The sequence below is a fragment of the Camellia sinensis genome, chromosome 12, assembly GCF_055761805.1.
Source record: "Camellia sinensis isolate YWXY chromosome 12, ASM5576180v1, whole genome shotgun sequence".
NCBI lineage: Eukaryota > Viridiplantae > Streptophyta > Magnoliopsida > Ericales > Theaceae > Camellia > Camellia sinensis.
This window is the reverse complement of record NC_138972.1, coordinates 81,988,075-82,060,163: the sequence shown is the minus strand read 5'-3', so window position 1 is coordinate 82,060,163 and position 72,089 is coordinate 81,988,075. Positions and strand designations below refer to the sequence as shown.

Genomic DNA, 72,089 nt, shown 5'->3' with positions numbered 1-72,089 from the left:
GAGTTGAGGACTCAGCTTCAGGAGTTGTTAGATAAGGGTTTTGTTCGCCCTAGTGTTTCGCCGTAGGGAGCACCAGCCCTCTTTGTTAAAAAGAAAGATGGTGCCTTGAGATTGTATATCGACTACCGGAAGTTGAATCGGGCTACGGTTAAGAATAAGTACCCTATGCCCCGTATAGACGATTTGTTTGACCAGTTGAAGGGTTCCCGTTGTTTCTCTAAGATAGACTTGAGATCGGGTTACCACCAGTTGACGGTCAGTGAGGAGGATATTCCGAAAACGGCATTCCGTACGCGGTATGGCCATTATGAGTTTCTGGTGATGCCATTTGGGCTCACTAATGCACCGGCAGTCTTTATGGACTTGATGAACTGGATCTTCCGGGAATTCTTAGACCGATTTGTGGTTGTTTTTGTGGACGACATTCTTATCTATTCGCCATCTGAGAATGAGCACGATAAACACTTGAGAGTGGTGCTTGAATTGCTTAGAGCCCATAGGCTATATGCCAAGTTTGGGAAGTGTGAGTTTTGGCTAAAAGAAGTCAAGTTCTTAGGCCATGTGGTATCCGAGGAAGGGGTGTCTGTTGATACATCCAAGGTAGAGGCAGTGCAAGATTGGGCACAGCCTAAGAGTGTTTTTGAGATCCGCAGTTTTCTCGGATTAGCTGGGTATTACCGCCGGTTTGTGAAGGATTTCTCCAAGTTAGCTTCGTCGTTGACTAGATTGACGCGGAAAGGGGTCAAGTTTGTGTGGAGTGAGACTTGTGAAAAGTCATTCCAAGAGTTGAAGGTTAGATTGACCACCGCTCCGGTTTTAATTATTCCGGAGAGAGGGTTGGGTTATGCGGTTTATTGTGATACCTCACGAGAGGGTTTGGGTTGTGTGTTGATGCAAGAGGGGAAAGTGGTAGCTTATGGCTCACGTCAGTTGAAAATACACGAGAAGAATTACCCTACACACGACTTAGAGTTAGCAGCAGTGATCTTTACCTTGAAAATTTGAAGGCATTACGTTTATGGTGAGAGGTTCGAGGTGTTCTCGGACCACAAGAGTTTGAAGTATCTGTTTACACAGAGAGACTTGAATTTGAGGCAGAGAAGGTGGATAGAATTCATTGAGGACTATGACTTTGAGTTGCACTATCACCCAGGAAAGGCCAATGTTGTGGCCGATGCCCTTAGCAGAAAATCCATTAGTGATGTAGCTTGTATAGCCATTCGGGAGTGGGAAATGTTGGGAGCACTTGGCGAGTTTGATTTGCTTCTGGGCGAATCTGTTGAGGCTGCGGCCTTGTTTTCTGTTGTTGCGCAGCCTACACTCGTAGGTCGAGTGTTAGGGACACAGAGAGGTGACCTTGAGGTAGAATCCCTCCCAGAGAAGATCTCCAGTGAGAAGGTTGAGAAGGGTTTGACGGTGTATCCTGACCAGAGTGTGAGATACCGAGACTGTTTGTTTGCGCCAGAGTCTTGCCGAGAGGAAGTACTCCGAGAGTTTCATCATTCACGCCTTGCGGTGCATCCCAGAGGCACTAAGATGTATCGAGATTTGGGTCGCCAGTTTTGGTGGCGGGGTATGAAGAGAGATGTGGCAATTTTCGTGTCTAAGTGCCTTACTTGTCAGCAAGTGAAGGCCGAGCATCAGAGGCCAGCGGGTTTGTTGCAACCCTTGCCTATTGCCAAGCGGAAATGGGAGCATGTCACTATGGACTTCGTTGTAGGTCTTCCGAGGACTCAGCGGGGTAGTGATGCTATTTGGGTGGTTGTAGACCGGTTGACTAAGTCGGCGCATTTTATCCCTATGCGTGTGAGAGATTCGTAGATCATCTCGCCGACTTGTATATTCGGGACATAGTGAGATTGCACGGGGTCCTAGTGACGATCGTTTCAGATTGAGATCCTCGTTTTACTGCTAGGTTGTGGCAAAGTTTGCAGAGTGCCTTGGGCACTAAGTTGACATTTAGTACGGCTTATCACCCTCAAACTGACGGGCAGTCCGAGCATACTATTCAGATCCTTGAGGATATGCTTCGAGGTTGTGTCCTTGACTTTAGTGGGACGTGGGAGAGGCACTTGCTCTTGGTGGAGTTTGCCTACAACAACAGTTTTCAGTCGAGTATCGGTATGGCACCGTTTGAGGCCTTGTATGGCCGACCGTGTAGGTCTCCAGTTTGTTGGGCCGAGGTGGGTGATGCACCTTTGTTGGGTCCGGAGTTGGTTAGGGAAACGACGGAGAAAGTTGAGCTTATCCGTAAGAGGCTTGTTACAGCCCAGAGTCGTCAGAAATCTTATGCCGACCGTAGGAGGAGGCCTTTGGTGTTTGAGGTGGGTGATCATGTCTTTCTGAAGATATCACCTAAGCGGGGATTGATGAGGTTTGGGAAGAGTGTGAAGTTATCCCCTCGGTTTATTGGTCCTTTTGAGATTCTTGAGAGGATTGGTGAGGTTGCTTATCGTTTAGCTTTGCCGCCACAGATGTCCGGAGTTCATGACGTGTTTCATGTGAGTATGCTTCGAAAGTACGAGCCGGATCCATCGCATGTATTGGATTGGACCGACTTAAAGGTAGACGAGGATGCCTCGTATGAGGAGAGACTAGTTCGGGTCTTGGATAGGCGTGATCAAGTCCTACGTGGCAAGACCATCCCTTTGGTAAAGGTTTTGTGGAAACATCACGGAGTGGAGGAAGCCACTTGGGAACGCGAGTTGGAAGTCCGCGAAAAATATCCGGACTTGTTTATTAATGTATAACCATGTAATGAGATTTTGTAATATTAATGAACTTTAAGAGCATTAAAAATGTCTTAAGTTGTAAAACATTGTGAATGTTTTGGTTTATGAAAGTATTGTAGAACTTGCCTTGATATGGGAGTTGATTGTAATATTGCATATATTGGCTATATTATAGAACTGGAGATGTATCATGAATATTGATTATGATATGAAATTGTGAACCATGTAGGTTGGAAATGGTTGGAAATTGAAGAAAAATGCATGTTAATGATGCACTTGTAATATATGTTGTTTTTACATATTGTGAGATTGCCTCTTGAATAGAGATGGAAAGACCAGTAATGGGTCGAGTTGTTAAATTTCGCATTGTAATAATGTTGGGAATTGAGAAAATCTTGTTTTTGAAAAACCTCTATTTAATTTCGGGGACGAAATTCTTTAAGAGGGGAAGGTTATAGCGATCCCGGTCTTCCCTTTCTGTATTTGTTGTGTTCCGGACTTTGGTTCCGTGAAGTTGGTGGTTGTATACCTTGTGGTCATCCTTTAATTCCTTATGTTGAGTTTTTAGGATGTGTTGGCCATGTTTCGAACAGGTAGGATGGGTTTTGACCTCTAGTGTTATTGCCTAGGTTTTTGGAGTTGCGTTCGAGCGGGTCATTATGCGCTTGAGCGGAGTTTTGTTTTTGGTTGTCCGCTCAAGTTGGTGTTCTGGCGCTCGAGCGGGGTTTGCACCCTTCCAGCATTTCGTGTCTCTGCAAAACTTCTGCAGATGTGTTTTCTACGCTCGAGCGGGTTTCTTGCGCTCGAGCGAGTAGCGCTCGAGCGGGTTTGTTGGCGCTCGAGCGGGTAGTACAGTTTTGGTGTAAGGCCTGGGAAAGGGAAATCTACGCTCGAGCGGATTGGTTTTCGCGCTCGAGTGGATGTACTTTATTCTTGTATCTTGGCGCTCGAGCGGCTCTTCTTGCGCTCGAGCGGACCTAGTTTTTTGTTCTTGACGCTCGAGCGTTGCGTTTTCCGCTCGAGCAGGAATGTCATATAACAGAGGGCAGCTGGACATTTTTGAATCACTTTCTACACTTCCTCTCTCTCTCTTGCATTCTAAAAAGATATTTTGAGAGCCTCTCTCTCTAGAAACTCCCTTCTCTCTAGGTATTGATCTAGTAGAAGTGATTTCCTCACCTTCGGTCTTTACAAAAGTTGGATTGATCGTCGAAGGCTACGTTTTGATCCGAAAATATTGAGTTTTGGAGCACATTGAGTTTCCTCATCTTCTTCCCTTGAACTCCGAATTTGAGGTAGGGATTCCTACTCACTCTTATGGTCTTTGACATAGATCTTTGGTTGATTTGATAAAGTGTTGAAGTTGAGAAAATTTGGGACCTAGGGTTTCAAATGTTATAAGAGGGTTTGTTATTTGATCCTAAAATGGGTATTGTTGGGTTTCAAAATAAGGGTATTGTCGTTGTTTGCTGATATATAGGCCATTGGGCCAATATTGGGAAATGAGGTAGAAAACTCTAATTTGTGGTGTAAATTAATTGGTATAATTAATTTGGAAAATTGTGGACTTATGGAATTGTGTTGGAAATAATGAAATTGGCTCATTATATGGTAGAATAGTGGAGTTGGATTTGTTAATCGCTCACTTTTGAAAACATTGATATTTTATCTGTTGGAGCTTTTATTATCTGTTTAGAAATAATTGCTTGGGCTACCGGTGGAGGGTAGTTTTGATTGTTATAGACAATGCATGATGATTAAGCAAACTAAAACTAATCAATTGGATATGTCATAGAGTATGGCGGATGATAGAATACATTAACGTTATGTATTGATTGATTGTGTATATGACCTATGTGTATATACGTTGTGTGTGTAGGAGAAGATAGGGGATGTACTCCACGGTTTAAGGGAAGATAGGGGATGGACCTCTAAACCGGATGTTGTTTGGGAGGAGATAGGGGATGGACTCCACTGATACAGCTCATATGCTTGTCTGATAATGTGGTGATACAGCTCATATGCTTATCTATGGAAGTGTTGATACAGCTCATATGCTTATCTTTGGAAGTGTTGATATAGCTAATATGCTTATCTGTTGAAATGTGGATACAGCTTGTATGCTTATCTGTTGAGATGTTGATACAACTAGTATGTCTATCCAATGTAAAATGGGAAACGTTTAATATGAGTCACTGTCTCATATAAGTGGTTGGCCAGGTTCTGAGCCGTCGATGTAAATTGTGAAATTGATATGACATGGAAAATAAAATGAAACACGAACACAGGGGTCATGAAATGGAAATGGATTATGAATTGATTGGTGGAAATTGAACATTTATCAATTGCTAATGTCTTAGTTATTGCTCATACTGTGTTTAGCATATCTCTACTGGGCGTTGGCTCACCCTATATGGGACATTGTTTTCAGGTGCAGGTAGCATGCCACCTCCAAGGACATAGCTTGGATGATGATGAGAGTTGAAGACTCTTTTTAATTATTTTGTTTGTATTACATGTATATCAAGCCAAGGGCTTATTTTGTATAGAGTTAGTACTCCACTTTTGTGTAACCAAGTGTTGACTTGGAAAGCTGTAAGCCCATAGGGCATTTGCTTTTGTTGTTAACATGTAATACCGTTGTAAAATTTACTCTGATGAATAGAAATGGTTGGTCTCTTTTATATCAATGCATGTCAAAAGTGATGGGTTTTATGTATTATTTTGAGGGCGTTACACCACGTGTCACTCAAAACTTGTTGAGCAAGTAGTGTACCTTGTATATAAGGAGGGGTCATGCTATAGATAGAAGAATGAGAAACAAACAGAGAAGGGGAGAGAAAATACTGGGAGTAAAGAAGGTCCTTGATAGTGGAAAGAAAGAGTGATGTATTAAAGTTAAGGTGAGTTATATTATATCTTTACTCACCATCATATATTTTACGTGTGTTTTGACTTACCATAATTTATTTTACGTAAATGGTGTTTTAATTATATTATTTATTTTATGAACCTTATTTTATATACTGAAAAACCCATGGATATAACTGTTTATTAAAATGTGTTTTGAGTAATTATTTTATGAGTACCACCACGGAAGTCCCATGCCTTGGGGGATTTACATAACAATTGGCCCTCTAATTAGTCACTTTGTGACCCTCTGTCAGTCATGGATCCATTGACACTCTGATTTCTGGTGTGGAGTAAAGTGTTGTACGGAGCTAAGTGCTACACTATGGTGGGAGCCACGTCTAGAGTTCACACGAGCCACCTCTTGAGTCCATACATCTGTTCTGTTCCGTTCTGTACCATGGTTATGGTTATTTTGTTTATATGATTTTTGTATATATGTCAAATGATCTCCGTATTATATACTCTGTATTTTAATATCAAGCTCTGCTTAGCCAATAATTATCCACGGTGAATTTTATGTCCTTATACTCTTAGTATAATATTTTTCACTCTGCCATGGGCTTATAGCTGTTTACCAATTTTTAGGAAACAATGCAATTCAAAAATAACTTTTGGAAAGTCTTAGACGCGGGGCTGCAGAATAGACACACACAGCACTTTTAAGATATTTTTATATGCAAATATTGGTCTTTTTGGCCAATAAATTTTGTAATAAAAATGAAAGTTTCAATGATTATTTTGGTACTCTGACTTAAATATTTTTTTCGCTCGCGTTTATTAATTTGTTCAAGAATTGGCCGGAGATAACTTCAGTTACTGGCCATCACGATACTTAATCCTTGGGTTTGGGAAGAGGGTTGTGACAGTTTAATTTTGGGAAATGTGTATAAAGTGTCTTCAAAATATGTAAAATTATTAAAAAATATATTGATTTCAGTAAAAGTGTATTGCACTTAGTGAAAAGTGTCTTGTATTTTTCAATTTTTTGTGTTTTACTTACACCCTAGGGACACTTATTAACAAGACCCTTATTATATATATTTAGATATTAAGGGTAAAATTTGGGTTTGTTGGGTTGTGAGAACCCCATATAAACCTTATTCAAATTTAATTAGGTTGAAAATTTTAGCTCAAACAAATTTAAAATTACAGGGCTTGTTTGGTTTGTTTTTGGAAAAAAATTTTGGGAAAAATTCTCTACAAATAAATTTTCAAGAGTAATCAAACCAAACAAATTTTTAAAAAAAAAATCTCAAAATTTTGTTTGGTTTGCTTCTTTCCAAAATCACTCTCTCTCTTATACACATCAAATTAATCACTTTTTTTAAAACTCTTTTCCCAAAACAATTTTTCAAAATCATTTCTAAAAAAAGTCAAACCAAACAAGTTTTCGTACTTTTTATCTCAAAAATTACTCTACAAACACAAACTAAACAAGCCCACAATGTCTAAATTTTTTTTAAAAAAATATTCAACTTAGACCAGGATCGCGCAACATTGGGCCCACCAAAATTGAATCCTAGTTTTAACAAAGATTTTTTTTTTTTTTGAGTAATCACCAATGTTTTTAGGTGTCATGCGAAGAAGCATTCTTATTAAAAATAAAATAAAAAATTGAATAATAAAGTGAAAGTAATCAAGAATGATAATTGGTAACCTAGTACGTGTAGATTATATTTATTATTAACATAAATCTGATCCATTTAAGTAATTATTGATATTCGATTAATGTGATTTTTTACAAGAATAAAATACTCGACGAGCTTTACACATTGAAAAGTTCAGATTATCAAAATGATATATATATATATATATATATAAATAGAGAGAGAATTGGCGACAAGTCCCTCTCCACCTACACAAGCATACTCATTTGTGGAGAAAGAAGGCACGAGTGGCTTAGGGGGAATTACACATAAGTGGGGATAAAAAAAAATATTGATTATTATTATTAATAATATTTATAATGTTTATTTTTTGTAAATATTTTTTTTGATTAACACAGATGTGTAATTCCCCCTAAATAATAAGGGAAATTTACTTGTCAATGGTAACCTCAAAAACTAATTACAAATCTATAAAAAAGTTTATGACTTTACTTTATGATATTTATAAAAATTTATTATTAATTTAAAAATATTTTTCCAAATGTTCACTGATGTGAAATTACCCCAAATAATAATAGCTTATGCTAACCCACGCTTACTATTTTATATGTCAAATCAACCATGAACTAAATAAAAAATTATTATGGACTAGGTCCTTTGACCTATTCAATAAAAACAAAACAGATAAATATATCTTGTGACACGAGATTCTCCTTTATCAAAATTTTCTATATCATTATGTCTTAATGGACTCGCAATTATTAAATCATGTCTTAAAATTTATCCAAAATGGAAATTTTCACACGCTCCAACCATTGAAAGTGCATTGGAACAAAGGGATGAAAGAATTTGGAGATCAAGGATGCTTAGCCAAAACCTGGGGTACTTGAGACCAGAAAAGTTGCATAATTTCTGTAGGTACATCATTTGACCTGCATGATATTCCAGTCTCAAATATTTTTTTTATCTTTCTTAATAGATTCTTAATTATTAGATCATTCCTTTAAATTTATATACGTTGAGATATTCACATGATCTGATAGTTGGGAGTAAATTAGAACAAAGACATGAAAAAATTTGGGAGATCAAAGATGTTTGGCCAAATTCCAACGATATGTTTGGTTTATGAATTTGGAAAGGAAAAGAAAAAAAAAAAGGTATAGATAAAGTATGAATAAAATATAATTATATTGCACATACTTTTTTTTTTTTCTTTTCCAAATCTATGAATCAAACACTGCCTAAAGGTCTGGAGACTAGAAAAGTTGCATAATTTCTATAGAATAATTATTTAAAATTTAAGATATTATGATCCTTCATCAAATTTAAATTTGTTGAAAAAGTGTTAAAAAATCATCTCCAATCCTTTCACAAATGTTCATCAAATCAAAGGAGAGTCATTTTTTTTCATCAAATTGAGAACTCATCAAATCCTTCATCAAAGTTGAATTTGATAAAAAAATTTAAAAATTAAAGCGTCGGACATGATTTTTTTTTCATCAAATTTGATGAAAAGTGAAATTTGAGATGAGAAGGTAATATTTGAAAAGATTTTGATGAAAATTTAATGAAAGGATTTGAGTAGTTCATATCAAATCAATATTTTTTCTCAAATTTAAAATTAAATTAAATAAAAAATTTGATGAATGATTGGAGATAGACATAGCGAGTTGATTGGGTGAGAACACCTAACTTCTAAGATCATGACTGGACGGGTATTCATAGAAGTTGGTTCAATTTCTTTTAACATCTTTTTCCACAACAACAACAACAAAAATAACAAAAATTGGGGACCAAACCTGAAATGATAGCGAAAGAAAAGCAAGAGGAATGAAGGAAAAATGAATCTTATCAATCCCAGAAGCTCACTATGCTGCTTCAGAAAACAGATGCTGAATGCCGACAATGCCTACGAAAAAGCATAGATGAGAGGGAAAGTTCAATCTCTCTATATATGACTTCTCTTAGCCATCCACGAGGTAGAATCAATGAAAGATTTAAAAAAAAAAAATTTGCACAAAATTATGTTTTTAAAAATAAATTATTCATTTTTTTTGTCATAAACATGATAAATTGAATATATTACAATTATCATATCAACCTAATTTTCTGTGTAAATAAAATATATGAATTGTCTAACAAAATAAACGATTTAGATTATCAAAACGAAATTCGTAGTGGCCCTACAAGCTAACAGTGCCCCTTTAATTCAAATTATAGACAGGAAGAAATCATCCTCTTTGAAATAAAAAGTGTGTTAGATGATCCGTTCATATATATAGTTTGGATAAGTACTCTACCAACTTGCAACATAACCATAAGATTGAATGTAGTTAATTAGTCTTTCTCTACCAAATAAAAAAAAGTAAAAAGTTGTTTGAATAGTTGAATAGTATTTTTCCAAAAGAGAAGAAAAAAGTTTGTGAATAGAGGGAATTGAGAAAATGGCCAGCAGCAGTAGTTGTTTTGCAAACATGAAATTGCACTGCAACAGTTTGTGAAACGTAGGATTTTTTTAAAATCAATCTTCAGTATATCAAAGTTTGAGTAGTCGGTTAGGAAACATTTAAGAAGGAAATATGGAATGTATTTTTTTTTGAGATATTTATACACAACTCCTAATTTATGAACTTGTATTCCATTAAATCTTAATTAAGATTTTTTAGACCTTTAAGTTCTATTAAATTTTTAATAGTCGAAATTGCCCTTCAAACAATGATTATTCATCATATGATTATCTATAAAGCAACATGATAATTTGACATTTATTTTGATTTTCAAAACTTTAAAACATCAACTTTCAAATTGAAAAAACTAAAAAAAAAAAAGGTATGTGCAAAAAAAAAAAAAAAAAACTATTCAGCTTGTTTGGTTCCAATTTTCAGAAAACAGTTTTCAAAAAATTCTACTTTTTTTATTTTTCGTATTTTAATATTTTCAAAGAATTTTTTTAATATTTTAAGTAATTGTTTTTAATTTTTAGACACACCTAACATAAATACACTTTAAAAGTATAATATTTATGAAAAAAATCTTTAAAAAATAAACTAAATACCAAAAAATACAAAAAAAAAATGAAAATTCAGTATATTTTTCGTATTTTTGTGTATTTATTAATTTTTTAAAATATTTTTTTCACAAATATTTTATTATTTACATACATTTAAGTAAGGTACATCTAACAAAATAAAAAAATTACTTAAAATTTTAAAAATATTCACTAAAAATTTTAAAAAAAACACGAAAACTAAAAAACTTAGTTTTTAGAAAACTGAAACCAAATGATGGAACATTGATGTGCAAAATTAAATAATAAAAAAACTTTTTTTTTGGTGGATGGAAAAAAAAATTTAAAAATAAAAAATTGCTAATGTTATCAGTTTTAAAACTGGAAAAAACCGATAATATTCTCAGTGTTATTGAGAAGTTTAATTAAACCAATTATTGGTAGAATGCCAAAAAAGTTTAATCTTATACTTTATTGTTTTTCATCGGTTAGTGAAACAATTATCTGGAACACTATTTTGCAAAATTGATAATATTCTTAATTTTAAAAATTGAGAAAAACTGATAAAATTCTCTATTTTACTAAATAGGACTTATTGGTTCAAAAATTCTTAGATATAACCTGAGCTATCATAACATTTATAAATAGGAGTTTTAGATAATTAACTTTCAATGTCTTCAGTACATCAAAATTGAGTAGTTTGTTAGGAAACATTTAAGGAGGAAATGTGGGATGTATTTGTTTAATTTTAATCAACTAAATTCCACATGGTAGAAGCTTCACTACACCAAATTTGGACCTCACTTAATATCATAATATAGATTAGTTTGTAATTTCCAAAATTATCCCTGAACAAGTGACAGCTCTTTAGCAAAGCGAAGGGTAAAAATGACAAGTCCAATTTCCACTAATACTCCTAGATATTTAGAGACCCAATGAACAAAAACTGAAGAATAGGGCTAAAATCGACTTTACACATATGGGAAAACACTGTTCATAGGGAGGCCTAAAATATTGTTGACTTCTAAATCAGGCTTTATATATATAGTGTGATATATCAGTTAGTTATATGCTTGTGAAAATGTTATTGATTATGCCAATGACAATTGTAGCCATTGTTTGTTTTTTTTTTAAAAAAAATTATTTTACAATGGAATTCATAATAAATAAAGATAATTGTGCAACCGAATAGGAAATTAGGAGATGAATGATTGTTTGATTAGATATATCATAAACAATAATAATATCATAAATAACAATATTAATGTATACATATGAATGAGTCATTTCACTATAATGAAGACCTATGAGGGGCCAAGCCCATATTCCTGATATGTGAACCCATTTTAAACACATGATAGACATAATGGTGCGAATCGAACTCCGTCTACGTAAAAGGTGCCCACATCTATCTAGTTGGGAGATATATGCATGATTAGGAGGTCAATGACGTAATAAGCCAATTCCATTCCTAGCATGATCAAATGATCATGATTAGCAATATAGGAAATGCCAATTTGAATTTGAGCATATCACAACTGTTGTACTTAAAACGGTTGGGATACGTGGCCTAGTGTACAGTGGTCTTTTCCAATTGTTACCATCCCCAATAAGTGGGGACATGTCTCGTAGCTTTTCTCTACCTCATTATGGTGATAAACACGACAATTTCTTATTGGTTACAATGTTAACACAATTATTCCCTCAATTAAGATGTAATTGTGCAAGTGAACTCTCTACATATACACACATCTAGTTACATTGTAAATGTACACTATCTATTATACTTGCTCTTTTATTACCTTTTTTCTCAAACATATTTCTAACTCGACCCTTAGAGGACTATTGAGAATGAAACAATATTTTTCAATGTTTCTGAGAGGGTAATTTATATGAAAATTGGGCCAAGCTGGGTAATGGGCCGTTATGGGCCACAGCACAAAGGGTTGAGTAAAAGAGGCTTAAAGTTATTCCGGTCCAAAAGAGACTTGAACTTACTCCAGTCCTAAAGGGCTTACGGTAAGCTCGGTCGTCACACACGAAGTTATCCCGGTCGAGACCACGTTATTGGTTATCCTGGTCGAGACATACCATGGTTAACACTGGGAAAACCGAGGTAAGAGCATTAAATGGAAGAGCCGAACTAAAGTTATCTCGGTCTAGTCTGCGGCTTAGCATAGCCATGCTTACCTCGGTCATATTGGAGTCCGACCATGGTAAAACCATCTCACTTGGTTTAAGCAGTGAGGAGGGTGTTGAAGGATAAGCTTTATCTTTCAGGAGTATGACTCCTAGGAGGACTCTACATAGAGGAGTAAGAGTCCTACTAGGATTGTGCCACGTGGAACCTATAAAAGCTAACAACATTACCTATGGAGAGGTAACACAACTTTGATTCCCAAATACATAGAACTTTTTGTCTATTTGTCTATTTTGCTGACTTAGGCATCGGAGAGGTATCCGGCACACACCCGCCGACTAGCTCACGTTTGTGTTTTCAGGGAGTAAAGCGACGTCGTACGAAGGAGCACGAACTTGATCAACAGGATTATACGAGAATGTTTATTTCTTTCCCGTATAGTTTTAATGGTTTGTTTGTAGATATTATGAAAAGGAAACCAATGCCCATCTCAACACTGTACGGGTCTAGCTTATTTCATAGACTGCCAATTTAATTGTTTCTTTTGAAATTTTCCAATTATTCACTTTTCTCCCCTCTAACAGTATGTGTACCAAAATGCACACAACGCGATAAACACACATAGACCACAAAACTACTAGCAAATAACAAAACCACGCAAAACACAAATCCACCTCTTATAGTAGAAACCAATTTGATAAAAACACGCATGCTTTCCTCCCATACATATATCCATAATAAAAAATCAAAATCTTTCAGTTTTATTATGAAAAGTGAAGTATAAATGTTAAGAAACCACACAAAAGCACAAGAGGGAAGAAAAAATGAGATTTAATTTATGCCTTGCTATCCATTAGATTGGGATTTGGCTACAAATAACACTTGTGATGTCTCAAAAATCGTAGATTCTCTATTAATTGATCAAATAATCATTTTAGTTTTTTTATGGTGTCACTGCATTTATGAAGTAAGTTTGGAATTGTTGAGTATTAAATTATGATTTATATGGATTGAGTTTAGAATTAAAAGGCTTAGAAGAAGAATGATTGAGAGATAAGAAATAGTGTGACCTAAAATGTTTGAGAAATACATGAGATATGGATATGATGGGGGTGACAAAGGTGTTAGGTTTTATTATTGGCAATCCCGTTTGACAAGGATTTCTTTAAGAAGTTGATTTTCTTCCAAAATTAGGATTTCTTTTGGATTTCTATAAGTAATTGGATTTCTTCCAAAATTATGATTACTTTTGGATTTTCTATAAATAGTTGGTTTTCTCCCAAAATTATTTAATTCCTCCAGATCTTCTTTTTGATTCTTAAGGTTTATATCTGGGGATATTTTGTTAGTTTTCTTTGATATTTTATTGAGTATTTAACTCATGGTTTAAAGAGAGTACATCAAAGATTTTGTTTGTTATACAAAAGAGAGAGAGAGAGTTGTTCTTCGGTAGATTCTGAAGAATTCGAGTCTGAAGTTTCAGTGAATTCTGGAGTGGCTCATCGTAAAGATAATTCCGAGGTGAAGACGGGGTTAGCAGAGGCACATAGAGGTTGGTTCAATTAGGCGTAGATTCGCTAGGTAATTGAGAGTATACCTGTGTAATTCCTTTAAATCTTCTTAGTGGATTGTTTTGTGGCTGTTGCCCGTGGTTTTTTAATCACAGTTGGAGGTGTCCAATTGTGGTTTTTCCACGTTAAAATCGTTGTGTTGATTTGTCTTGATTATTTGATTGGGATTATTATATACTGCTTAAAATTGTTACATAATCACAAATCAATATCTAGGGGATTTCTAGATTTTTCAATTGGTATCAGAGCAGGTCGTTCTATTTTTTTTTAAAAAAATTCTTTTAGAACGAGATCTTGTTTGATTTGTGATAATGGATTCAATTTGTGAGGGAAATTCTATGGTTCGACCACCCCTACTTGACGAATCCTCAGAGAGTGATCATGAAGAGCTTGAGCAAGCTTATGAAAAGTTGTATAAGGAGTCTCTTAACTTATTCAAATTGAATGACAAACTCACAAAGAAACTCAAAGCATGTGAAAGTGAGAATGTCAAACTTAAGGAGGAGATTTCTGAGGCCAGGATTGATGCCATCAAGATAGCTGATGATCGACAAGCTCTTTGTGCAAAACTCTTGACTTGTGACATAGAGAGGAATGAGCTTCAGCAAATCTATGCAACATATGAAGAAAAAATTGAAACTCTCGAGATGTCTCAAGTTGCTTTGGAAGAACTAATGATCAAGAAAGATGAAGAACTCAAGTGTGCAATGGCTACCATTGGTCTTTGGAACTGAGGATCAAAGACTTTGGACAATATCATTGGGTCTCAACAAATTTGTTCTGACAAGAGTGGCATTGGCTCTGGTGGTAAGAAAAAGCAAAAATAGAATGCATCCACATCTCATGATACAATAACTCAAAGAAAAGCAGAACAAAAAATTCAACATAAGGATGGACTTTTCAAACTTGCTAGAGTTGGTAAGGTAAAAGAAAAGAAGGTACATCCTGTACACCCTGTTTTTATTTGTCATCATTGTGGTATGAATGGTCATATTCGTCCTTATTGTTATAAGTTGCATGGGAGAGTGTCTAATAGAGATGGAAGAAATTCTAACATCTCATGGGATAGGAGATACTTCATTGGTCATAAGGAGATTAAGGGCCATAATAAACCTTGCTATTTTGATTTACTTGAGACCAAACATGAACAGAGGCTATGTTTTCCTAGACCTAGAAATAAGAAGTTAGAAACCATGTCAAGACGGGTTCTTATTGAAAGCAAAGGGAACCACAACGTCAAAACACCACCCAAGAACCGCAATGCTTACAACTTTCTTCATACTAAAGCGGTTTGAGTGAGAAAACTTGACTTGTGTTAATTTGTTTATTTGTTTTAGTTTTTGGGTTTCTGTGTGTTTTTTTTAATGAAAAAAAAATGTGTGCATGTTTTTTTTTTTTTTTTATGTCTTGCTTTGTTTAGAAAAAGAAAAAGAAAAAAAAATAAAAATCCAAAAAAATAAAAGATTTTCTTAATATGGTTTTGCAAACTTGAAATTTTTGAGTGGTCCTTGGTACATATTGGAATTGAAGAGAATATCCATTACATGTTAATATGTGTGTACTTTCTTTGGTCATTACTCATTTTGGAGTGTGTATTTTGATTAGTATGTTTCATTCTGTACACACTCTTGGATTAGCAAATATCGGAGTCTTCCGCCTTAGTGATTTTTTTTTTATGAACTTCTGGCATTGTATCTTTTGCTTTTCTAGAGGAATTGACCTATACTAGCATATCTTGGGTGATGTTGAGTCTTTTAACCGTCCTCCATCTTTTTGCATCTCCATGGCTTTCCCCTCTATTCTTTGTAGTCTAGCCATGAGGAAAAGGCTACCTCAGAGTCACAACCAGGCCATCCTTATTATATCCATGCTTCTCTGGTTCGGTTTCCATACTCTTGAGCGTATCAGCCACCAATGAGTGTGCAAAAGAAAAAAAAGAAAAAAAAAAGAAAAAGAAAAAGAAACAGAAAAAGAAAGAGAAGAAGAAAAAAATATGCAAAAGAAATAAAGAAAAAAAGAAAAGATTCATTGATTGAGGGGGAGTCTCCGCCTTTACTCATCAAATACCCCTTGATTCCTAGTGGTTTGACTTTCCTTTGTTGTGCTTAGATTCTCTTGTCGGAGGTCCATCTTTCAGATCACTGCTAGGATTGAATCTAGTGTTTGTCGAACTCCAAGAGTCACACATACACTTTTCTCATGGGATCTATGCTTTTCACATAATGCATCACTTTCTTTCATAAGGAATCTTCTACAGACTGTGCACATTGTGTTTACTAGTAATTGTGCTTCTTGGATAGTCTTGTGTGTTTTAAGGTACATATCTGAAATTTCTTGCTTGCTCCACTATATTATTTTTGTCGTTTTCTTCTTGTTCACTGTTTTCAGTGTTTGTGGTTGCTTTTAGTGAGGGGGAGTTTGGTTCATCTTGACTTGGGTTTGTTTATGATCTTGCTTTTGTTATTTAAAAGTTGTTTTTCATGAGTTTTAGTTTTCATCTATTCATGTTTTCCATCTCATGTTTCAAGATAACCGTGTCATATGTTTATTGCTTTTTCATATACTTTTGTGGGACTAATAGTTGTTTTGGAGATTGTGGCACTAATAACTGTTTTGCAGATCATGACCTTGAGAAAAAAGTTGGGTTTTGTTTGCTGTAATGGATTGGGGTGTTTAGGATTTTATTTGTTAGGTGTGGTTTGTCACGGCATTACCAAAGGGGGAGATTGTTAGGTTTTATTATTGGCAATCCCGTTTGACAAGGATTTCTTTAAGAAGTTGATTTTCTTCCAAAATTAGGATTTCTTTTGGATTTCTATAAGTAATTGGATTTCTTCCAAAATTATGATTACTTTTGGATTTTCTATAAATAGTTGGTTTTCTCCCAAAATTATTTAATTCCTCCAGATCTTCTTTTTGGTTCTTAAGGTTTATATCTGGGGATATTTTGTTAGTTTTCTTTGATATTTTATTGAGTATTTAACTCATGGTTTAAAGAGAGTACATTAAAGATTTTGTTTGTTACACACAAGAGAGAGAGAGAGTTGTTCTTCGGTAGATTCTGAAGAATTCGAGTCTGAAGTTTCAGTGAATTCTGGAGTGGCTCATCGTAAAGACAATTCCGAGGTGAAGACGGGGCTGGAAGAGGCACATAGAGGTTGGTTCAATTAGGCGTAGATTCGCTAGGTAATTGAGAGTCCACCTGTGTAATTCCTTTAAATTTTCTTAGTGGATTATTTTGTGGCTGTTGCCCATGATTTTTTAATCACAGTTGGAAGTGTCCAATTGTGGTTTTTTCACGTTAAAATCGTTGTGTTGATTTGTCTTGATTATTTAATTGGGATTGTTATATACTGCTTAAAATTGTTACATAATCACAAATCAATATCTAGGGGATTTCTAGATTTTTCAAAAGGTAATGAATGAGAGGTTGATGCAAAAGAGCTGGTAGAGAAGACGGTTGTGGAGCAGTAGGGTTTTTAAAAAATATAAATTTAAATAAGTGATAATGATATAGGAATAGTGATTGTACAAATGAAGAAAAAAGACAATTCGATAGTAGATGTTTTAAAATGAATAGTAAAAGGGAATAAAAGAAAAAAGCTAACAAAAGAGTGACATGTGTATTATAAGATGTTACCTTTGCTACACAAGTTTACGGAGATAGACAAAATAGTTTGAATTGTGATCGGTTTATAAGTGTAGGGCTTAATTCAAATAAATTTAAAAATATAGTGTTTTAATTTATTACAAACGTCAAAGGAGTAATTTTTGTATTTTTTCCCAAGTGGTATTTACAAGTCAGTCCTATATATCAGATTTATTTACTAATAAATTCTGCTAATACATAAACAATTATCATCTATAAATTTACGAATTTATCAAATAAAACTCACAACTACATATAAACAAAAACAAAAGTGAATATGTTACACTAATAAATTTCTAATTCATAGTTCTATAGAATTTTCACTAAGGACTTGTAAGTAAATAAGTGATCGGTAAGACTAACTAGTAATTATTGATTTTTTCCAATTATTTTGGTATTATAGACATGGGCCTTCTTTGTAGTGGGCATGTAAATTGGAGGCCCAAGGTCTAGTTAATTTATGGCCCTTCGGCTCATCGTCAGCCTCATTCGCATATGCCTTGCGGACGAGCTTCGGATCGTCCATTTCTAATGTGTACAGCGAGATCTCTGATCAATTCTCACATCCCGAGTTGACCCAGTGAGTGGTGGAGTCGCGCGAGTCAGCGTCGCCGTTATCACGGTGGTTGTTGGCGGCGGTTGCGGTGGTGCTAGGGCAGCAAGATGGTGGATCCGGCGAACACTCCACTCGGACGAATGTTATTGGACGAGATCACACCCGTTGTCATGGTGCTTCGAACGAACCTCGTCGAAGAGACTTGTCAAAAGAATGGCCTCAGCTTGATTCAAATGCTCAGCCCTTTCTGTGCCTTCGACAACATTGATGGTAACTATACATGTATATGTAAATATGTATATAGAATGTGCGTTTGTGTGTAGAGAATTGGGGGTTTTGATGTGATTTTGGTGTGAAATTTGTGACAGTACCTGTACGGACAGCGAGTGATCAACCCTACAGGCTTCAGAAGTTCAAGTTACGGTTGTTCTACGCGTCTGACATTCGGCAGCCCGATGTAGAGGTGATTTATTGTTAAATTTTCTGTTTGGTTGCTGGTAAAATGAAGGAAAATGAAACCAATGCAAAGTTTCATTATTAGTTTATTTTAATTTTTTGGTTGTCATTTAGGAGTTGAAGAAAGAATTGTTGCACTCAGGTTAGCAGTTAATTGCGTTAGTTGTTTTGATTAATCTTATGGAAATCTGATCAACATATTTGAAATTTTATAATTTTTTATTTTTATTTTTATTTTGCTGAATGTATTAACTTGTTGATAGTCAGTTCATTCACACAATTTATTAATTGATGATAGGCAAAAAGAAAGCATGTGTTTTTTATAAAGGTGGATGGATGAAGAAGTTCAAACACCATTTATTATGTGTCTTTCATTGGGTTTTGTAGCTTGTTCTTTCTGAAAAAAGGTTTCCATTTAATTAGGTTGCAAAGGAGCGGGTGAAAGAGGTTATTACTCATGCAGGGGAGGAAAATTTTTTGAACTTGTGTTCAGACCCACCTCAAATTGAGACTGTACTCACTAGTAAGTTGTAACTTGTATAGTTTTGCAATCTTATATGAAATGGTCGCAGTTGTTTATGGGTTTCGAAGTATATATGAATTTGTGAAAATATATTTGTTGTTAGCTTTCTTTAATTACAATTTACTGCAGCTACCTCGTTTTATCTTCTTGTTTTACAATAGTGGTTTTAGATCTGTTATAGTGTCTCCATTTTTGTTCTAATCTTTTTCAGTTAATTTTCACGTGCAATGTTTTGAATGACTGATATATATGGACACATATAAATATTTCTTTGGTGGTGCAGCCTCCCAATCTGAACTCATACCGTCATGGTTTCCGTTCTTCAACAAAGAGCTAGTACGAACAGTCTCTTTTTCAGATCATGAAGCTTTTGACCATCCTGTGGCATGTAAGCTCTTGTATTTCTTCTTCTAATACTTTTCTGTTTGCCCCTCTCTTTCTATGTCTCTCCTCAAGTTTGGTTGTTTTGATCTCTTCTGCTTATGATGTCAGATTATGGTCTTTTACGTTTTTGGAATGATTACTTGATTGTATCCTTTGTTCAACTTGACTTGCAGGTCTTTTGGTTGTTTCTTCAAAGGATGAAGAGCCTATCAATAGATTTGTTGACCTTTTTAACAGTGATCAGTTGCCTTCACTTCTTAGTGATGGAGCAATGGATCCAAAGATTCTGAAGTATTATCTGTTGCTGCATGATAACCAAGATGGCACATCAGAGAAGTACATGAACTCATTCCTTTCTTATTATGTTAAAATTCAGAATATGAAAAAGCGAACAAACATTATGAAGGAAATGAACAACAATCATATATGTTAAATTTGCTGCTTTTGATATCTAAGTACGATGCAAATTGAAAGAAAGGGGAAATTACACTGACCTCCCCTGAGCTATGTGACATGGATTTGGGTACGAGTATCGAGTGCAAGTGCATGTCCAAGCATCCTACTTTCATAAACCTAAATCTTAGGATATTGGAATATGTATCCAAAAGTTGGATATGAGTATTAGGATGCATCGTGGACACTTATATTATACATTGCCTATTGTATAATATTCTTATAAAATATGTAATTTATATTTCTCATCCATGTGAGAGGTTATAAATGTTTATTTACTAGTAAATGTGAGCTTTTTCATCTTGAAACAACATAAAAAATTAGAGGATTTAAGTGTCTAAATTGGGTACGGGTGTTGGACACATATCCCGCACTTTTAGCCTTGTCATATTCGGTGGACACGGGTACTTCGGAGAAAATTTACGAGTCCATGTAACACATCCCTTAAGTAATGAAAAATTACAGTTTGTCCCACAGTTTGGCATATTTATACCATGCTCCCTTCAACTATAAAATCTATAATGCTTTGGCCCATAACATTTGTCATCTATTAGTCAAACATATGGAAAATGATGACGTCATCATTTGTTAGACTATAAAATCCATTCTCGTCATCGTTCCTCTGATATTATAAAGTTCAGGCAGTGAAGTGTAAGCACATGTTTGAATTTCAGAGCAACCACTTTGTGGTATTAAGCTAGTGCTTAACTTGCTTGCAGTTTGAATTTCCCATCATTTACGATTGATGAGACCATTACTGGGCAATGGCTCTTTTTTTTTTATTTTTTTTATTTTTTTATATATATACTATTGTATAATCTTAAAAGATATAATGCTATCCTGTGTCCCAAATTGCTGTCGTAATGGTGAATCTTTGGAACTTTAAACCAAATGCAGTTTTTGTTATTTTGGTTTGAGCGGCTTAAGATTGGTGGTAGGATTATCATCTGTGAGAAAACTTAAATGGGAAGCTGAGTTTCTCTTGGGTCTTCTTAAATTTATGTGGGCCTAGTAAATAATGATTCTTGATTCCATGGCCTGTTCTTTATGCAAACCACATAGAAGGTTACAAGACTGAATTTTTTTTGAGTCAATCGCTAGGAGATAAATCACAAAGATGATGAGAATTACATCAAATTGAACATTCAACAATAAGAAAGTCCAACACATAATTACAAGCATACAATAAAACTCGACACATAACTACAAGCATACAACAAACACAATAAATACCCAAACAAAAGTAAGAGGGAATGGCCAACACATAGGTGGGAGTGTCGGATACCTAACCTCCTAGTAAGGTGCAAGGACTCTTGATCAATGGGGGTTACAATACTGGATTGTCTACTGGATTATGTTTGTAGATTTACTTCTAACGTGATACTTTTTTTCAGTAGTACATCCACACTGTCAATCATGCTAGCCTTCTTATTCATTCTACTAATCTTTTGGTGCTTTTCACTACTTTCACATATACTGGTTCTGCAGTATCTTATGATTTTTATTTTAATCTATAAAGTAATGTACTAAATATGCAAGTGATTTTGAGTATCAATATGTTCAGTTGTGAACTCCACCAATGAACAAAAAAAATTATTCCTGACAAGTTAAAAATTAAAAAGATAAATAAATGAAAACAAACAAATTAACATCGAGAACTAATTTATAAATTTTGTAGACACTCAAAAATTTTGAAAGTTGATTTGCTGAGGTATGCAAGAGTGCGGCAAAATGCACTGATATATATAAATATATATTTCTGGGGGTTGGTATTGGCGGCTTTGAGATGCCACTGAGTTCCTAATACACTTCACATGTCAAGTGGTTCTAAGTTCATGTCTTAAGTAACTTCACTCTTTATCTTCTTGCAAACAGACCAGAAACCGCAAAACAAAAACTTGCCACGACATGTGATTCTTAATAATTTTTGCTTATTCTTTTATAATTTTTCCTTTATTAAGCATGTGCTGCTTAAATCTAATAAGATTGATTTTTTTAATAATTTCTTTTGCAGAACAACCAAATTTTTAACGGAGATGAGGAGTACATTTGGCTCAAATGATTGTGGGCTGCTGTGCGTTAACTCCTCTCAAGATGGTTTAGTAGAACATCAGGAAAATCCATGGGCTCTTCATGTAAGCTAAAGTTTGGCATTGTAAATTCTTTTTTTGTGCTTCCATCTTTCATATTCAAAGTGAGGATTTGTTTAAGTGGATAAAATATGTTAAAAGGCTGTATTCTGATGTCTATGGCAGAGAACTGAGTCTTCACCGAATCATCGTCTTGGTTGCTTTCTTAACATTGATGATATGGATGAGGTTCTTTGTTCAATCTTATTTAGCTTGATGTGCTGAAATTTTTTTGAGGACTTCACTCTTAATAGTTTTGCTTACACTTGAAATTATGACCAAGATGTCAACTTTTTATGAATTGAAACAGCTACAAAATGTCATGCAAGATCTGTCATCTAAACACATAATTCCTCACATGGAGCAAAAAATCCGTGTCCTTAATCAACAGGTATTTTACTTCCATTTTTTTTAAAAATTTCGAATATTATGATTGACTTGTACTTCCCAAGTCAATTATTGTCACCTGTCTTTGTCTTATCCTATTTCCTTCCCAATTTAATCTTGCATCTGTTTAGGTCTCTGCAACAAGGAGAGGTTTCAGAAATCAAATAAAAAACTTATGGTGGAGAAAAGGGAAAGAAGATACACCGGACACCCAGAATGGTCCTATGTATGTTTTTATGGTTTATTTTATTTTTTTGCTGCATGCCTCTTTCTTCTTCTAATTTAGTTGTTATAATCACTATTGAAGGTATACTTTTAGCTCCATTGAATCTCAAATAAGAGTTTTAGGTGATTATGCCTTCATGCTACGAGATTATGAACTCGCACTGTCAAATTATCGACTACTTTCCACGGATTACAAGATTGACAAAGTGTGGAAACGCTATGCTGGTGTACAGGTAACTTCAAAACTGTGTTTATACTGTATCATTCTTGGTTTAGTATGGAGTAGGTTTTCCCAGTGGGAGTGGTTGATCTTTTTTGTATAGTTGGTGGGAGGCTAGAGTAGGGAAGAGGAGGAAGAGAGTGGGGTTTCTGATTTCATTATGCATTATGTGGATCATTTGGAGGGAAAAGAACAGTAGGTCTTTCGATGTTGTAAAGGTTTTTTTTTGTATGTTTTCTGTATAGCTGGAGGTTAGTAACCCTTCTCTTGATCAATTCTTAATTTTTTTAGTTTTATGACACGTGGAGTATGGGGGCTTACTTTTTTTGTTTTTTTGGTGTGTGGTTAATATTGCTTCTCTTTTGTACAAGGGCGACGTTCCATTATTTTATTTTTTAAAATTTTTATTAGTTTTTATAATGAAAATGTATTATTAAAAAAAAAAAGAGAGACAATTCAAACTGGTTTTAGTATTTTATTTTATTTTATTGGAATTTTTAAGGTTAAACATGTTGGAAATTGAAACTGGAAGAGGAAAAGTCTAGGCTTCATGCTTAGCTTTTACATTCACTACACGTAAGGTTATAATTGCATTGCACAATCCCACAGTGTTTCCAAAACATAAGAATAATCTATAAAATTGAACTTGTTGAATTAGGCCTCGTTTGGGAACAGGCTAATTTAGTAACTTTTTGGCTATTTGGCTAAAAAGATAGGTAAAAAAAACTTGTATGTTTGTGATGACTTTTTGGCTAATTACGAAAAGATGTGCAAAAAGTAGAGAGAAAAGAGAATCTTTGACTTTTTGGTATGGGTTATTGACTTTTTGGCTAATTTAGTAACTTTTGGCTAATTGGCTAAAATAGCCTCTTGCCAAACGAGGCCTTAGATCCATTACATGACTTATTTAGACTTTAGAGACCCCCTAACTTTTATAGGGCTTGAATTTCTAGTTAATATACTAAGGTGGTGTTTGATAAGCCAATTCAACACTTAAAATTGAATGTATTAAGTGAAAATAAATTAAATCCGTTTGATAATGACAATTAATATCACTTAAAATTTTATGCACATCTTAATAATATACTCAAATTTTAAGTCATAAACTTCTTACTTAATTCGAAATGCTGAATGTTGAAATGTTTAATGTGTTATGATTATGACACCATTGAGGTGTACTGCCATCACCCCACCAATGCCACTGTCGGACTATCACCCCCAGCATGACTATACAACTACCATTGCTATTGCCACCAGAACTATCACAACACTGCCACCACCTTGCCCCACCACCCGCTACCTCCATCATCACATCACCACTATTACCACCACCATCGCCATCACTCCACTACCACCACCTTCAATAACTCTACCGTACCTCACACAACTACCTCCACCCCACTATCTTATCACCGCAATTATCATGCCATCATTACCACAATCATTGCCACCACTAGGGGTGCTCGCGGATTGATTTTTGACGGTTCAATTTGTAGTTTGGATTTACCTGCAAGTGCGGATTGCGATTTGTGCGGATAGGGTTCGTGGATGTGCGGGCGGTTTGCGGATTGGGCTTTTCCTTTAAAATTTTATTTTTCGGCTTGTTCTTTTCCCATTTTTTAAATATTCTTTTTGGGACTTTTCTCCCCATTTTTTAAATATTGTTTTGGGCCATAAAATTACATATTTCTTATCATGAAATCATTATTTTCCAAATGATTTATCCCAAATAAATTACGACCTATCTATCCAATTTACTTCCAAAAGGAAATAGACCATAAGCACAGGCTAGGATCAGTCAATTGACTCACATTCACTTTATAGAAAAAGTATAAACTAAACAATGTATACAGATGCAGGTGGGTGAGTGCGAATGCGAGTGCAAGTAAAACCCACGACCTGTCCGCAACCCGCAAAACAAGAAAATCCTAATCCGCATCCGACTCTAACGATTATACAAAACCGCCCAAATAGGTGCGGGTGGTTTGGGTTCGGCAGTTTTTGTGGGTTGGATAACCCTATGCCCAGCCCTAGTCACAACTATCTTAGCACCACATTATTATTCATGGATCCCACTGGCATCGCCTTAAATTATGTCAATCTCCAATTTTTGCTGCTTTCTTTAGTATACTTTTTTTCTTGCTATTTTTATGGAGTGCATCACAAATCCAATATGTTGTCTTCCATGATTGCTCAATCCTAGTACATACTCAAAAGAACACATAAGAGCCTTTGTTAACTATTAATGGGTACAAACAGTTGTTGGCCCATAATAGTCCCATTTATCATCTTATTCTTTACTTGATTAAATCACCAAAACCTCAACCCTTCATCACTCCTTTTCCAAAGTCTAGAACAAATATTTAAAAATAAAAAATAATTTCCTCCGCAGTTCTGATATAAAATTGAATCTGATTGTCTTTTCTTTTTATTATGCTTTCTTTGCTTTCGATGTCAACTGTATATTTTGCATTATTGATATATAGTTGTGCCAACTTCTTATTATCACGCAACATTTTTGTCTACTTTTGGTGCAGGAAATGATGGGACTAACATACTTCATGTTGGATCAGTCAAGCAAGGATGCTGAATATTGCATGGAGAATGCATTTAACACATATTTAGTATGTATAGTTTTTTTTTTTTTTTTTTTTTGGGGGTCAAGTTGTGCAATTAAGGTTTGATGTCTTTGGGTTTTTTAATTTTTTTATATGTTAATGTTAATGTTTATGACATTAATCTAACTTGTGCACTTTTACCTAATTTTTTACCCTAAAAGATAATAGTTGTAAATTGCTGGTTGTTATGATTTGACATGTATTTATTTATTGGGTAAATTACACTGACACCCCTTGAGGTTTGGTCCGATTACATCCCACCCCCTGACGTTATGGAAATTACATTCCCACCCTTGTGGTTGATAGTCTCATTTCACAAATCCCCTTGTTTATATAAAAGGCAACAACTCCTGGTTGAAAAACAAAGGAAATTATATTTAAAAAAAAAAAAGTAAAGCAAAGAAAAGAAAAAGAATAAACAGAAGACGTAAAGCAAAGCAAGAAAAGAAAGAATGTATGAATTCAATGTCTTTTTGATACCGACATTAATTCCGTCTAAATAATTACAATGAACGGGGGGTTAGTGTAATTTCCCAAACGTAAAGGGGTGATATGTATTAAACTCAAACTTCAGGGGGTGTAAGTGTAATTTAGCCTTATTTATTTCACTTTTTTAAACGTATCCTCTCTATCTTGGGTGGGGGTTTTGTGAGGGTTTGTTTGGGGCCCTAACTGTCCATCAATATGTTTGTAGTTGCAGGAAGAGCTGTACATTATGTGTGTAATTTAGTTATTTTTTGAAAAGCTTGTTGAACATTTAGTCTTGAAAGTAAAAGAAAAAAGGAAGAAAAAGATAATCTAAGGCTAAGTTTGGCGTCTTCAGAAAAAGCCAAAAAGTCAAAAAGTCACTGGCCCTGTTTGGTAAGGCTTATTTCCAGCTTATTTCAGGTTTTAGCTTAATTTAAGCTATTTTGATGTGTTTGGTTCAACTTAACAATATAACTTATAGCTTTTTGTAAGTCAAAAATCAACTTATTCTTTGAGTGGGGGAGGAGAAGCTTAATTTATAAGTCAAAAATCAGTTTATGTTCACAGTTATAAGCTATAATCACTTTCTCACAGCTCTACCAAACGGGTTAACTATCCTATTTAAGTCACATCATCTTATTTAAGTCACATCACCTCTCTACCACATCACTTCAAACCCAACCCATATTTCATAAAAAGTCAAAAAGTGCACTTATTTAGAACATCCCAAACAATTGATTTATATGTGAACACTGCAAATGTTGGTCAAAATTATAGATATAATTATGGAAATATTATAATTTGCATGTATGTTTATATATATATACTATCATGTTCAGTAGTTCTCTTTTATTTTACGTATTCCTTCAGAACAAATGGTGAATAATCCTAGAATTTTTGGCCTTTGTTTTTGATTGTGGGGTAGGGTTTCATCCAACTATTTATTTGGGGTTTCTTCTTGATTCTTCTTTCAAATCCATTTTTGTTTGGGATGGGGTGGTTGAGCAACTTCAAAGGAGGATAACGGGATGGAAGAAGCACTATCTATCACAAGGAAGGCAGCTTATTCTTGTCAAAAGTATTTTGTCAAGTTTGCCTACATACTATATGTCATCTATCTATAGCCTAGACTTCGTCGCCAAGAGGCTATAGAAACTTTAGTGTGATTTCCTTTATTGAGGAAGTAGCTTTGGAGATTTGCATTGAAGAGGGAGAGACTTTGGAGCCAAGTTGTCTCAACTAAATATGGCACAACTTAGGGTGATTGGGATTCATCGGAGGTGGACAAGTCTTACGGCTGTGGGAAAAGAGTTGTGGAAAGGAATCATAAAGGATTGGTTGGATTTTGTGGGTTATGTCAAATTGAAGGTTGGCATTGGCGATAGTGTGTGCGCCCCCCTTGGAAATGGATTTGGTCAGTGTGTGCCCCCTTCGAAAGTGGCTTTTTTGTGCTGTTGGAATGCAATTCCTAAGAAAGTTCTCATTACCATCATATTTTTTTTTTTTGTTTTGTTTTGGGGATCAATAACAAAGAATTTTATTGATTAATCAAAAAGAGATGAGGATGAGGCATCCTCTACAAATAAGAAAAATAAAGGAAGAAAAATACATAACCCAAATAAAGACTACATCAACAAATTCCTACATATCACACACCAACAACCAATTTCTAGCTAACAAATACAGTGGAATTTCCTTAAAAAAGGGGGTTCACCGAAGCCCCAAAAGTAAGTTAAGTGACAAGTTTTTATCCAAGAAAAATTCCACATGCTGAGATTTTTCTTCAAAAATGCGCGCTTCCTTTCCAACTATAAAACCCAAAAAGTTGCAAAGACGGCACAATACCAAAGCACTTTGGCCCTTTTTGATCCTCCCAAAACATGAAAGCACTATCAACATCTTATCAAAAGATGGCACATGCAAATGTGACAATGAGAATGACCCGCATTGCTACATTGTAGGGTGGCAAAGGAGTTATATGAGACATAAGCCTTTTGATGTCTGGGATTGATGCTTTCCAAGAGGTGTCACAGACTTCTTTCGTGCTTGGTAAGGTGGCTGCGTAGGGGACATCCATATTATCACAAGAAGACACATCACGGTTAGTTGGTGTTGTATGTGCAAGTGTGACGAGGGAAATGACCCTCATTGCTACATAGTAGTGTGGCAAAGGGGTTATATGGGACATGAGCCTTTTGATCTTTGGGATGTCTTGATCCTTCCCAAGAGGTGTTGCAGACTTATTGCATGCTTGGTTGGGTGGCAGAGTAGGGAAGAGGAGTAAGGTGTGGCTTTTGACCCGTTTGTGCCTTGCGGATCATATGGGGAAAATGTTATAGGAGATCTTTTGTGAAATAGATGAACCTACATACTAACTCAAGTTATTTTGTTGTATTTTGTATCGGTGGATCTTTAAGGGGTTTATATTTATCCTAGGACAAATTTTGGAATTTTTTGTTGATTTAATTTTCTAAGGAGCTTATTTTTCAGTCTTTCAAGATCATGATATAGGTTTTACTTTTATGTGTGGGATGCGTCCCCTTGATTCTCTTTTAATACAATTCCATTACATATAAAAAAGGGGCAAATTTCACTTTACATCCCTCCCCCTCTATGGTAGTTAATGTGCAAATTACCCCTTGATGTTAAAAAATAAACACTCCACTCCTTATGGTTTATGAGCTAAATTCCCTGTCACAATTTCTGTCTAAATTAACTAAAGGTGTGACTTATGCGCCTTTGCTGAGAGTGAGTATTTTTTAAGACAAAACACTCTTATGATTCTACAAAATCACAAAAATGCCGTTGTCTTTTTCACTCCCACTTCCCCACCTGTAATTTGTCTCTTCATTGCCTCCCCCACTTCTCCATGGCACACTCTCATCTTGCTTGTCACACCCCATGCACCGTTCATCACACTATACACAAACCCACACTAGTGTTTTAAAAGGCGCGCTTAGGCGCGAGCCTAAGCGCGAGGCGCAATGAGGCGCAGCCTTGCGCTTCGAACAGATCGAGGTGAGGCGCAACACGCTAGGCGCAGCTTAGGCGCTGAGGCGAGGGCTTTTTTTTGAGGCGCAAGGCGTGGGCTTCATGGGCTTTACTCATTTTTCTACTCCAATTGTTGATTAAGTGCTTTTTTTGTAGACATACTCACATGGATTCAAAACTATTCAATATAAAATGACCAAATGTAGTCATAAGAGAGCAAAAAGTGATAAAAGATTGAATGTTATACTTTATACCTTTTGTTGGATTTTATATTTCTAATTTTTAGAAGATTGAATGTTATGTTTAGAGATTATTAAAAATGGTTATGATTTTTTAAATATTATATATATATTTGTTATGTTGAAAAATTTACCTATAGGAGACCTTATCGCCTCGGTGCGCCTAGAGCCTTTTAAAACACTGACCCACACATTACCCGCTCTCAATCAAATTATGTTGTCCATTTTTTTTGTTCTCATTTTTGATATGTGAAAATATGAAAGTGGTGAGCCAATTTTGTCTTTTCTTTTTTTCTTTCTTTGGTTTTTCTTGGTGTCCTTTCCTTAACAATGCAATTGGGTTATGACTTGATTACCGCTTTCAAACGTTAGGTGGGTGGTTGGTGGGGGAGTTATAGTGTGGTAAGGAAGCTAAGCTGCAGATTAGCTCGGAAATTGGAACTTCTTAAATCTGATCTGAAGAGATGGAATGTAGGCGTTTTTGGTTGTTTGGAGGCTCAGAAGGCGAACATCTTGTCAGTTATGCATGGGTTGGATGAGCAGGAAGTTGAGGGGGTCTATGTGAGGAGGATGTGGTATATAGGGATGCGGCTCGGAAAGAATATGCAAAGGTCGCTCGGATGGAGGAGATTAGCTTTCGTCAGAAATCGAAATGCTCGTGGTTGAAAGATGGGGACCATGATACCAAATTTTTCCATCGAATGGCAAATGTTCATTGGTGGGTCAGATAGGGAGGATGTGGGTGAATGGGGCAATGCTTTTGTCAAAGAGGAGGTTAGGGATGGCATAATGGGCTTTTATCAGCATCTTTTTTGTGATAAGGGAGATATGCGGAGGCCAGGGTTAGATGGTGTTGTTTTTTGATTCTATCTCGGAGATGCTTTGTTGTTGGAGAGACCTTTCACTAAGGAGGAGGTCTTGGGTGCACTGAGGAGTATGCTTGGGGATAAGGCACTGGGACCAGATGGTTTTTCTATTGCTTTTTTTTTCCCAACATTATTGGGGGGTGGTGAAGGAGGATGTGTTGGCAGTGCGTGAGCAGTTAATCAGGCAAGGCAATTTGAGAGGAATTTGAATGCAACTTTCATGGCTTTGATTCCTAAGAAAGGAGGGGCAGAGGATATCTGAGATTTTTGGCCTATTAGTCTTCTAGGCAGTGTTTATAAATTATTGGCCAATCTATGACGCACGGGTACGGGTAAGAGTACCGGTACTAGTATGATATGGGTACGTCGATACAGTAAAATTAAAAAAATAAGATACGAGTACGGCTTAGTATGTTTGTTAAAAAATATTTATTTTTAATTTAGAGTAATGTAAAAATTAATTAAATAGTTTAATTTGTTAAGTTGAACCTACAATTAACATTTAATGCCAAAAATAAAGATATAAATCAAAATTAAATGTCAATATATTAAATAACTTACAAATTATAGTTTAATTTTAAAATCATGCTGAGCATAAAATAAAAAAAAAACAAAAAAATCTAGTGAAAGGAGTTTTATGTCTGTAGTAGAAGAAAATATTTTTTCAACTGAGGTATGGTACCACTTGGGTATATATTAGGTACGTCTGGGTATGCTAAAAATTAAAAAAAAAAAAAAAACTTGAGTACATGTTTCGTGTATCCGGTATGAATGCAAAAGTACCATACAAGGTACCATACGCCGGTAAGTACCCAGTACAGGTACGACATATTTTTCGAAGTACCTATGCTTCATAGTGGCCAAGGTTCTGGCCAATAGGCTTCGGGGTGTGCTGGAGGGGGTGGTGTCAGAGTCTCAGAATGCATTTGTGGGCGGTTGTCAGATTTTAGATACTGTTCTTGTGGCTAACGAGTGTGTGGATTCGCGGCTTCGGCAGACAAATGAGGGGATAATTTGTAAGTTGGATATTGAGAAGGCCTATGGTAACGTCAATTGGAAGTTTCTGCTGTATATATTGGAGATGATGGGTTTTGGGGAGCGGTGGAGGCAATGGATTCATTTTTGTATATCTACTATTCGGATGCCCGTTTTGGTTAATGGGACACTAGCGGGTTTCTTTCCCACTTGGAGAGGCTTACGTCAGGGCGACCCTTTATCCCCTTTATTGTTCATTTTGGTTATGGAGAGGTTGAGTCGTTTGCTATACAGGGCAGTTCAAGGCAGTTTGTTATCGAGCTTTGAGGTGGGGGTGGGGTCTGATTCTTTGGTGGTTTCTCATCTTTTCTATGCTGATGATGCGCTGATTTTTTGTGATGCGGACGCTATTCAGATTGGCAATTTGCGGTGTGTGCTGTTATGTTTTGAGGCGGTGTCCGGCATTCGGGTCAATTGGCTAAGTCGGAATTGATCTCAGTGGGAGAAGTGGTTCGCTTACAAGTGTTGGCGGCTGTTTTGGGCTGTAAGGTGGCTATGTTACCAGTTTCTTATTTGGAACTTCCTTTGGGGGCTACCTTTAAGGAGACAAGGGTGTGGGATGGGGTGGTGGATAAAGTGCAACGGTGGGTTGTGGGGTGGAAGTGGCAGTACCTATCAAAAGGGGGGTGGGTTACTTTGATCAAGAGTGTCCTTTATAGTATTCCGACGTATTTTATGTTTGTGCATGTCATTTCTGTCGTGGCTAAGAGACTGGAGAAGCTTCAACGAGATTTTTTGTGGCGTGGAGGTGGGGGTGGGGAGGGTTTTCATTTCCATTTGGTGGATTGGGAGAGGGTTTGTATTCCTGAGGAGATGGGGTTTGGGCGTGAGAAGATTGGTGGTGTTCAATCGGGCTCTTTTAGGGAAGTAATTGTGGTGTTTTGTGGAGGAAAGGGAGTGGTTATGGAGGAGGGTGGTGGTGGCTAAATATGGAGAGGAGGGCGGGGTTGGTGTTCGAAGAGGGTGGTTCAATCTCATGGTCGTGGTTTATGGATGGGGATTTGGTTGGGGAGGAAGGACTTTTGGGGTAGGGTTTGGTTTAAAGTGGTGGGGGATCGTGTGGTGAGATGTCTTTGGAAGGGCATGGTTCCTGCGATATATGCTATTGCGGCTGATATGGAGGTGCTGGTTGCTTCAGTTAGGGTGAGGCAAGGGAACTCAGTTGTTTGGAACGTTCATCTTCGACGTGCGGTGCAGGATTGAGAGTTAGACCAATTGGTGGATCTTTTGGGCTTCTCGTATGGGTTGCAACAAGGGGGGAGGGGGTGGATTCTTTGGTATGGGAGGTTTGGAAGTCTAAGGGTGTATTACAGTCATTTTATAGGGTGCTTGTTGGGGGCGACATTGTCGTGCTTCCTTGGAAGAATATTTGGGTGATGGGATCTCCATCCAAGGTGGCTTTCTTCGTTTGGACGGTAGCTTTGGGTCGTATCCTTACTATTGACAATTTGATTCGGCGGCGCCATGTGTTAGTAAATTGGTGTTGTACGCGTTGTAGAGATGCAGAAATGGTGGAACATTTGTTGGTTCATTGCTCTGTTGTGTACCGGCTTTGGTGTTTGATTGTTGCTCTTTTTGGTGTGATTTGGGTGTAACTGGGGTCTGTGCGGGGTGTGTTGTTTAGCTGGGGCGGGTCGATGGTGGGTAAGAGGAGTCGGAAGTCTTAGTTACATGCTTCCCTTTGCTTGTTATGGTTGGTTTGGTTGGAGCGTAATTGATGCATTTTTCAGAATGTGTCAGGCTTCTTATGGTGTTGCATAGTTGGGTTATGGGTTCGGTAGATCTTGATGTCTTGACTTTTGTACATTTTGTGGAGGGTTTGATTAGTTAGCTTTTGCGGGCCAGCGTGGGCTACTATTTTCCTTGTATTCTTTGCATCGTCTTGATGCCTTTTAAATAAAGTTGGCTTATTTATCAAAAAAAAAAAAAAAAAAAAAAAGGAAAAAAGTCTGAAAATTTCCAGTTTCTATAATATATAGATTTTCGACCTCTACTGAAATTTGATCAACATTGATATTGCGAACTTCTAGTGCTGTCACTACTTTGCCAACCTTTGAAGGTAAACCAATTGCCTTGTTTTCAACCCCCACGCTCTTCGTACTTTTCATTGAATGACATTTGATCTGCAGATCATTACTATTGTGAAAATAAACATTGTTCCCAACCGAAATATTCTGAAAATTGACATATTTTTATCAGAACACTTTTCACTTATATAGCCTACCAAAATAGTTATAATTACAATAGTTTACCCCATCCAGTTATAGTAGCAGCATCTTTTTCTAATTCTGAAAAAAGCATAGCCATAAATTCACTTTGGAAGCCTGGAACCATGGCCAGGGAACCCTCGCATTGAAGAAACATTGCAATAATAAAAGAGTTTACAATACCAAATTGTGCTCTATCTCACTCTTTTTGAATAAGTAGGGTGTCGGGAAAGGGAAGGGGGAATTGGGGGTGGCAGTTGGCAGGAAATAGAAGGGGTTGGTTGGTGGCAATGGGTGCATTGCAGTGGGGGTGGCAATTAGTGGTGGTTATTTTTGTTGGTTTATATGTATACATGTACGTATATGTGTGTGAATACGAGTTTAGTTCAGAGGAGAGGAAGAAGATGAGGGTATTTAGGTGATTTCAAGAACCATTAACAAAAGTTACCTGTGTGTTTTAGTCCACAAACCACAAGTAGTGATGTGCTTATTTCTTAATATTAGGAGGTAGGCTGCACATTCTACGTCACATGGGGTGAAGTGAATTTTGCCAACAAATGTCACCAACTTTAAAGAAGACGTTGTGACTCAATGCAATGGCAAGTGCTACCTGCCTTGAGCCTTGTGGAGACAGTTTGAGTCACGAAGTCAGCCTCCCAACAAATAAGTGGGGGAAGACTGCGTACCTATTACCTCTTCCATTCCATGCTTAAAGCGGGAGCCTTGTGTAATGGGTACAACCTATTTAGGTCATATTTCTTAGGGTTTATTACACTTTCTACTCCTAAACTATTGTCAAATTATCTATTTAGTCCTTGAACTATCGATTGTCTACTAGGTCCCTAAAGTATATAAGTCAAAGTCTATTTAGTCCCTAAACTATCGATTGAATCGATTAAATCCCTAAAGTATTTAATTCAAATCTATTTATTTCTTAAAAGGATTACAAAAATAAAATATAAACCAATAAGTATTATAAATTAGTAAAATACCTAATCTAGTTAAAATTTGATTTCAAATAAACTTAAATTTTAATGTCTTTGAAAAGTGGTGTCAGTCCTTATGGTGAATTTCCTTTATAATAGTAAGTGTAATTATCTATAGTATTTTCTTAATTATCTTTTACAATGGCTACATGCTCTCCTTTATCTAGTATTATATGCTAGATTTCGTTTATAATTTTTAATTGATTGTTTTTAAATTTGTCGCTAAGTTCTTTTTATTACTTAATTCATGTATTATTTTGTTATACTATTATTTGTAATGAAGTGTTATTATTTAAATTATTTAATTATACTTTTTTAGTATATCTGATATTCATAGAATTTATTGACAAGAATGGGAAACGAGACTTTAATATTAATTTAAACACAGAACGAAATAAAAACACCTATTACAGACAAAATAAAAATTTTAGATTTTTCCTTAATAAAATCTTAATTGGGCAGGTGTTTTACTAATTTATAATACTTATGGGACTATATTTTATTTTTGTAATCTTTTTAGGGATTGAATAGGTTTGAATTAAATATTTTAGGACTTAATAGATTCACTTAATAGTTTAGGGACTAAATATACTTTAATTTATATAGTTTAGAGACTTAATAGATTCAATCAATAGTGTAGGGATTCAATAGACAATTTGGCAATAGTTTAGGGGTAGAAAATGTAATCAACCCTATTTCTTAATGATGTTAAAATATTACAGAGTTGTGTTTTCTTTAGACATTTTAGAGCAAAGATTGATTCCCAGTTAAATGCTTTTATGTTTTTAGGGCTATTATTTTAAGATCAATGTTGTCAAGGAAAATGTAGCCACTAAGTGTTCCCATATGAATGATTGTGTTTGGCTTTATGATAATTATTGATGCCTCATGACTTTTTTTTATTTTAAATTTCATTAGCAATAGATCTTTCATGACGTTCTCAACTTCCTACCCCCTTAAATCCCCAGAATAAAATGGTTGTCTTATGCCAATTTCAAGAATTTTCATGAATTTTTTGACGTTTTATTCAAACTCGATGATGGAAACAGAATGGTCTTGCTCATCATGTATTCAAAAGCATCAAAAAGCAATATTAGACATTCAATTAGTACACTGGCTCCACCTTTTGTTCTTAGTTGTTCCAGATGATGCTCTCATTTGTTGTCCACTACCTCTATATTTTGGTTCTTCGTTTTTATGTTCAAAGATCTAGCTTTATAATTTATGAATGATTTATTTAGATGCTCTAAACTTCTAATGAATAATACTTGAAAATAGACCCTGGCTAGAGAAATGTTTCTTCATTTGTGGTGAATTTTTTTTGGCTACATCTAATTCTTATTAAACTAAACGATGAAGTACACAAAATTTTGATCTTGTTACAGCGTAGAGTCCTCAATTACATTAATTGAGGCATCCTCAGGACTGTAATAGTCCTTGAAAAGTGCTCCTTTCTCAAGCTTCCACCTTTTCTTTTGATTAATTCTTGGGCCTTGCCTTCCTAACTACTCCAAATTACATCTTCCAGTGAATTTTAATTGTCTTGTTGGGAGTATTAAAGCACAGGCTTTTAAGAAGAGCATAATAGCATGTTGTATATACTCATTGAAAAAAGGAAACTGGCAACTAATTAGCTGTTACTGATCTGGTTTTACATTAGGAGGCGATTTCTTGTGTCCGCAAGTAATTTTAGTTCGCCAGATTTATGACCTTGTGAGGGGCTGCATTACTTTAAACTAACCTTTTCTAGAGCTGCAATTCTATCATTTTGGTTAATACCTGCAGTTGGAATGAACTCTTGCCTTTTCGTTGGACTTATGCAATCACATTTTTACTGAATTACGTAATTTATTATTATTCAGAAACTTGGGTCGTCTGGTCAGCGAATTGCTACAAGGTGTGGTCTTTGGTGGGTAGAAATGTTGAAGACAAGGGATCAGTTTAAAGAGGCTGCTACTGTTTACTTTCGTATTTCTGGTGAGGTAATACCCACGTTTTTTTATAACAACACTGAATAATAATATCTATGCTCTGCTCCTGAAATGCAACTTCTTTTAGGAACCCCTACATTCGGCTGTCATGCTGGAGCAAGCATCTTATTGCTACTTGTTTGCGAAACCACCAATGTTACGCAAATATGGATTCCATCTTGTTCTTTCAGGTGATCTGTATAAGAAATGTGATCAGGTAACTATATCACAAATCATGCAAAAGTTTCTTTGTGCGTAAATGCTGTAATTTTCTGAAAATATCTCCCTTGTTTGTCATCAGATGAAGCATGCAATTCGCACATACAGAGGTGCTTTAACTGTTTTTAAAGGAACTAAATGGAGCCATATCAGGGATCATGTTCATTTCCATATTGGAAAGTAAGTTCTAAAGCATTTGCCAGTAGTTTGCATAATAAACACATTAGCAATTGTGGTATTAGTAATGTGCAAAGATATTTAACATACCTGACATGTAAACAGATGGTATGCATTTCTTGGGATGTTTGATGTGGCAATTAATCATATATTGGAAGTCCTGGCCTGTGGCCATCAATCGAAGACAACACAAGAGTTATTCCTGAGGGACTTTTTTCAAATTGTTCAGGTAATGTGTAACTGTCTAATAGCATTATCAGAGAAAGAAAAATGCAAGATTTTGTGTAGAGCTTAAACGGCCTAGTTTAACCTGTTGATCTGATTTGTTTAGCTGAGACCTGGCATGGCTTTTGCATCCTATTGACTTGAACTCTATAGAAAAATACCTAACATTTTTGTCACTAATTTATGGTTGATCTTTTTAATGGTCTGGGGCAATTGGTTTATGTTGATAGACTTTTTGGACTTTAACGGAATCCATTGCCAACTCCAGCTTAAATTTTTTTTTGAAGGAGAGACAGGAATGTGTAATGAGGAAGGTTTTGTTTTAAGTTTTTTGTTTTTTAAAATTTTTTTTTTATCATTTTGAATTTCTTTGACTTAGAAGCTCTTTGTTTTAAAGAAAATGGACAAGAATACTGGTTTTTTTGAGAAGTTTGTACTCACTAATGATAAGGGTGGAAGTTTGAGTCGAGCAGATTAAGTGGTTAGGAAGGTGAATGAAGTGGCTGGAAAGGACGAAAAGGTGCAACATTCCACTACACTCTGCCTTCGTAGATCCTTAGAAGAAGGGGAGGAAATGGAGGATATCCTCTTGAATAATAATTTCATTTTGTCATACAACTTTTCCCACTTTGATCTTCTTTATACTCTCCTTTACCTTTGATACTCTTAAAATGCGAAAGAACCTATGATTAGTATTACTGCTAGAGTTATCAAGTTCTTCTAAACTCAAGTTTCTTGAATGATTTCTTAAATACATTCAAAGTAATTCCTTATTTATTTATCAAAAAAAAAAAATTCAAAGTAATTCCTTCACCGTTCCTTGTTCTCATCTTACTTAACTACTGTTATCTTATGCACTTAGGCCACGCTTGGGAATAAGCTTTTTTAGTAACTTTTTGGCTTTTTGACTAAAATGTGATGTAAAAAAAAACTAGTATGTTTGGGACTTTTTGACTTTTTACGAAAAAATATGCAAAAAGTAGAGAAAAAAGGAAATCTTTGACTTTTTGGTATTGGTATTGGTTGTTGGCTTTTTGATTTTTTTAATAACTTTTTGGCTTTTTGACTAAAAAAACCACTTGCCAAACGAGATGTAGTTTAGGATTCTTCCTTTTCTTCTTCTTAACTTGGCAAGTTTATATATATATATATATATTTTTCTCCATCCTTCTAATTTAACTTATGATAAAAGATCATCATAAGCCTTCAACTTAGCCTTACTAACTGCTTTCTTAACTTTGTTTTTTGCTAATTTATCTTTTATTTTTTGTTATTCCTATATATATATAGAAAGTTTTGTGGCACTCTCCTTTTGTTTTGATCGCTTTTTGAACCTCTTCATTCCACCAAGAAGTTTCTTTGGATTGTGTCTCACATTGCACACAATTTGTTTTCTCATTGGAAGTCCATTTTAGACAACCAAAATCCCGGTTTCGGAAGATCGGTTGTATCTTGCACCCCTGATCTTTCTTCCCTTGTTTTCATTATTGATTCTTTTCCTAAAATGGCCTAAACTTTCACCTTTTGAATCCCACCATCTAATTTAGGGGTGCCAACATTCTCTACTCTTCGTCTTCATATTCTAATTCCTACATTTAATACCATTATTCTGTGTTGTGCAATGAGCTTCTTTCCTACTATTACTTTACAATCGTTGCACGTTCCTTGATCAACTCTCCTGGTAATAAAAAAAATCTATTTGTCTAATATTTGTTCAACTTGTAAATATTATCAAGTGTTCATCCATTTTCTTATTGCTGGTGTTTACTATTACTATTACAAAACCATATGCATTGCAAATGCTAGGATAACACTACCTTCATATCCCTAATTACCTTTCCCTACATAAACATTAAGATCAGACTACCTATAAAAACTCTCACCACTTGGTATCCATAGTATTAATCAATCCAAATCCTTCAAAAATTGTCTTTTAATAGATCTAATCGAATTGGGGTGTGTAAGCACTAATTATATCTAGTGTCTTATCTCGTAACTCTAATTTCACCAAAATTATTGATATAGGATGGTTGGTAGAAGAAGAAAAATGTAAAAGAAAAATAATTCTCATCCAAATAAACAAAAGTAAACCCTAAATCTCAATATCAATATTCAACTATCCACAATTTTGTAGCATAACAGCCTATTTATAGGCAACCAAAGAAAACCGTAATTTAAATTACCCAAAATAAAAACTGCCATAATTAAAAGATTAAATAAAGCAGTAAAATCTGTTCGAATATAAATAAGAAAATAACATAAAATAAATCCCTAATTGTCTTCCAATTCCTTTGTTCCCTATCAATCATCTTTCCTCCCTTTCATTTAATCTCTTCCACTTGTTCTTTTAGATTTTTATCTACAATTGTGCCCCCTCCATTCCTATGTGTTTCTCTTTTCCAGTATACTGAAGTTTATATATGCACATATTTTTCAATTTCCTTAGGTTTTTTCCCTACCCATTTAGTTGCTTTTAAAAAAATAATATTAATCTCCTAAACATATTCTCTGCCACTTTCATCCCTATTCTTATTAATGTTTCCTAAGAGTATTCTACTCTTGGGTATGCCTATGTACCCGCACTCATCCATTAAAGTGCGGAACCCTTGTCTACATCTCACCACTCCCAGGTGCCAAATGTGGTGTTGCCTGGGGGAATTCTATAACCCTTGGTCATTTATCACTACTCCTGAGTTTCTTTGCAGCACGTTGTAAGTAGGGAATGCCACAGCTGAAGAATTGTAAGGGTCCATGTTCATAAAGGTGTTATTGTAAGTTTTATGTTGTATGTCAAACCAACTACAACCCTCCTTTCTTTAGGCTTGTGACCGATTGTGTAAAAGATAAAACACTGAGCATGAACATACGTGGAGTTTCCTTCTTGCTGCTTAGAAGCATAAAAAATAAATTAGTATGGTGATCCATTTGGGGAAATGAAAATTGTTTCTGGTACCAAACAAAATGACTAACTTTTTCTAACCAAAGGTTTGACGACTAGAGTTGCAACAACTATAGAGGAATCAAGTTAATGTGTTATATAATGAAAGTGTGGGAGAGGGTGATAGAACGCAGATTGCGAGATATAACGGAGGTATCAGAGAATCAATTTGGGTTTATGCCTGTCAGGTCAACTATGGAAGCGATCTATCTTTCGAGGAGAGTAATAGAAAAGTATAGAGAAAAGAAAAGAGATATTCATATGGTGTTTATCGACCTTGAGAAAGCATATGATAGAGTGTCCCGGGATATAATATGGTGGGTGTTAGCAAAGAAAGGGGTGACAAAAGGTTATATTGATGTGATTAGGGACATGTATGAAGGGGTGGTGACCACTATTAGATCGCCTGCTGGAGAGACAAATGAATTTCCTATCACTGTAGGTTATACCAAGGATCTACGTTTAGTTCTTATCTTTTTGCTTTAGTTATGGATGAGTTGACGAAAAATATCCAGAATGACGTGTCATGGTGTATGCTTTTTGCAGACGATATAGTGCTAGTGGATGAGACTAGAGTAGTTAATACAAAGTTGGAGATTTGGAGAAAAACTTTTGAGTCTAAAGGATTCCGGATAAGTAGGACTAAGACAGAGTACATGAAGTGTAAATTTAGTAACAGTAACATTGAAAGCAGATGAGAAGTGAAGATTGAGAATCAAGAACTGCCTAAGAGTGAACATTTTCGTTATTTATGGTCGATTATCACAACAACGGGGGAGATTGATGCGGATGTGGCCCATAGGATTAAGGTGAGATGGTGTAAGTGGGAAGTGCATCTGGGGTATTGTGCGATAAGCGAATACCCATTAGACTTAAAGGTAAGTTCTATAGAACGGCTATTAGACCAGCAATGTTGTATGAGACGGAGTGTTGGGCAACCAAGAAACAACATGTAGATAAGATGAGTGTGGCTGAGATGAGAATGCTAAGGTGGATGTGTGGTAAGACTAGACAAGACAGAATTAGGAATGAGTGTATTCGGGAGTGGGTAGGAGTAGCACCGATAGAAGATAAATTGAGAGAGAATCGATTGAGATGGTTTGGTCATATTCAACGGAGACCAACAAATGCAGTAGTGAAGAGATACGATGTTGTAACGGTAGCTGAAAGTGTTAGGGGACGGGGTAGGCCTAGATTAACATTGGTTAGCGTTGTAAATAGAGATATGGATCTACTTAATTTGACTAACGATATGGCCTTTGATAGGGCCGTGTGGAGAAGAAGGATTCATGTAGCAGACCCTATTTGATGGGACTTAAGGCTTGGCTTGGTTTGGTTTGGTTTGGTTATTAAGAAGGATGTTTGAGTACTATTTTCTATATACCGACTTGGATTTGTGACTAGAATTTCCTTTACATTGTTTGGGTGGACAACCTTGTGATTTTGAGAGGGCAAGAAATAGTGATCCAATGCAGAACCATCAAATAGTTCTTCAACATTTACAATAATTTGAGTTAGATGGTCAGCCATCAAATTGTCACTTAGTTTTTCATTTTTGTTTTGTTATTATCAAGCTGTTTGACCTGAATGATAACTCTTTTTTACCATGGTTTTATTTGGATAAATATAGAAAACAGGGAAAACATTTGAGGTATCAATGCTTCAATTGCCTGTCATTGACATCCCTTCACTCAAGGTTGTTTTTGAAGATCATCGAACTTATGCATCGTCTGAAGCAGTAAGTTGTATTGTTTTTCCATTTGTAACCTGAAAGTTTGATGTCTTGGATAATAAGGGCCTGTTTGGTATCATTTTCATTTTCTTAGGTTTGTTTTTCGTTTTGTGTGTTTTCAGAAACAAAAACAATAAAGCTTCTTCTGTATTTGTGCCACTTCATGCTTTCGATAGTTTAAATCACGAGCTTGACAACTTTCATTTAAACTGTGAAAAAAAGTAACTCAAAAACTGAAAGACTTCTAACAGCTCAGACCAAAGCTTAAAACAAATAGTTTGATAATCTTTGTTAGCCATTGCATCCCAGTCATGTCATAAAGGGTAACTGCAGTTGGATGATCTTTGTTAGCCATTGCATGCTAGTCCTGTCATAAAGGGTGACAGGGAGCAACTGCCTACACCCAAGAAGGCTCTTAGCCAGCCAATTGTGTTAATAAGGTTTTGATGACGTCAAAGTTCATTTTGTCTGTGTTTGGCTCTTCAGTGCTGAATTTTCTATATTATCATCTAAAAATGTTATTTGAAAAATGTTCTGTTAAAGATATAGAGAGGGAGGATAGATTCTAAACCTATGTTACTTGGAATGCGGATAATTCTGGTTTGAGGAATGGGAACGAGATATGCCACATGGTTGAAAATGTGGTAGTAGAGGTAGGGTTGTATGAATCACACAATCATACTACTAGAATTTAAATTTTAAGTTACTCTTCTGAAGGGTTGGTTTAGGATAGGCTATATAAGTAACTTTTTGACTAAAATATGAGTTGAAAAAAATAGTATGTTTCGGATATTTTTTAGCTTTTTACGAAAAAACGTGCAAAAAGTAGAAAGGAAAATGAATCTTTGACTTGTTTGTATAGTTCTTTGGCTTTTTAACTTAGTTGGTAATTTTTTGGCTATTGTAGGGAGTTCCCAACCTTACTCTTGTGAGAAATTTTTGTTTTTATAATTTGATATTCAATAAAATATAGTATATTATTTTTCAAATTAATCAAGTAAAAACACAATTGTAGAACTAGAAGCATTATGACTCTTTATTATTATTATTATTTTGGGCAACATTTACTTTACTCCTTTGTGGACTAAAAGTGCAATGCTAACTCCGTTAATAGCAAATGTAAAATGACCTTAGTAGCCCTATGTCTTATTTTTTTATTTTTTATTTTTTTATATTCTATCATTCTGTTTCTTTTCTTATACAATTAATTTTAACTTAACCACATATTAACTAAATAAATCACTTATTATCCACAATTTTTTCTAACTTCAATTTCTAATTTAATCTTATATTACATTATAATATATATACACCATGCATATGTATGGTATAGGAATCTTAAATGAAAGAGGTCATTTGATGAGATCATGGGTTGCCACTATTGAAATTGTCATTAAACTCTTACGCCTTTAGATTTTGTTTGGGGGTCTCATGCTTGTGTCGTGCCCATTGCCTTCAGATCTGGTTTCCGCGGGGCGGGGGGGGGGGGGGGGGGGGTCACTTGCTTTAGATCTGATTTAATTTGCTTCTTTAATGTTGGTTTGATTTTGTTGATAGCCTTGATTTCGAAGAATTCAGATAGAAAGAGGGTGATTTACAGTCATGTGGGAGGATAGAGGGGTAACTGGAAGGGGGTCACTTGCTTTAGATCTGATTTAATTTGCTTCTTTAATGTTGGCTTGATTTTCTTGATAGCTATGATTTTGAAGAATTCAGATGCACAGAGGGTGATTTACAGTCATGTGGGAGGATAGAGGGGTAACAGGAAGGGGATTTACATTTTGTAAAGTGATTTGAAAACATTTTGTCATTTGAAAACTATGTTCTCTTGATTTTAGCTCATTATATTTCATGTTTTCTCTTAAGGAAAAATGTTAAGAAAATACATATGAAAACATTTTGGGATTGCTAAATTCACTATTTTGGAATAAAAGTATAGTGTGCTTGCTAAGAAGCATAGTGTAGAAAATTTAATCTATAAAGAGAAATAGAGAATTGTATTATTGATTGATTTATATTGATATCAATTACAATGATTCATGATTCCTATATATAGAAGAGGGTGAGTGTGTAGTAGGTAAGGAGTAGGTGAAGTGGAGGTGGTAGTAGTGTAGTGGGTTAGGTTTAGTGGAGTAGGTGAGGTGGTAGTGGTGTAGTGGGTTAGGTTTAGTGGAGTAGGTTTAAGTGGGTGAAGGTTTAGTGGAGTAGGTGAGGTGGTAGTGGTGTAGTGGGTTAGGTTTAGTGGAGTAGGTTTAAGTGGGTGAAGTAGGTGTAGAAAATTTAATCTATAAAGAGAAATAGAGAATTGTATTATTGATTGATTTATATTGATATCAATTACAATGATTCATGATTCCTATATATAGAAGAGGGTGAGTGTGTAGTAGGTAAGGAGTAGGTGAAGTGGAGGTGGTAGTAGTGTAGTGGGTTAGGTTTAGTGGAGTAGGTGAGGTGGTAGTGGTGTAGTGGGTTAGGTTTAGTGGAGTAGGTTTAAGTGGGTGAAGGTTTAGTGGAGTAGGTGAGGTGGTAGTGGTGTAGTGGGTTAGGTTTAGTGGAGTAGGTTTAAGTGGGTGAAGTAGGTGGAGAGTAGGTGGATTTTAACAGCCCCCCGCAAACTCAAGGGGGATAGGAACTAACCAACTTGAGTTTGGAGAGATTAACAAAACAAGAAAATACATAAAAATAAAAAAAGATAGGAGACACTGTATGGTCGTGTCAGACCGTTGGTGAAGACACTGTATGGTGGTGTCATGACGTTGTAGATGACACTGTATGGGGGTGTCATAACGATGTAGAAGACAGTTTATGGGGTCATGTCGGACCGTTGTAGAAGACAGTTTATGGGGTCATGTCGTACCCTTGTAGAAACTAACCGGAATCAATGTCGGGACAGTTTACAGAGTCTTGTCGGACCCTTGTAGAAACTAACCGGAATCAATGTCGGGACAGTTTACAGAGTCTTGTCGGACCCATAAAGGAGCTAACCGAAATTAATGTCGGGACAGTTTACAGAGTCTTGTCGGACCCATAAAGGAGCTAACCGGAATCAATGTCGGGACAGTTTACAGAGTCTTGTCGGACCCTTATAAAGTCGCACCCTCAAAAGGTGTGCCCAATCTTTCAAAAGGCGTGCCATCAAAAGGCGTGCCCAATCCATAAAAAGGCGTGCCATCAAAAGGCGTGCCCATGTTTTCAAAAGGCGTGCCATCAAAAGGCGTGCCCAATCCATAAAAAGGCGTGCCATCAAAAGGTGCGCCAGACACGCGGCGATGCACGTGATCGACAGAACGCGTGTCGGCCTCTTTGTCATGGTCTTTATAAACCGAAGCGGAGGCTGAGGCTTGGAAGCAGAGACAAAAACCTGCTAGAAAAACTCTGAAAAACTCTTCGTTTTCTGAGAGAGATTTCTGAGAGAGATACTCTGTAACACTCTGTTGTCTGAGAGAGATTTCTGAGAAAGATACTCTGTAACACTCTGTTTTCTGAGAGAGATTTCTGAGAGAGACACTCTGTAACACTCTGTTGTCCAGAAAATGGCTTCGTCTTCCCGTAGTCTGCTCACTCTCTTTCCAGACCTTAACGAGTCAACAAGAGAGATAACTGGTGCGGGGGCCAGTGAACCTCAACCAAGCGCCCCAGGGTTTGCTCCGTTGAACTTTCCTATGCGGTCTGTTGAGCAAAAAATGGCAGTGCAAACTGACATTGAAGCCAATCAGTATACTTTGAAGTCCTGTGTGGAGACGATGACGGCAGTCACAAACTTGTCGCACCGGCTGCAGAGTAGGACAAATGAGGTGCAGCATTTAAACGGCCAATTGGCTCTGCTCCAGCGCATGTATAAGGATGCGCGAGCAGAGATAAGTGTGCTGAAGGCGGAAAACAAGGAGCTGAAGCGGAAGGCTACCGTGATGTTCCGATTTGGAGGTCCACCATATGCTGTAGTGGAGGAGCAGGGTGGAGTGAACGTGCTCGGTGGAGTGGGTAGTATGGAGGCAGCGCCGGTAAGGGACACCCAAGAGAAAAGCAAGAAGAAGAGACCTGCAGCAGAGTAGAGAAGAAAAATCCCACTGTGGGTGCGGGTGTGTTGTGGTGGTTTGTTTGTTTGTTTGTTGTTTTTTTTTTTTTTTTTTTTTTTTTTTTTTTTGTGTAAAATTGTGATCGGGGTTGATCCCTGAGATGAATAAAATATGATTTGGTGTGCAAAGCTATATGGTATGAAGGGAATTGGAAAAAAGATTAAAAAGAATGTGAAAGAAAAATAAAGAAAAAATAATAAAAATATATTTAAAATCAAAAAATGAAAGATGGAGGAAATAAGGAAAGTGGTTTGGAGAAAATAAATAAAAATAAAAATAATGGAGTTGGAAATCAAACGGAGGAGAGATGAAGATATTTTTTTTTTTTTTTTTTTTTTAATATAATATAATAAAAAGATATATATATATATATATATATATAATAAAGAAAGTGGGGAACAAGAGTGTAAAGAAAAGAAAAAGTATAGGTTGCATCGTGGGTCACATGGGTGAGTAAAAGAAAACAATAAAGAAATGAGTGGGTGCCCCCCATGTGCAAGGATAGTGCTGGCACTTCAATAGGTGGTACAGCCTACTGAGCATCAGCTTTGACAGGAGCTGCCTTTGGACCTTTTCTCTAATAAATGCGTCAAACTGTTGCTGTTGGTGTTATCAAGAATGTGGAGAAGAGGAGGCTTGTCTGATGGCCTCTTGGGCTGTGTAATCATATCGAGGTTGGTGGACCTCTCAGATAGGAAGAGACTTCCTGCACAATTTCATCATACCTTGCTTTTGAGTACTTAGGAGTGGTAGCATCCATCTTGTTACAGCAGCAAATCATCTGCCTTACTCCAAGAGTAAAAGGAAGGAGAGCATGTTCACGGAAGAACTTGGGCTCCTTCTCAATCTCCTTGCCAGATCGACGATCAATCTCAGCAAACTTGACAGCAATGTGGGAGGTGTGGCAGTCAAGAACTGGAGCATACCCATTACCAATCTGACCTGGGTGATTCATAATAATAACCTGGGAGGTGAAATTTGCAGCTTCCTTGGCTGGATCATCCTTTGAGTTGGATGCAACAAAACCACGCTTGAGATCCTTCACTGCAACATTGTAGATGAAGACGACCGAGACGGTGGTGTATGGGAGGACAACAGTGAGAGGAGGGGCAGTGGTGGTGGACTCGAAGAAATTTCAAGGTATGTGTAGAAAATTTTAGCAGATTAGGTTGAGGTCCGGCGGGCGGCCAAGGCGAGGTTGCCGCCCGCCGGTGAAGCGAAAAATACTAAGTGTTTAACCTTGCTCTGATACCATTTAGAAAATTTAATCTATAAAGAGAAATAGAGAATTGTATTATTGATTGATTTATATTGATATCAATTACAATGATTCATGATTCCTATATATAGAAGAGGGTGAGTGTGTAGTAGGTAAGGAGTAGGTGAAGTGGAGGTGGTAGTAGTGTAGTGGGTTAGGTTTAGTGGAGTAGGTGAGGTGGTAGTGGTGTAGTGGGTTAGGTTTAGTGGAGTAGGTTTAAGTGGGTGAAGGTTTAGTGGAGTAGGTGAGGTGGTAGTGGTGTAGTGGGTTAGGTTTAGTGGAGTAGGTTTAAGTGGGTGAAGTAGGTGGAGAGTAGGTGGATTTTAACACATAGATACATATGACATGGCACAGACACCCCGATATGATAATTTAAAAAATATATATATATATAGCAACAACATGATTTAAAAATAAGAATAGTTGAAATGGCATTTGGGGTACATATGCAAAATATATAGTTTTATATATTTATTATTTGTCACAAATAGGATTACTTCATTTAGATATAATAAAAAGTACAATATATTACTTCCAAAGTACCAAGGAGTGATTAATAGGTATAAATTTACATTAATTTTCTTTTTTGATTGGATTTTAGTTATTTTATTCAAACTTGTAATGTGTTTTATTTGTGTCTAAGTGGTTCACACGTGTCTCCCGAATGTCTGAAACATGTTTGGGTTTAAAAAATTGAAAAAAACAATAGGACGCGTTTGGACGTGTATCCAATACTTATCTGAAAGTGTTTTGCGGGTGTTGGTGTTCGATACATGCACACCATCTTCATAGAAGTATCTGTGCTTCTTAGATGTTTTGGAACATGTGTTCTAAAATGTAAATTGCTAGGGTATTAATATTTCCAGGTGACATTGTTCTAAACCGTCCAAGTCAATTCAGATGGTGTATAGTATGAAATGCGTTGCCAAATTCTCATAGTGATTATCCAATGTAGGAGTTGAACTTAAGTTTTTGGAAATTTTCACTTCCTAGCTATAAGATGAGCGACCCTAACAAAATGAACGACACCAACAACAATTATAACAATAGGAATATCAATAGTAAATATTAATGATAAACAATATATAATAACAATAGTAAAGAAAAAAAATAGTAAAAATAATAATAATTATTGACAACTAGAACTAGAACAGGGACAGTAATTGGTAATGATGACAAAAGTAGGAATAATTATGAAGCAACACTAACAATGCCTACAAAAAGGTGACAATAGGCTATTGGGATCAATGGAACACATCAAACTGAGGCTTGTTACTCTCTGGCATCATCACAGATTTCATTTAAGAGTTTGGAAATTTCATTTAGAGGTTTTGAAATTAGGAAGTTCCATGATTATGTTGGGACTATTGTCGAAGACAATAGAGGGAGTGTTAGATCTGTGCAGTAATTTTATCCTTTGTTAGGTTGTTCACTGTCAAATCTTTGATGAGTACGTATGATATTTAAAATGAAGGTCACTCTTGGTAAAACCGAAGTTCATCAAGAATTTTCACCAAAAAGTACTGCCAAGTTTTCACATAACTTGAAGTTCTTGATTCCTCTGGGAGAGTTTTAAAATCTTCCGACAAGTATTTGCCAATGTCATCATTTAAGGAGTTCCACTATCCATTTTGGAAGGTTGTGAGGCATTGGCAGATTTACTTTCCAATCGGCCAAACAATTTTTTTTGTGCATCTATTTTGAATTGTGGAATATGTTATGGAAAATAAGTATTTGAATATGACTAAAGTGTGTTCTATGCTGCACCAGTGTTTTCTTTTTTTGCATAGGTCATCATTCCCGTAGTTAATCTGAGATATAGACTCTATAACTCCATAACGTAAACTGTATTAAAGAATATAATCATATTGCTTATGTTTGGTTTCTTTTATTCCAAACTGTTTCTGCTATGGTAATCAATTGTTAGTTCGTGACTTAGCTTTGAATTTCTTGCTGCCTTTTCAAAACTCCAGGTTGGTGTTAAAGAAAGTCTGTGGCGGTCTTTGGAGGAGGACATAATGCCTTCATTGCCTACCATTAGGAGCAACTGGCTGGAACCACGAGCAAAACTCCTATCAAAAAAATTGAAAGAGTCGAATGTTTGTGTGGCAGGAGGTACGGAAGTGATAATATTTCAGTCAGTTGCATAATAAGATTGTGTAATTTCATGTGTTTGTTACCTTTTCCTACTTACCTCTGAAATGTGCTAATCACCTTATCTGTTTGAGGAAAAACAGTGTTTTTATGCTTATTATTTCTTACCTGAGCAGTTATTATCTTCATCATCATCACTATTTTCCTTTTTTCTTGTTTGCTTTAGTGGTTGGCTTTGGGGAGTTTGGTTGATAGGGCCAAGGTGGTGGGTTTTATGATTGGCCAGGATAGGGTCTCTATTTGTTATTTACTGCAGATAATGTTATTTTTGTCTCCTCTAGTGAGGAGATTATAATGTGGTTAATTTGCTTTTTATTCTTCAAATCTTTGAAATGGTTTTAGGGCTTAAGGTGAACTTGAATAAGAGATCCTTAGTTGGCATTAATATCCCACATAGTAGGTTACATAGGGTGGCTAGTTATCTTTGGTGCCCTATTGAGCCTTTGTTGATAAAATATTTGGGGATTTGTTAAGCATGTGTTTGGATCATGGATTTGACAATTAAGGATTTGTGAAAGATATATAAGCTTTCCCCTCCACCCCATGTTTCCCTTCCATTTTCTTTTCCCTGCACAAACCCCCCCTCAAATTCGAGATCCAAACACAGCCTTGGGATAGACCTAAATCCAAAATTTTTTGGGCTCCAATTAGAGGATTTGCAAGAGGTTGGAAGTGTTATCTGGGGGCAGGGCTTACTCTAGATTAGTGGTCTTGTCTAGTGTGCCAGTTTACTATCTTTATTTGTTTAGAATCCTGGTGTGTGGAAAATGAAATTGAAAAGATGATGAGAGATTTTTTATGGGAGAGAAGTGGTGAAGGGATGAAATATCACTTGATTAATTGGGGGGTAAACTGGCTTTCAAGTTCCAAAGAATAATTGAAGTCTTGCATAGGGAATATTGTTCCTAAGATTATTGCTTGGCATGGTAAATGGTTGTGGAGATTTTCTATGGAGCATGATTCTTTATGATATGCTGTCATTAAAAACAAATATGGGATTCATGACAATGGTTGGGACTTCATCAGGTTAATGAGGGAACTCTCGATCTCCTTGGAAATCCATCTCTCTCTCTCTCTCTCTATATATATATATATATACATATATATATCTTCATATCTTTGTTGATAATGGGAAGAATGTTTGGAGTGGTGAGGTTTCTTTTGTTCATTTATTTATTTTCGTTTGTGTCATTTATCCTGGTTTCATTATGCATCTGTTGCTTCGTGGTTTCATTTTATACATTTTCTATTGCTTGGAATTTTGATTTTTCTAGAATCTTAATGATTAAGAGGCTGATGAGCAATCTTTCATGTTGTCCATTCTTGGTGTTATTTCTTTGAGCCATGCGACCAATGATAGTTGATGATACTATTTTTTTCCTCTTCTAATGATGAGGTTAAGATGGTTAATCAATTATCTATTTTGTGGATTTACGAGATGATTTAAGGACCTAGGGTGAATTGAACAAGAGCTCTATTGTTGGAATCAATTTTCTACATGATAGGTTAACAAGGATGGACGGCTTATTAGGGTGAACTATTGAGTCTTTGCCCTTGAAGCATTTATGGCTTCCTTTGGGGGGTACCTGCAGATCTGAGAATGTGGGCTTTTTTTATTGAGAAATTGGCATGTGGTTGGAGGGATAGAAAAGAATACTCATATATGTGGTCAAGAGGCTTACTTTGGTTCATTTTATCTTGTCAAATGTACGAATCTATTACTTATCTTTATTCAGAATATCATTAAGTGGCAAATAAAATTGAAAAGAAGATGAGGGATTTCTTGTGTGAAGGAAGTGGTGAACAGAAGAAAGATCTCTTTAGTTGTTGGGAAGTGGTGTCTGTGCAGTAATGGAACATTGTTGCTAAGAATTTTTCCTTGCTAGGAAAGTGATTATGGAGGTTTCCCATTGAGTGTGATTCTCTATGACACTCTATCATCAAAAGCAAGTATGGGGTGTGGGCCTATGATTGGGAATTCTTTGGGGTTGGTCAGGCCAATGAATGGGATTCGTTGGAGGTTGGTCTGAGATCTTCTTGATTCCCTTGGAAATTCATTTTTTAAGGTTCCTTACTCTTTCCTTAATATACTTGATTCATTGTGGGTGATGGGGAATATATTCAATTTTTGGTGGATGTATGGAGGGGTGAGGATTCTTTTATCACTTGTTCCCTCGTTTGTATTGTTTGTCTTGGGAGTAATAATGTATATATTGCTTATTGGGTTTCGTCTAATTGGATTCCTACTTCTTGGTACTTGAACTTTTTTTAGAAATCTTAATTATTAAAAATCAATTGAGTTAGCTTGTTTGTTAGCTATTCTTACAGTGTTTCTTTGAGTCATGTGATAGTTGCGAAAAGAATGTGGTCCATCCATTCTTTCAAAGTATTTTCTTTTAATTTCTTTTGTTTGATGCTATCATTGATGATCCTAGTGTACCAATGCCCCTAAAAGTTGTAAAGGTTTTACCTGGTCTAGGACTCATAAGTAACTCAATTCTAATGACATGATTCAAAAAATTAAACCGAATTGCCACCTACTTCCACAGTGGTGTGTTAAGTGCAAGTGGCGAGGAAAGCATTGATCATCTACTTACATTGTCCTGTGGCTATGGCCTTATGGTGGAAATTGTTTCAATAGGCCGATGTTGATTGGGTAGTCTCATTATCATTTTCTAGTGTTCATATGCTTATCATCAGTTTTTGGGCCTTTGGATTGAATGAGTAGGCGCACACTCCCTGAAGATGTGTAGTTTTTGCAGTGATTTGGTACTATGGTTAGAAAGGAGGGCAATCTTTGAGGATATCGTAGAGGATATAGTGGTCTGTGGGACAAAATTTGTTATTCTACATTTTTTTGGGTATCGGTGTCCTTTTCCCCTTTAAGGGAATACTTTTGTACATAATTTGAGCAATAGGGATTAGAGAGCAGTGTGTGATATTGTTTTTTTTATTTGGTGGACTTCTTGTCTCTCAATTGTTTCTTTGTACTCTTTTTCTTTTCTTCAATATATTCTTTGTTGCTCATTAAAAACATAAACATATTGTAATCTGTCCATGACTGATATAGTTGGCAAGGTTTGGTTATAAATACCATAGAATCCATAGATACTGTAATCTATCATGTTCTTTATCTTATATTGTAATCTGTCATAGTTGGATTTACTTCATTTAGTATTATATCTTATATCACTAAAAACCTCATGCTTTCCCCTTGAAGTTCTGTAACGTTGTTATGTAACGGTTGTGGTGATCACCGCCACCCGTTACGGCCACTATAGCGGTGTGATGGAAATTCACATATGTAATGGCTATTTTGGTGTTACATAAAGGCCGTAACAGTACAGTAATGGCCATAACTGTCCGTTACACACCGTTACATCCTTTCATAATATTCTGAATAACTTCCTTTCCCCCCCAAAAAAAAATATAAATTAATAAAAGCTTACAAAAAAAGAACAAATACTCAAGTAATTCAAGTGCAAAGAAAAAAATCTTATATGAATTTATTTTCTCTATATTTTTTTTAAATTTTTATTTCATTACATTAGCATGTAAAATAATATATATATAAACAGTAGTTGTATTTATTTTTATAATCATTTTATTTAATATTTAATTATAAATATATATTTTATTTTGTTACTGTAATGTGTTGTCTAAAAAATGTCTTTAAAAAACTCAAAAATATTTTTGTTTATGGCATAATTTTTATTTTTATTTTTATAATTATTTCATTTAATGCTTAATTGTAAATAATTTTATTTAGTTACTTGTAAAGTATTGTCTAAAAAAATGCCTCAAAAATAATTTTTGTTTATGACACAATTTTTATTTTTATAATCATTTCATTAAATGAAATTGTGAATATTTTTTATTCAATTAGTTCAGGTATTGATCAAAAATAATTTGTAGACATTTAAAATCAATTATTCTTAAAGTCATTAACTATTGAAATAAAATGTAAAAAACTCATTTTATAGTGATTTGAAAATATGAAATATATTGGATCATACTTAAAAATTAATCAAAATCTATTTTAAACCCTAATAAATGTGATTCTAGAAAAGAAAAAAAAATATGTGTATCGGTAAGTTTTCTTCAAATTGTGTGAAAAATGAAAAAAAAAATCACGGTTCCGGTTACCGCAACCATTACACTACGGCCTTTATACTCCGCCACCGCAACCGTTACGGCGACCGCAACTGCTTTTTGAAACCTTGTTTTGTAGTGTTGAGATGCACTTGTTGAGGAGGTAATGGACACAGGACAAGGCTGGAGGAGTGCATATTTGGGTTAGAGCCAAGTTGATCCAAAGAGAGAGAGGAAGATGTTTGCAATGACAGGTTCAGGAGTGTACTTTTATCTAGGGTCTCCAAGGCAGACTGACTTGAGGCAGGCTTTCTGACAAGGCAAACTGTTCTATATATACCAGAGTCCAAGTTTTATGGTAACTATAGTTGGGAAGGCCGGCATACTTGGTGAATCTAAATTGTCAGTTGGATGTGCCAGTTGGTCTGTTGTCAGGAATGGTCTTCAGAGCCAGCCACAGAGGTTTGCTAGTGCTCGAGTGTATGGGTAACACAGTGCAACATGTGTCCTGGAAGGAACTGTCTGCTTCATCCTCAAGGTCTTTAAGTGGGGTCATGTCTCACCGTACCCTAGCACTTGGTAGTTGTTGCATTGTATTTTATTTTGTCTTTTTGTAGTGGGTAGACTTCTGTGCTGTAGCCGATATAAGTCTTAGGAAATTTCTTTCTTGTCTCCCTCTTGGAACTGACTTTCTTCTTGCTCTTCTTTCTCTACTCACTCTTATTTTTATAGAACCCTGGCACTATTTAAGTCAGTTTAATGCTGTTTTAGGCCTTCCTTTCCATATTTAATGTTTACGAATAAAATATTTTTTTGGGGCCTGATGCACTTTAATATAACCTAATATAATCCGTTTTTCTTTGTTTGCTTTGAAATCTATCCTCTCAATATTTTTATTAGTTCCAGTTGTGATGACTGCATTTTGAGCATACAGAGGGAATTAGCTCACTTGGTACTTTTTGTGGCAGAACAGTTGGAACCATCTTTGTAGTTTGAGCATGGATAATATATTAGCAAATGTTTATTTTTAATGCCTGTGAATTGAGTGCCATGAATGAATCATGCTGTAGGATAGGAAACTTATTCCAAGTCTGGAAGTAAGGCTTTAGTATAATGCACTGTTGTACACTTACGGTTGAATTGGGTTTTTGTTTCTACCCATTGTAGATTGTAAAGATGGCTAAAAGAATTATCATTACTAGTTTATCTGTCAGATGCATTTGATCCTATAAGGTTTGTGCTGTGGTAAACAACTTTCTGGTAGTACATGGGTGAACCGTGAATGCTTACTATCTCATGAGTTAATGATGCATTTTGACTTTTACTATCCAAGTTTGCAATCTCTCAATTTTTTGTTTATTTTTCAACAAAGAGCATCCTATGAGAATGAGATAAAGAGGAAAACAGGCAGTGTAGCTGTATTCCAATTTTTTGTTAATGTTTTGTTCTTCATCCGCTTGCAGAAGCAATTAAAGTAGAAATCGGATTCAAGAATCCACTTCAAATCCCTATTTCTATCTCTAGTGTTTCCCTAATATGTGAGCATTCTGCAAGATCTGATGAAATTGAAGTTGGTAAGTTACTATTGGTGCCCATTAATTTATCCATTTCTGGTCAATCGTTTCTTTCTTTAGTTTTACTGTTGTTGGATTTTTTAAGCCTAAAAGGTAATTTTATTTCAATGCTGCAGATCCAAATGGCACATCTACTGAGAATCAGAATGATGACCAATTCAGAAAATTAGCCACTAGTGGGTATGTGTATAAACTTTAAAATTTTCCCCTGAAATATCCTCTGTACTTATAAACATGTCTACACTTTGTCTTCATCTCAATTCCATGGTGCTTCCAATTGCTAAAGATAGTGCCACATGATAATTGCAGGGAATGTAGCTCAGAAATGTCCTCATTTACAGTGTCTGAGGTTGACATTTCATTGGGAGGAGGTGAAACACTTTTGGTGAGTTTTTCTTATGCATGGAGGACTTTCTTAATTCTCCCAAAGCCTGGCACCCTTTTGAATGACAGAATGTTGTGAATTTAACTGGTGCTTACTACAAAATTCATTGTGCATCTTTCTCTTGTGTACATTGGTGTAGATTATGGTAGTTGTTGGTAATGGGTTTCCCATTCCTATGAAAGTTGACCTGTCATAAAACTGTGAATGCATCTGATTTTATATATAAAATATGAATATATAATCAATTTGATTTCGTGGTTTTGACAGTCAATTAGCTACAAAATATTCCAAATTTGTTTATGTAATTGATATCTAGGGATAGTGATAGATGTGGTTTTGTTTCATATTCCAACGCCACTCTTTTGGATGGATATTGTTTACCTGTAAGTGGGGCATGAACAGGTACGAGGTTAGTCAAGTTGCTAAGTTTGCCACGCCACTCTTTGTGATTATTCCATTAAAGAGGTCGGGCAAAATATAATCCTATATATATTTTTTTCAAATGTCAATCCTAATCCGGAAACTGATAAATAAGTTTACTTTTTTAATTGTAACGTGATTTTTTAATTAAAGTGGAATACTTACTTGATATGATTGAATTAGTAATCGTTATTTTACCATGCCTAGTTGAGTGTTATATCGACTTTGTGGTTTACCTACTCTAGTCAGAACTCAGATGCCCTTACCAAGTTACCATTAAACATGTTTTGTGTGTGTATGCGTTTCCTCTGTTGCAACCATTCATGAGATATTATTTTCTATTTCTTACTGGATGATCGAATTGTTTCTCTGTATAATTGGATGTTGCAACCACTCTATGCATCACTTAAATCTATGCAAATGATTTCTACTACTTAAAGCCTCCTTGCACACCTGAGAAATTGTATTGCGTTGGGGTTTTTTGATTACCAATGGGAGTTTCATAAATTCTCCTCTCTTTTTTTCAGGCACAATTAACTGTTACTCCCAGACTAGAAGGCACACTGAAAATAGTTGGTGTAAGGTGGAAATTGTCAGGTTCAGTAGCTGGTTTCTTTGACTTCAATTCCGACTTGGTAAAGAAGAAAGTTGCAAAGAAAGGAAGGAAAACTACACAGCCTACGACTGATAACCTGGAGTTTTTGGTGATTAAGGTACATAGTTTTTTTTTTCTTCGCCTTTTTTTTCTCTCACTTTTGTCATACACAAACCGGACATAGTTATAGTATTTATTTATTTATTATGTTTTCTATCTAACATAACTTCCTCTATGTCCAGACGCTGCCCAAGCTTGAGGGCTGCATTCGTCACCTTCCTAAAACAGTTTATGCAGGAGATTTACGGCATCTTGATTTAGTGTTGAGGAACCCATTCGAAACTTCTGTGAAGGTATGTATTCTGTTTAATTATCTCAACTAAAATAACTATGTTCACCTATGCATGTCATAGTCACTAATATGTAGTGTATGGTTGTGCCCTCCATTTGGAGTATTATAATTGACCTTTAATCAACCAAAAGTTGAATTAAGAGTTGGCCTTTTTCTCCCCCCCTCACATACAATCTGCTTATTTTAAGAGCACCAAGGTGGGTCAACCCTTAAACATGTCAAGCATACAAGAGCTTCTATGAACCGTACGTTGCCTAACACATAAGAAATTAACGAATGAAACAGTAGACAAGGGCACCCTCCTGATGACCGCAAAGCAATCAACTAAGCATCAATTGCATCAACTTGTGTTCTGGCAGCTCCCCTGTGTCAATGCTTTCTACAGAATAGGGTATCCACAATCCCAACCTAACTCTTCTATTGACCCTGCCACTTGACCTTTACTCTAATACCTCATTTATATGCTTTATGTGAGACAATGTGTTCCCTTGTGGACATCTAATGAAACTGGAATCAGTTAATTTATATTTCTTTTTCAAGTTTATGAGTCATGACATCTTTTGGCAGAGTATAAAGATGAAGATCAACCATCCAAGATTTCTAAGTATTGGAAACCAGGAAGTTATGGATATGGAATTTCCTGCTTGCCTAGAAAAGATGAATTCTGCAGAGAGTGATGCACGGGTTAAAACCAATTCTACATCAGACACAGTGTTTCTGTTTCCAGAGGTCAGTACACAGTATCTTATCTAGACTACATGTTCGCACTTTAACACAATATGGGACAAGTCTTCATCCTTATTCATTTTCTTATTCTACTTCTGCAACCTCTCTCTCTCTCTCTCTTTCTCTCTCTCAGGATGCACTAATTCATGGAGAAACTCCATTCGTTTGGCCTCTTTGGCTTCGGGCTGCTACTCATGGAAACATTTCATTGTACATAACAATATATTATGAGATGGGAGATACATCAACCGTGATGAGATATCGCGTTTTGCGCATGCATTATAATTTAGAGGTATTCTCTTGGATGCAAAAGATTAGGATTTGATTACTTTATTGTTTTTTTTCACATTCTGAATGCCAGAAATAGCTAAATAAGTATTACTCTTTCGTGAATATTAATAATTAATGAGAGCTATGTTATTCTAATGTTTGAATAAACTAATAGCTACACAAGGAATTAAATTTTTGAGCTGTGCCATTTATGTTTGTTTTAATTGGATTAGCTGAAAAAAAAAAAATTGTCCTACTTTTTGGGTTTTCTGAAAATTAAGTTCTGTTGGTACTTGATGTGACGTTATATTGATTGATTTGCTTATGTGGCTTTCAATTACTCTACCAACTGTTTGTTGCTATCACTTTTTTTCTAGTTATGTTGGACTTTGATATACATTTTTTTGAATCACTGCTCAACTCAGCCTTGATATGTATCCGTGCAATTGGAACTGTTCACTCATCCAGTAAATTTATCTTTTATAGGTGTTACCATCATTGGATTTGTCATTTCAAATTAGCCATTGTCCTTCAAGATTACAAGAGTTCCTTGTTCGGATGGATGTTGTCAACAGGACAAGTTCAAAGAGTTTCCAGGTTCATCAATTATCATCTGTTGGAAATAAGTGGGAAATCTCATTGCTTCAACCTATTGATAGCATTTTTCCTTCGGAACTCCTATTGGCTGGTCAAGCGCTGTCATGTTTTTTCAAGCTCAAGGTTGGTATGAGATAGTGCACCTTCATGTCCATTGGTTTATTAGGATTTTTTTGTCTTTGCCATGGAACAAAGATTTCATCGTTTCCTTTTTGTCTTATACATACTATTCTTCTCATGTTGCTCCTCCTTAGTGGTTACTCTTCATTATTATTTTTTTGTGGTAGTGGGAAAAATTTATTACCAAAAAATACAAGATGTTTACATATAGGCTTGAAACACATCCGACAAGGCTACACAAAACGCTCCTAAATCTCTCACAACCTGAGACCAGGTAGTAGCAAAATACAGAACACTAATCCTCTCACTGCCTTTCCCCAACTCTATATTGTTTAGGAGTACTTGACACTTTGTTGGTAGTTGTGAGACAGGGTTTCTGTTAAAATCCACCTACTCTCCACCTACTTCACCCACTTAAACCTACTCCACTAAACCTAACCCACTACACCACTACCACCTCACCTACTCCACTAAACCTAACCCACTACACCACTACCACCTCACCTACTCCACTAAACCTAACACACTACACCACTACCACCTCCACTTCACCTACTCCTTACCTACTACACACTCACCCTCTTCTATATATAGGAATCATGAATCATTGTAATATAAATTAACATATCAGTCATCAATACAACAATCAATAATACAATCATTTCTCTTTATACATTAAATTTCTACATGGTATCAGAGCAAGGTTAAGAAGCTAGTAATTCTGCTTCACCGGCGGGCGGTAGCCTCGCCTTGGCCGCCCGCCGGACCTCCACACATTCCTTCACTCCGCTGCCACAAATTCCACATCTCTCTCTCAATTTCTTTTACACTCTCCTGGCATCAAACCAAGGAGACCCACGGCTCTCTCTCCCTCTCTCTAGATTTAGTATATACAGAGAGCTATGGAGTCTAAGCCAAGCTTACTGAGGAACATTCTGGTTCGACTCTTTGTCTTCGGTGTTCTCATCATCGCCGTCCGATTCGCCTACGTCGTCACCATCAGAGGCGAATCCTGCGATCTCGGAAGCTTCTGCTTCTTTTCCTCGCCGGAAAATCTCAACCTCGTGATCGGCGTCCAAAATCGCAGGTCATCGGCGATCATTTCAAACGACGCCGCCCTGATTGCACCGTCAGCGACATGTTCCATCCCTGGACTGCCGACCTTGGTGCTCGCCTCGGCATTCCCAGGTTCTTGTTCTATGTTACAGAGACATTTGCTTTGCCGGGTCTCCCCGATGATAACATCATATTTTCCAAGAGAAAAATCCCATACTGGTTTAAGGAGAAAGGAACTAGTTATGGACAAATAATTGACGAGGTCATGTTACTTTCCAACCCATGTGCACTTTTGTTTTTATTCTACTTTTTGACATACCAACTCATGTGCACCTTTTTTTTTTTTTTTTCTCTTTTATTCTACTTTTTGACCCATCATTCCACCACCTTCCTCTTTTTTTCTAAATCATATTTTTATCACCGCCCACTCCATGATACCTATTTTTTATTATTATTATTATTATTCTTATTAAAACAAAACAAAACAAAACAAAAAAAAAAAAAAAAAAAAAAAAAAAACACCAAACACCATTGCAAACTATTTACAAATTTGCACAACCAATCATATTTTATTTATCTCAGGGAACAACCCCGATCACACTTTTACACACACACACACACACACAAAAAAAAAAAAAAAAAAAAAAAAAAAAAAAAAAAAAAAAACCAAACAAACAAAACAACCACATCCACCGGCGGGATTTTTTTTTTTTTTTCTTCTCTACTCTACCGCTGGTCTCTTTTTCTTGCCTCCGTCCTGGGCGGCTCTTGACGGTGCTCCCTCTGTACTTCCTAGACCACCAAGCAAGTTGCCTACTCCCTGCTCCTCCACTGCAGCATATGGCGGCCCTCCAAATCGGAACATCACGGTGGCCTTCCGCTTCAGCTCCTTGTTTTTTGCCCTTAGCACGCTTATCTCTGCTCGCGCATCCTTATACATGCGTTGGAGCAGAGCCAGCTGGGAGTTTAATTGCTGCACCTCATTTGTCCTACTCTGCAGCCGGTGCGACAAGTTTGTGACCGCCGTCATGGACTCCACACATGCCTTCAAAGTATACTGATTAGCCTCCACATCCGTTTGCACTGCCATTTTTTGCTCCACCGACTGCATCGGAAAGTTCAACGGAGCAAACCCAGTGGTGTTTGGTTGAGGTTCACGGGACACCGCACCAGTTCTCTCTCCTGTGGCCTCGTTGAGATCGGGAAAGAGAGTGAGTAGACCACGGGATGAAGATGCCGTATTCTGGGTAGCTGAACGGGAAGAAGAGGCCATTGTTCAGATGTTTCAGAGAAGGGTTGGATACAAAGTCTTTACCGAGTGTTTCAGAATGACAATGTTCAGAGAGTTTCAGACTGGTTTCCACAGCCTCCGCAATGGTTTATATCGACACTGACGAAGCGGCCGACACGCGCATTGTCAATCACGTGCATCGCCGCGTGTCTGGCGCGCCTTTTGATGGCTCGTCTTTTGATGAATTGGGCACGCCTTTTGATGGCACGCCTTTTTGACAAAAATGGGCACACCTTTTGAGGGTGCGACTTTTTAGGGGTCCGACACGACTCTGTAAACTGTCCCGACATTGATTCCGGTTAGCTCCTTTATGGGTCCGACAAGACTCTGTAAACTGTCCCGACATAGATTCCGGTTAGTTTCTACAAGGGTCCGACAAGACTCTGTAAACTGTCCCGACATAGATTCCGGTTAGTTTCTACAAGGGTCCGACAAGACTCTGTAAACTGTCTCGACATTGATTCCGGTTAGTTTCTACAAAGGTCCGACAAGACTTTGTAAACTGTCCCGACATTGATTCCGGTTAGTTTCTACAAGGGTCCAGCAAGACTCCGTAAACTGTCACCACAACTGTCACAACATTGTCTGCTACAACGGTCCGACATGACCCCATAAACTGTCTTCTACATCGGTCTGACACCGCCATCCAGTGTCCTCTACACCGTTATGACACCACCATACAGTGTCCTTTACAACGTTATGACACCCCCATACAGTGTCCTCTACAACGTTATGACACCACCATACAGTGTCCTCTACAACGTTATGACACCACCATCCAGTGTCTTCACTAATGGTCTGACACGACCATACAGTGTCTCCTATCCTCTTTTATTTTTATGTATTTTCTTGTTTTGTTACTCTCTCCAAACTCAAGTTGGTTAGTTCCTATCCCCCTTGAGTTTGCGGGGGGCTGTTAAAATCCACCTACTCTCCACCTACTTCACCCACTTAAACCTACTCCACTAAACCTAACCCACTACACCACTACCACCTCACCTACTCCACTAAACCTAACCCACTACCACCTCACCTACTCCACTAAACCTAACACACTACACCACTACCACCTCCACTTCACCTACTCCTTACCTACTACACACTCACCCTCTTCTATATATAGGAATCATGAATCATTGTAATATAAATTAACATATCAGTCATCAATACAACAATCAATAATACAATCATTTCTCTTTATACATTAAATTTCTACAGTTTCTTACAAATATAACTGGCAAAGGAGGGCAGGCTTCAGAGGACAAGATGTTCAAACCATCTATGCCTTTCGTGCTTGCAAAATCCAGACTACGCCTTACTACATCCTCGCATTTTTTAACACCCACACTCTAACCTGTTCTACCCCCTCACTCCTCCCTCTTCTCTGTTCCACCATTAGTTGCAGGAAACTCTTACGATCACACATTTCTGCTCTAAGTCCGTGATTTCATGGTTCAGAGTAAAAGTATTATTAGAATCTCATTCCCGTCTAGATAGAATCACAATTCCAATTTAGACGTGTCAATCCCAAATAAATAAAAGAAAAACTACCAATATAAAAGAAAATATGTGGAGAAGAAATATTTGTTATAGATTCTGGTTTTCCTTTTAGGAATTAAAGGATGTGGATTTATGATTATAGATCTTTCAATTTGGGGTTGCTAGGATTGAAGAGTGAAGATATATGTTATGGGTAATTAATTATTACTTTTTTAATGAGAATTTACTATGCTATGTTTAACAGTAGGTCCTAGTGTAATGTAGACATTTAACATTCTCAATGTGATTTCCACTAATTAATGACGGGCTTTTCCTATGTTAACCCAAAAACTTTACAACACTCAAAGATTTTCCCTAAGATCACCTACAACCTGTACAATCACAGATACAAGTTAAACAATTGGGTTTTCTTGACTCAACCCAAAACCAACAATCACTAAGAAACACAGCTTCGTAACACTTAACTAAGATGTTCACCAAGAGCTACCTTATGATGTCTCTATGTGAGACCAAATTTAGGTGTGCGTGTGTGACAATAGTGTATACAAACAACAATGTATAATACTTGGATGAAAATAAGTGACTTGGTATTTAAAGTTTTCGCAATCAACAGCTAGGTTTTGAAAACTTCCTAGTATGGCCCATTGGCCTGACCTACTAAAAGCCTTGGTCCCCCCACCACCTTTGGGAAAAGAATCAAGATCTAATTGGCTCGGCTCATGCCAAATGTTAGCTGACCCTTCGCAACTGTAGAGTGATCCACATTCTGGATCTCAACATGTTTTGGCCCAAACCATATGTTTGGTTGGCCCGCAATTTGGTCTGACGTATTGTTCCAATCTGAACCCTATATGGGCTACCACCCTATGTGGTTGTTCGCCACTGACCTAAACTACCTTGGTTGACCAACCTCCAAAGCTGTTCAACCAAGATGACCAAATGACCAGTATTGTCCATTCGTCAAGGTCTTCTTAGTCCTAGCCTTGTCCAAATCATTCTGGTCTTGAAGCTCTTCCATAGCATCTTCCATGCCGATGAAACTCACCCATAGCTCTTCAAACTTCCAAGGCTTGAGGGCTATGCCAAATGTGGTCTCCTGAATGGTAGTGTACCTAAGGTGCACATTATATGGTCATGAACTTGCCAACTTATGCTAGTCCTAACACTAACACCATCCACCAATCTCAGGGAGCTCTGCAATCCTCTTCCTTCTGACATCTCAGCGATATAAACATGGGTTTAATGTGATTAAATATGTATTATCAATTATTTAGTTCTTTTTCAACGTAACCAGATTTTTTGTATAAGAAAAAATTTCAACCTCGCCAAATTAGCTATTATTTTCTTTATATATACATATATATATATATATTTTTTTTTTCTGTTATTAAGTTACTTTGTGCTCAGAATGGCAGGAATTCTGTAATTGATAAAGATGAGGACTATTCTATTTCCACTTTGGAGGGATCTGATATCAGATTGAGCTGTAGCAGCAATGAACCTCTGTTTGATATATATAGGTCTCCTTTAGTTGATTTCCACCATTATGAGAGAGTGCACCAGGGAACGGCTCAGGTTGATTACTTTCTTGCAATATCATTTGTTTAATGTGATAATTATATGTAACAATTTTTCTTTTTATTATCATCATCTGTTGTAGCCCTATACCAGAACCCTATTGGGTGTGTTGTCCAATCTTGTTTCACTGTATCATACTACAAAAAGTAGGTCATTTAATCTGTTTATGGAGAAATTTATACGAAAGCTACAGGTTCTTAATATTTTTGCATGCACTGAAATATTTTCTATTGGACAATTGATGAAAGGGTGGGCAAGCAATGACCAGCTGAACTACGACATTCTCTATACAAAGTATGACTTATTGGATGATAAAGCTATCAAGCATTGTTCCTTTTATTTATTTTTATTAAACCAGTTAGCTGGGAAGTGCGGACACACACCTCTTTGGCCAGTGTTTGTGTCCAAACCTATGTTGGACACACAACACACATTTTAGGCTTTTCAAAACATTAACTACCATGTTGTTAGTGCATACTTGGGGTTTTTCAAAATACACAAAGGGCTTTTTGTTCCCAATTATTTTTCCAAGATATAAACATGGAAAATGAATACTAATATTTTTTTTCTTGCCACATCCCGTCATGTTTCTGCCCTGATTTTTTTTTGAAAATTTTCGTGGCAGCACATTGATATCTTGTCATGTCCATCTCAGTGTTTCTTTTGGTGCTTAGCACTGCATATTGAGGTTATGAGCTCTGCTAATTTGCTGCTTTATTGTCGCACTGAACTTCTTTTTAATTGGATCAGGAAAATCCAAATACAGTTGACTTCATATTGATCTCTCGGCCACAGAGGAGTGAAGGTGACTCTGAGCAACCCAACAACCTCTTCTCTCATCATGCATGTCATTGCAGGCAAAACTCTTTTACTTTATTATGTCTTTACTGTGAATAATTGGATTCTACATATTCTCAGTTTCTCTGTTGATATTTTAGTTCTTGCCTTTGACTAATAAAGAATGTATTCAGTATAATTTTTCTTGGTTCCTGTTTCCATCTCTCTTCTTCTTCTTCTATTTTTTAATTTATTTCAATTCTGTTTACAGTATTGCGAATACAAGCCCAATATGGTGGCTAATGGAAGGCCCACGGACCATACACCATAACTTCTCTTCTTCTTTCTGCAAAATAAAGCTTAAGATGACCGTCCACAATTCTTCTGATGCTGTTGCATCAATTCGCATTGAGAGATCTGATTCCACCTCTAGTGCCAATACAACTTCAGTTCCTTCTGGAAATGAAGCTGGGTGGCATGATATATCTCTGCTGAACGATGTTAAAGTCACATCCGATGTCCTTGGAACTCGAGTCGGGAAGTCACTTCCACAAGAGTGTGTTTCCCCATTCATTTGGTCTGGGACGAGTTCTACCCGATTCAAGCTCGAGCCAATGTCCACAACCGAAATTCCTCTCCAGATATGCGTCTTTTCGCCTGGTACATATGATCTGTCTAATTACATTCTACATTGGAATTGTTTACCGTCAAATGATCAAGTAAATCAAAGGGCTGGAGGAACAAAAAAGTCTTCAGGGACGTGCCAAGGGCATCCGTATTATCTTACAGTGCTGCAATCATCATGACCCTTTATCTGGTATGATTCGTCTTTCGACAATTTGCGAAATATCATATCTTGTTTGTATTAATTTCTGTTACCTTTAGTTTGTAAATTATATTCTTGTGATACATTTTATACGACAGTAGGAATTATGGAAAAAGGGTGGAAAAACAAAGAAGAGATGAGAAAAAGAAAAAAAAAGGAGCAGATTATTTTTTGTTGTTTACATAATAAGAGCGATGAAATTGAGTTGATTCGGTTACCTTTTTGGTATACTCACCTTCACTTTTAACTAATGATAGATGGCTTTTGTTTGTCAATTCAACTTTCTAGATCATTAGTGGCGGTTGCTGTCATATTGATTGTTGATTTTTTTTTTTTTTTTTGGGGGACCAAGTCTTCTATTTGTTTTTATGAGATTGAATATCCAGATGAAGACAGTACAGGTCACAAATTGTGAAAAAACTGATCATGCAGGGAAGTATTATTTTAGAATCTACTTTAGGCTCATATCGGAAAGTTTTTGGTATTATGATTTGGGTAGACGAGAGGCTCGGCTTTAGTTTAGAGTGCCTTGTACTCTTAATATTTGAGCACACACGGTTACCCTTATCTCACCGATAAACTTTCTTTCTCTCTCTCTGATACAGCCGATATTATGTCGCCAGATGGTTTGTCCAAGAAAAAAAATATATTGAAAGCATTGTTTGGGCTGTAACAATTGACATCCATGGATGTTCTGTACCATGGATGACTTTGTTGATTTACTGAAATTTTCACCCCAAACATGTGATGATATAACTCCCATTTCTTTTGGCAAGTAGGCATTGGTTTAGGTTAAGTGTCAATTTGGTTTGTAATTACTCGGAAGGTTTGAATTCAACGAATTTAGATTACCAACGATTGAATCAAGAGTTCTATTTTGGTTGTAGGTGGTTAATTTATGGTCCATTTGGTTTTTGCGAATATGTGAATTTGACCATGTCAAATGAGCTTTGAAAAATTAGATAATTTGATGTATTTATTTGAAAAATGTTGAAATATGATCTGCTTGGTTGAGGGATTTGAGGAGGGATTTAGAAAAGGAAAAGGAAAAGGAAAAGGTAAATGAAATGTGAATAAAATTTATATAATAAAGTAGGATGGGTTTTGAATCTTCAACATAATTTTGTCCTACTAGGGTATTTGGATGGCTCAAATCTGTTTAAGTTATAAAACAATGGTAGAGATATATTTTTCAAAAAATGTTCTACATGTACAGTTTTTATTTCTCCGTTTCTCTCTCTTACTTTTTTTTTTTTTATCCATCATTTCATGATCCCACCTTTCTCCTTTTCTTTTTCTTTTTTTATTTTTTTCCATTTTTATTTTTCTCTCTATTTGTTTTTTTTTTATTCTCCTTTTTGTTTAATATATTTTACACATATTTCCATACAATGAATGTATGTCCGTAATACACTAGGATATTATGGGCATACATACAATTTTCATATAATTATATAAGCAAAAACAATATTGTATGTATGCTCGTGGAAATTGTATGTATGCCAGGTACATCTATCTATCTAGTTGTATATTATATAAATAAAAGTAAGTTTTCGTAAGGAATTTTGTGAGAATTTTAAAATTTTATAATAAATTTGTAAATTTATCAAATTAAAAAATAAATTTAAATAGTGTTGGGATTATAATTATATTCTAATCTAAATAGTATTTATACCGTGACTTCAGGTACGAGCATATGCCAGTATACTTATATTTCACTTAGACCTCGTTTGGGAACAAAATTGTTTAGTAATTTTTTGACTTTTTTGTTAAAATATGATGTAAAAAAATTATTATATTTAGGATGATATTTTTATTTTTTACGAAAAGATGTGTAAAAAGTAAGGACAAAACGAAATCTTTTGGTTTAAGTTGGTTTTTTGATTTTTTTAATAATTTTTTAGCCTTTAGGCTAAAAAATGATATTGCCAAACAAGGCTTTGGTTTCACACATTTTTTTTTTTTTTTTCCAAATTTCTTTACAAATCCTTCAATCAAACACATAGTTAAATGAAATCTGAGCCACCCAAATTAGAGGCATTCTTAGAAAAGTGAGGGATACAGAGGAAATATTGGGGAGGCCACTAGTTTGGTAGTGCATAATACAAGTCTCTTCGAGGGCCAGTGGAGAAACAAATGGGGAAAAAAGATGTATGTAGGGCTGCAAACGAATTGAATTGAGTTGAATCTTAGTAAGTTTAGGCTTATTTAAACCAAACCAAACCAAACCAACCCTTAAGTCCCATCAAATGGGGTCGGTTACATGAATCCTTCTTCTCCACGCGACCCTATCAAAGGCCATTTCATTAGTCAAATTAAGTAGATTCATATCTCTATTTATAACGCTAGTCAACGTTAATCTAGGCCTACCCCGTCCCCTAACACTTCCATCTACCATTACAGCATCGCATCTCTTCACTACTGCCTTTGTTGGTCTCCGTTGAATATGACCAAACCATCTCAAATGATTATCTCTCAACTTATTTTCTATCGGTGCTACTCCTACCCATTCTTGAATACACTCATTCCTAATCCTGTCTTGTCTAGTCCTACCACACATCCACCTTAGCATCCTCATTTCAGCCACACTCATCTTATCTACATGTTGTTTCTTGGTTGCCCAACACTCCGTCCCATACAACATAGCTGGTCTAATAACCGTTCTATAAAACTTACCTTTTAGTCCAGTGGGTATTCGTTTATCGCACAACACCCCAGACGCACTTCTCCACTTACACCATCCCGCCTTAATCCTATAGGCCACATCTGCATCAATCTCTCCCGCTGTTGTGATAATCGACCTTAAATAACGAAAATGTTCACTCTTAGGCAGTTCTTGGTTCTTAATCTTCACTTCTCCTTTGCTTTCATTGTTACTGTTACTAAATTTACACTCCATGTACTCTGTCTTAGTTCTGCTTATCCGGAATCCTTTAGATTCAAGAGCTTTTCTCCAAATCTTCAACTTTGTGTTAACTCTTTCTCTAGTCTCATCCACTAACACAATATCGTCTGCAAAAAGTATACACTATGGCACGTCATCCTGAATATTTATCGTCAACTCGTCCATAACTAAAGCAAAAAGATAAGGACTTAAGGTAGATCCTTGGTGTAACCCTACAGTGATAGGAAATTCATTTGTCTCTCCAGCTGGCGATCTAATAGTGGTCACCACCCCTTCATACATGTCCCTAATCACGTCAATGTAGCCTTTTGTCACCACTTTCTTCTCTAACACCCACCATATTATATCTCGAGGCACTCTGTCATATGCTTTCTCAAGGTCGATAAACACCATATGAATGTCTGTTTTCTTTTCTTTATACTTTTCTATTACTCTCCTCAAAAGATAGATCGCTTCCATTGTTGACCTACCAGGCATAAACCCAAATTGATTCTCTGACACATCTGTTATGTCTCGCAATCGGCGTTCCATCACCCTCTCCCACACTTTCATTATATGACAGATTAGCTTGATTCCTCTATAGTTGTTACAATTCTGGACATCACCTTTATTCTTATAGATTGGCACTAAAATACTCTTCCTCCACTCATCTGGCATGTTCTTAGTCAACAAAATTTTGCTAAACAACCTAGTCAACCAAGCAACTCCCTTTTTACCCAAACACTTCCAAGCTTCAATAGGGATATCATTGGGTCCTAAAGCCTTATTTGATTTCATCTTCTTAAGGGCAATCTCCACTTCAAAGTTCCTTATCCTGCGATAGAACCTATAGTCTTGGTGTATCGTATTATTGGCTATTTCTTCCCCTATTGTCGTACTTCCATGTTCATCATTTAACAGTTTCTCAAAATAATTCTTCCATCTTTCCTTAATCTCATCATCCTTCACCAATACCTTAGAATCCTCACTCTTGATGCACTTTACTTGATTAAAATCTCTCGTTTTCCTCTCCCGTATCTTAGCAAGTTTGTATACCCTCGTCTCTCCCTCCTTACTATTTAGTCTAGTGTATAGGTCATCATAAGCTTTCAACTTAATCTCTCTCACTACTTTCTTGACCTCCTTATTAGCCAATCTATAGCTCTTAAGGTTTTTCTCAGTTCTATCCTTCTGCCACTTTTTAAAGCACTATTTTTTTGCCTTAACTACCTCTTGAACCTCTTCCCTCCACCACCAAGTTTCCCTAGAGCTGGGTCCCGTTCCTTTCGACTTTCCAAGCACTTCCCTTGAGATTCTCCTCATACAATTGGCTATCGAATTCCACATAGTGTTAGCATCACCTTCTAAGTCCCAAGTACCTTCCTTATCCATTCGATTCTTAAATATTTCTAGTTTATCCCCTTTTAGGTCCCACCATCTCATCCTACGACGCCCACCATCATTCCTAGCTTGGTATTGCCCTCTAAAATATAAATCTAGTACCAAAATCCTATGTTGAGAGACCAGACTCTCTCCAGGAGTCACCTTACAATCATTGCATTTTAGGCAGTCCACTTTTCTCGCTAAGAAGTAATCTATTTGGCTCTTAACTAATCCACTCTTAAAAGTTATCAAATGCTCCTCTCTCTTCTTATACATAGTATTGGCCACCACCAGGTCAGAAGCCACCGCAAAATCTAAGATTCTCTCTCCAGCCTCATTTCTGTCACCAAAACCGTATCCACCATGCACTCTTTCATAACCTAGTTTATCTATGCCCACATGGTCATTAAAATCTCCACCTATAATCAAGTTCTCTCCTACGGGTATCTCCTGTAAGATCTCATCCATTTGCTTCCAAAAATTCCTCTTTGTCTAATCATCTAACCCTACTTGAGGGGCATAAGCGCTAATAATGTTAACTATATTCCCTCCAATAACTAGTTTAACTAGCATAATCCTATCTCCTTTCCCAGTGACCGCCACCACACTTTCCACAAGACCCTTGGCAATTATGATTCCTACCCCATTCATGCGTCTATCCTTACCACTATAATAAAGTTTAAAACCAGTATCCTGAATTTCTCTAGCTTTCTCTCCCGTTCACTTAGTTTCTTGTATGCAAGCTATACTAACTCTCCTCCTAATCATAACATCTACCAATTCCATCGTCCTACCAGTGAAGGTTCGTATGTTCCAAGTGGCTACCCTAAACCTATAGTCTTAGATTAGCTTCTTTACCCGTGCTCGTTCAGAAAAACGCGGAAACCTTTGCTCATTTTTCACCGCACCCAGGCGTCGATGCGGCGCCCCTTGCTCACTTTTCGAAACACCCAGAGGCAGGCGCAACGCGTCACTTGAGGGGAACGACCTAGCATTTAAACGATTCAAAGTAGGATTCATTTTCATAAGGGATCCGAACGGCTTTTTTACGTGTTGGCTGTCGGCTACCTAACACATAACGAACCGAGCTCGAGTCGAGTTGGCTTAGGCTTTGACTTGAGCTCGAGTCTGTTCATAAGCCTTAACGAGTCAAAATATTTATAAATTTATATTTATGTATGAGACTAAAGTTACAATTAAAATTTTAATTATATAATTATATATATACTATATATAAACATTCTAAAAAAAATTAATATTTTATTAAAGTAATAATATTTACTATCACTATTATATAAATGTACTATTTATAATTAATTAAAATTTATATTTATATTTTTAAATATATAAATAACATATTTATCTTATTTTTTATATATATTTTTACATTATTTAATATATAAATAATAAATATTGAACTAATTAGCTAATGAATCGAGTTTACGAGTCGAGTTTTAAAATGTTTAGATTTATTTATTAAAAATTTAACGAGCTCCTCCTTGAGATCGAATAAAAAAAAATTAATAAATTAAGTTCAAATAAATTTTTATTTAATTAAATTTGAGTATGTTCAAACGATTCTGTTAATTTCCTGCAGGAGACTCTTCAATGCTCTTTTTGAAGACATTTCCACTGTGTTTGGATATTTTTTCTTCATAAATTATTACTCTCCAAAAAAGTCAACATCGGAACAGTTTTTTTTCCTTTTTTTTCACCAAGTAGTTAGTGCGTGATTATTTTAACATATCTAATAGCATCTCCAACTCTGAACTAAAGTTTTCATCAAATCTGAATAAAAAAATGATTTTTTCCTCAATCTGATACCGAGTGCTCCAACGGTTGATTTTCATCAAATTTTCATCAAATCTGTGCCGGGATAACCGGTTGGTCGACCGGTTAAGCCAAATTTTTTTTTTTTTTTGATTTTTTTTTGAACTTTTTGAACCTTTTAGTGGTCGATTAGTAAGGCAAAATTTTTTTTTTCAACTGTTTGACCTTTTTTTGGGAACTATTTGAACCTTTTGGTGGTCGACCGGTTGGTCAACCGGCCGGTCATGCACAGTGTTTTGATGAAATGCGGAGTCTGTCCTCATTTTGGTGAAACGTTTGGTGAAATCGCGATATCATATCAATTTGGTGAAACCGTTAGAGCATGAAAAAGTATTTTTTTCACTAAATTTTAAATTTGATGTCAAATTTAGTTCAGGGTTGGAGATGGTTTAAGTAGAAAGCTATTGTAATTATAACTAGGGATGCGAATACTTCACACAAAGACTGAGACAGACCACCAGGTTGAATTTAGGGATTTGGACTACGCATAGCAGTACTATTGTGCGCTTTTTTTTGGGAGGGGGTGGTCTGTGTGGTTGGTTACTGGATATATTTTAATTGAATAATGTTTGAGAGCTCGAATTTGGTCCTCCCTAATCCCCCTAATCCCCCTAATCCCCAAAACGACGTCGTTTTGGGGATTTTTTTTTTTTTCTTCTTCTTTCATGTTCGACTCTGCAACAGCTCGGAGGGAGAGGGAGAGAAAGAGAGAATAAGAGGGG

The 72,089-nt window shown here is 36.1% G+C and overlaps 1 protein-coding gene across 1 annotated transcript; it reads left to right on the top strand.

Moving 5' to 3' along the window:
* The first annotated feature begins 18,046 nt into the window (after positions 1 to 18,046).
* LOC114317161 (Tetratricopeptide repeat (TPR)-like superfamily protein) lies at positions 18,047 to 65,545 on the top strand. The gene is made up of 28 exons (XM_082899066.1): positions 18,047 to 18,445; positions 18,544 to 18,638; positions 19,055 to 19,154; positions 19,438 to 19,542; positions 19,712 to 19,874; positions 22,006 to 22,126; positions 22,247 to 22,309; positions 22,431 to 22,511; positions 22,639 to 22,733; positions 22,815 to 22,965; positions 25,490 to 25,576; positions 36,225 to 36,344; positions 36,421 to 36,549; positions 36,634 to 36,731; positions 36,834 to 36,957; positions 41,522 to 41,629; positions 48,931 to 49,072; positions 54,667 to 54,777; positions 54,894 to 54,957; positions 55,087 to 55,162; positions 56,110 to 56,295; positions 56,420 to 56,530; positions 57,097 to 57,258; positions 57,389 to 57,547; positions 58,012 to 58,245; positions 63,497 to 63,664; positions 64,418 to 64,524; positions 64,716 to 65,545. The coding sequence occupies exons 1-28, from the start codon at positions 18,283 to 18,285 to the stop codon at positions 65,248 to 65,250; spliced, it is 3,858 nt and encodes a 1,285-aa protein (XP_082755192.1). The 5' UTR covers positions 18,047 to 18,282; the 3' UTR covers positions 65,251 to 65,545.
* Positions 65,546 to 72,089: the final 6,544 nt, after the last annotated feature.

Excerpts from the sequence above, each read along its gene's own strand:
- LOC114317161 (XM_082899066.1), top strand. The coding sequence starts at position 18,283 with ATGGTGGATCCGGCGAACACTCCACTCGGACGAATGTTATTGGACGAG. Across the intron at positions 36,732-36,833 it reads GTTCATTTCCATATTGGAAA|ATGGTATGCATTTCTTGGGA; the intron begins GTAAGTTCTAAA and ends ACATGTAAACAG. Across the intron at positions 58,246-63,496 it reads CATGTTTTTTCAAGCTCAAG|AATGGCAGGAATTCTGTAAT; the intron begins GTTGGTATGAGA and ends CTTTGTGCTCAG.